Source organism: Ranitomeya variabilis, chromosome 7, assembly GCF_051348905.1.
Source record: "Ranitomeya variabilis isolate aRanVar5 chromosome 7, aRanVar5.hap1, whole genome shotgun sequence".
NCBI lineage: Eukaryota > Metazoa > Chordata > Amphibia > Anura > Dendrobatidae > Ranitomeya > Ranitomeya variabilis.
In genome coordinates this window covers 212,206,697-212,278,785 of record NC_135238.1, presented here as the reverse complement: position 1 = coordinate 212,278,785, position 72,089 = coordinate 212,206,697, and the positions used below count along the sequence as shown (strand labels likewise).

The 72,089-nt window shown below is 43.3% G+C and overlaps 1 long non-coding RNA gene across 1 annotated transcript; it reads right to left on the bottom strand.

Moving 5' to 3' along the window:
• Positions 1-13,712: 13,712 nt before the first annotated feature.
• LOC143785990 (uncharacterized) lies at positions 13,713-27,185 on the bottom strand. Its single transcript, XR_013218188.1, has 3 exons — positions 27,119-27,185; positions 26,488-26,572; positions 13,713-13,800 (listed from the first exon to the last, which is right to left on the bottom strand). It is a non-coding gene; the product is annotated as an uncharacterized LOC143785990 (long non-coding RNA).
• Positions 27,186-72,089: the final 44,904 nt, after the last annotated feature.

The following is a 72,089-nucleotide window of genomic DNA, read 5'->3' as shown; positions in this document are numbered from 1 at the left end:
CTTCCCCACCATCCTGTAGAATGTAAGCCCGCAAGGGCAGGGTCCTCGCCCCTCTGTATCAGTCTGTCATTGTTAGTTTGTTTACTGTAAGTGATATCTGTAATTTGTATGTAACCCATTCTCATGTAGAGCACCATGGAATAAATAATAATAATAATAATAAACATGGGGGGAACATGCAGAATCCTTGCCTTCCAAATGGAGCAGATAATGTTTCTGGAGCCGGAGCAAACTTAAGAAGTAGTTTATACGGGATCCTTGGGGGTGCTGAAAGGTGAGCATGATTCCACTTATTAGTTTAAAACCATTAATGTCTAAAAAAAAAATGTTGGTATCAAGCAAGCCCTTCATAAGGGGTTATGGAAAACACTACAGGCAAATAATTTTGGTTTATGATGTTCTTGACATCCGTGGCTGTTTTTTTTTAAAAAAACATAGTCTGGATTTGATGATGCTTTTTCTAGTGCATTTTCCAAAGGCTTTCTCTGTAGGATTTCAAACCCACCAGAAAAATAGATGTTATTAATGTCACGAAAAATGCTTGTAAAAAATTCAGTGAGAGAAAATACTTTGCCTTTTGGAGATTTATTTTTGACATATTGACAGGACAACAGAGACGCACAAAAGGGGAACAAAGCCTCACTGCATGCTTTCCACGTGTAGAGACACGGCTGAGCATGTGCGGATCTCTTATTTATTTGCATAAGAGTTCTGAAAATGGAGCATTGTCTCACGTACCTTCAATAAACTTTTTCGGACTTCCATAGAAGAAGAAGAAGAAGTTGCACACGCTAGTCCACCTCGCCATACTCAGTGACTCAAGACAAATCTTTGTTCTCTATATAGGGGTAGGTCCAATGAAACAATCATCTATCAGATTTTTTTAGAACATGAGTAACTTTATATTGCCATAAATGTTTTTTTTCCAATTTTTTTTATATTTTATAAGTTGTAGCTATTTTAAACTTATGCTTTTAAAAAGAACTAAGCTATGTTAAAAAAGTTCCAGAAATTCTGAAAAAAAAAAAAATATATATATATATATATACATCTAAATATTTATATATATATTTTTTTATTTCAATATATACAGTTGTTAGGGTTGGTGAAATGCACCAAGTATATGTATAAGTAATAATAGGTGCGTTTGCAACCCGGGGTCGACCGTGCAGGAGAGTAACCTGCTGCTAGAATTGGCCGCACTATATGGCGGTATAAGCGAACTCTGTTACTTCACAGAATCGCATAGATAGGAAAACGCTGTGCCCTGTTAACCTCACAGAGGATCACAGCTACCTAACTGAGCAGAGAGCAAACAGTGGTCACACAGTCAGCAAAGCACACAAACACCTCCTTTCCGGTGGGGCCGGAATGCTAGTGGCTATACGCCAGCTCTGAATTCAAACACACAAAACTCCTCACCGGAGGTGCTGGTATTCTAGAGGCTTATTTCAGCCAACCCTGACCTCATGCAGACATGACCACAAAAGCAGCAAAGCTCATTACATAGGTTGATACTAGCGCATGGACGTTAGGCCATGCAAACCTTTTATAGCTGCAACAGACGAGGACCTTCCTAGTGGTCCAATAAGAGCTGCAACAGGACCTAAGCATGTGACCCCGGACCTCCAATGGGAGGTCGTCCCGTGGGCATGCTCAGTATGGGAAAAGCAGGACTTAGCCCCAGAAAGACCTGCTTGCTGCTGATCATTGCTGGCTACAAAGGTAAAGCCTGGAAGGGCAGTAGTAACCAGTCGTCCAGTATCAGCCAGAGCCAGACGCTGGGACCGATGTCTCCACTGAGCAGGTTCCACTGCAGCTGGAGGAGAATGGGAGACTGCAGCAGACATGATTCGAGATTCCCCCTGTGCATTCCACCTGTATATATACAGGTGGTGCTTCTCACAAAATTAGAATAGCATCAAAAAGTTAATTTATTTCAGTTCTTCAATACAAAAAGTGAAACTGATATTATATAGAGGCATTACAAACAGAGTGATCTATTTCAAGTGTTTATTTCTATTAATGTTGATGATTATGGCTTACAGCCAATGAAAACACTTTTTTGTTAAGTATATAATTCCACATGTGTTAATTCATAGTTTTGATGCCTTCAGTGTGAATGTACAATTTTCATAGTCATGAAAATACAGAAAAATCTTTAAATGACAAGGTGTGTCCAAACTTTTGGTCTCTACTGTATGTATATATTTTTAGCATTTTAGAACATATATTTTAATATTTTAAATAAATATATATATTATTTAAGAAAGTTTGTGGATATTGGTATCACATGACAAGAATGTTCTTTTTGAGCGATTAAACAAAAACAGACTTTTGCATTTATTGTTCTACTGTCAGTTTTTGCAGCTTCTAAATATTTACATCAAAGTAATGAGGTAAGGCAGACTTTACAATGAAATATTATTTTTTCTAAGCCAATTCTCATGACAAATGCCTTATGGCACGCTATAAAAAATCTTTATCAGGAAGGGAATTCCCCTACGGATTAATTATAACTGAACATTGCAGATACTTATCAACAAATAGTAACAAAGGTTTTCAGTTAGTGCAAAAGTATACAGAATATTTCATTAATTTATGAGTGGTGCTCTCATATAAAAGTATGTATTTCTTACATAAAATAAAGGAAACATCTTTGTATAATTAATGCATCTTTTGAATGAAGATGCACAAGAAATTTCTCTAAGGTTGTTAAGAAGAATCTTGATTACGGTATATACGGTATTTCCTTGTGTTTAGATGCCAATGTACAGTGAATAGTTCATGAATGTGGACAATGATCTCATGAGATAGATGTTCATTAAAATATTTATTAAGGTTATATGGTTTTGGAGCATTATTTTGACCCTTTAATAAGATAAAGACAATGCCTATTATTGATCGTTGATTAAGAATATTCAATATAGTCTGATCACTTTGGGGAGGAGGAGATTTCTAGACTTCAAACATCTATGAATATCAAATTGGAAATCAGTTCCTTATCTCAATGACCATATAGTTTGACCAGAGATGAGGGAATCATTTAAAATTCAAATTTGCTTGTTTAATGCCCTTTATCATGCTCTGGTGTCTCTCTAAATGTAATATGTAAATAAGTAATAAAAATCTTTATACTTATCTTACTACTCACCTTTCTGGCCCCTTTGATCCTCACTGCCACCCATCCGGACTTTGTTGCATTTTTAGATCAGGTTGGCAGCCATGAAATCCCTGGGCCTCGAATTGCTAGGTCGAGACTTACGGGTATGCTAGGCCTTGTAAGGTTATGTGAATGCGCCTACAAAGGTTGTGGTACATGTGGTGACATCATACATCTCTACGGGGGTCGCAACCTTTGCACACACACGCACAGAGCCCTCCTAAGTAGTGATGGGTGAAGCCCCCGAAGTTTTTTGTAAAGTTTGACTTCGGGGCCTGAGATGACACGAACTTGCGTCCGAACCCCAAACTCAAACTTTACATATATGGGAGGGGGAGCTGTAAAAAAGCAGAAAATTAATAATAAACATTATAATTATACTTACCAGTCCAGCGACGCGTCCTCCCGTCCTGCTGTCTCCTGGCCGCATCTGTTTCCAGGGCCGCTCATTAACTGCCTGCAGTATTCACTGCACTCAGCAATCTTTGGCTTTTTCCGGCAGTGTTCATGCAGTGACGACTCCACACGAACACTACTGGAAAAAGCCGAAGACTGCCAAGTGTAGTTAATTGTTGTGAACTCTGTTTTTGGGCTCCCTCTTGTGGTCACAAGTGGTACTGTGTGAGTGCTGTCTTTGGGCTCCCTCTGGTGGCTCTTTGTGTCATTCTGCAGGTCTGAGGCAGGATCAGCTGTCTCGTTATCTGTTAGCTGGTTTCCTATTTAGCTCACCTGGACTTTCAGTGTTTGCCTGCTGTCGATGTATTCAGTGCTATTTTGATCTCTCCTGAATTCCTTCGCTATCAGTCTCTTCAAGAGAAGCTAAGTTTTCTGTTTGGTTATTTTTTGCTCATCAGTGTTCAATATGTTTCTTGGTTATTTACTTGTCCTTGTCCAGCTTGCTAATATGTGATTTCCTTGCTTGCTGGTAGCTCTGGGGGGCTGAGTTTCTCCCCTCGCACTGTTAGTTGGTGTGGGGGTTCTTGAATTCTCGGCGTGGATATTTTGTATAGGGTTTTTTACTGACCGCACAGTTCCCTGCCTGTCTTCTGCTATCTAGTATTAGTGGGCTTCATTTGCTGAATCTGTTTTCATTTCTACGTTTTGTATTTTCCCCTTACCTCACCGTTAATATTTGTTGGGGGCTTCCTATATCTTTGGGGTCATTTCTCTGAGGCAAGTGAGGTCTTACTTTCTCTATAGGGGTAGCAAGTTTCTCAGGCTGCGTCGAGACGTCCAGGAATTTAGGCACGTTCACCGGCTACCTTCAGTGTGTTTGGTTAGGATCAGGTTTTGCGGTCAGTCCAGTTACCACCTCCCTAGAGCTCGTTCTATGTTCAGTTACTTAGCTAGTTCATTCTGTGATCCTCAGCCACTAAGGATCATAACAGTACAGCAGGCCAAAAAGTGTTTAATGCTTCGCAGAAGTGGGATAAGAGAAGTCCTGAGTACAATTTTTTTTTCCTCTCCCTTTGCTGCAGTCTGTCCAGCTTCTCTCATCCCCTTAATCTCTGGGTGGCTTTGAGTTCAGCTGCAGACATGTATATTCAGAGTCTGACTTCTAGTGTGGATCATCTTGCTGCAAGGGTGCAAAGCATTCAGGATTTTGTTGTTCACAGTCCTATGTCTGAGCCAAAAGTACCTATTCCTGAGTTGTTTTCTGGAGATAGATCTAGGTTTCTGAATTTTAAGAATAATTGTAAATTATTTCTTTCTTTGAGACCTCGTTCCTCTGGTGATTCCGCTCAGCAAGTTAGAATTGTTATCTCCCTGTTACGTGGCGACCCTCAAGATTGGGCTTTCTCCCTGGCGCCAGGAGATCCTGCATTGCTGAATGTGGATGCGTTTTTTCTGGCGCTTGGTTTGCTTTATGAGGAACCTAATCTTGAGAACCAGGCAGAAAAGGCCTTGCTGGCTCTCTCTCAGGGCCAGGATGAAGCTGAGGTGTATTGTCAAAAATTTCGGAAATGGTCGGTGCTTACTCAATGGAATGAGTGTGCCCTGGCTGCAAATTTCAGAGAAGGTCTTTCTGAAGCCATTAAAAATGTTATGGTAGGGTTCCCCACACCTGCAAGTCTGAATGACTCAATGGCTTTGGCCATTCAGATTGATCGGCGTTTGCGGGAGTGCAAATCTGCGCACCATCTGGCGGTGTTTTCTGAACAGAGACCTGAGTCTATGCAATGTGACCGAATTCTGACCAGAATTGAGCGGCAAAATCATAGACGTCAAAATGGGTTGTGCTTTTACTGTGGTGATTCAACTCATGTTATCTCAGCATGCTCTAAGCGCGTAAAAAAAATCGCTAAATCTGTCACCGTTGGTACTATACAGCCTAAATTCATTTTGTCTGTTACTTTAATTTGTTCTTTGTCATCCTACTCGGTTATGGCTTTTGTGGATTCAGGTGCTGCCCTGAACCTGATGGATTTGTCATTTGCCAGGTGCTGTGGTTTTGTTCTGGAGCCTTTAGAATTCCCTATTCCACTGAGGGGAATTGATGCTACACCACTGGCTGAGAATAAGCCTCAGTATTGGACTCAAGTGACCATGTGCATGACTCCTGTACATCAGGAGGTGATTCGCTTTCTTGTGCTGCATAATTTGCATGATGTTGTCGTTTTGGGTCTGCCATGGCTGCAGGCCCATAATCCAGTTCTGGATTGGAAAGCTATGTCTGTTTCAAGTTGGGGTTGCCAGGGGATTCATGGCGATGCTCCTTTGGTGTCAATTGCTTCTTCCACTCCTTCTGAGGTCCCTGAGTTTTTGTCGGACTACCAGGATGTATTTGATGAGCCCAGATCCGGTGCCCTGCCTCCTCACAGGGATTGTGATTGTGCTATAAATTTGATTCCTGGTAGTAAGTTCCCTAAGGGATGACTTTTTAATTTGTCTGTACCAGAACATGCCGCGATGCGGAGTTATATAAAGGAGTCTTTAGAGAAGGGACATATTCGCCCGTCCTCCTCCCCTCTTGGTGCAGGATTCTTTTTTGTGGCCAAAAAGGATGGTTCTCTGAGACCTTGTATAGATTATCGTCTTCTAAATAAAATCACGGTCAAATTTCAGTATCCTTTGCCATTATTATCTGATCTGTTTGCTCGGATTAAGGGGTCCAGTTGGTTCACCAAGATAGATCTTCGTGGTGCGTATAACTTGTGCATATTAAGCAGGGGGATGAATGGAAAACAGCATTTAATACGCCCGAAGGCCATTTTGAGTACTTGGTGATGCCTTTTGGACTCTCTAATGCTCCTTCTGTGTTCCAGTCCTTCATGCATGACATCTTCCGAGAATATCTGGATAAATTTATGATTGTGTATCTGGATGACATTTTGGTCTTTTCTGAGGACTGGGAGTCCCATGTGAAGCAGGTCAGGATGGTATTTCAGGTCCTGCGTGCTAATGCCTTATTTGTGAGGGCTCAAAATGTCTCTTCGGAGTACAGAAGGTTTCCTTTTTGGGTTTTATTTTTTCTCCTTCTACTATTGAGATGGACCCAGTCAAGGTCCAGGCTATTCATGACTGGACTCAGCCTACATCTGTTAAGAGTCTTCAGAAGTTCTTGGGTTTTGCTAATTTTTACCGTCGCTTCATTGCTAATTTTTCTGGCGTGGTTAAACCCTTGACGGATTTGACCAAGAAGGGTTCTGATGTGACTAATTGGTCTCCTGCGGCCGTGGAAGCCTTTCGGGAGCTGAAGCGCCGGTTTTCTTCGGCTCCAGTTTTGTGTCAGCCTGATGTCTCTCTTCCTTTTCAGGTCGAGGTTGATGCTTCTGAGATTGGAGCAGGGGCTGTTTTATCGCAGAGAAGCTCTGATTGCTCTGTGATGAAGCCTTGTGCCTTCTTTTCAAGAAAGTTTTCGCCTGCCGAGCGGAATTATGATGTTGGTAATTGGGAATTGTTGGCTATGAAGTGGGCATTTGAGGAGTGGCGACATTGGCTCGAGGGAGCTAGGCATCGTGTGGTGGTCTTGACTGATCACAAAAATCTGATTTATCTCGAGTCTGCCAAGCGGCTGAATCCTAGACAGGCTCGTTGGTCGTTGTTTTTCTCCCGTTTCGATTTCGTGGTCTCGTACCTGCCTGGTTCGAAGAACGTGAAGGCTGATGCTCTTTCTAGGAGTTTTGTGCCTGACTCTCTGGGAGTTTCAGAGCCGGCTGGTATCCTCAGAGAGGGAGTGATTTTGTCTGCCATTTCCCCAGATTTGCGACGAGTGCTGCAGAAGTTTCAGGGGGATAGACCTGACCGTTGCCCACCAGAGAGACTGTTTGTCCCAGATAGATGGACCAGCAGAGTTATTTCCGAGGTTCATTCTTCGGTGTTGGCGGGCCATCTTGGGATTTTTGGTACCAGAGATTTGGTGGCTAGGTCCTTCTGGTGGCCTTCCTTGTCACGGGATGTGCGTTCCTTTGTGCAGCCCTGTGGGATTTGTGCTCGGGCTAAGCCTTGCTGTTCTCGTGCCAGCGGTTTGCTTTTGCCTTTGCCTGTCCCGAAGAGGCCTTGGACGCACATTTCCATGGATTGTATTTCAGATCTTCCAGTCTCTCAGAGAATGTCTGTCATCTGGGTGGTGTGTGATCGTTTTTCCAAAATGGTCCATTTGGTGCCCTTGCCTAAGTTGCCTTCCTCCTCCGATTTGGTTCCTCTATTTTTTCAGAATGTGGTTCGCTTGCACGGCATCCCTGAAAATATTGTGTCTGACAGAGGATCCCAGTTTGTGTCCAGATTTTGGCGGATCTTTTGTGCTAAGATGGGCATTGATTTGTCTTTTTCGTCGGCCTTCCATCCTCAGACGAATGGTCAAACCGAGCGAACTAATCAGACCTTGGAAACTTATTTAAGATGTTTTGTTTCTGCTGATCAGGATGATTGGGTGACTTTTTTGCCATTGGCCGAGTTTGCCCTTAGTAATCGGGCTAGTTCTGCTAGTTTGGTTTCGCCTTTTTTCTGCAATTCTGGTTTTCATCCTCGTTTTTCCTTGGGTCAGGTTAAGCCTTCTGACTGTCCTGGGGTGGATTCTGTGGTGGATAGGTTGCAGCAGATTTGGAACCATGTGGTGGACAATTTGAAGTTGTCACAGGAGAAGGCTCAGCGCTTTGCCAACCGCCGTCGCGGTGTGGGTCCCCGACTTCGTGTTGGGGATTTGGTATGGCTGTCTTCTCGGTATGTTCCTATGAAGGTCTCCTCTCCTAAATTCAAGCCTCGCTTCATCGGTCCTTATAAGATTTTGGAAATCCTTAACCCGGTGTCATTTCGTTTGGACCTCCCAGCATTGTTTGCCATTCATAACGTGTTCCATAGGTCTTTGTTGCGGAGGTATGTGGTGCCTGTGGTTCCTTCTGTTGAGCCCCCTGCCCCGGTGCTGGTTGAGGGCGAATTGGAGTACGTGGTGGAGAAGATCTTGGATTCTCGTATTTCTAGACGGAGGCTTCAGTATTTGGTTAAGTGGAAGGGCTATGGTCAGGAGGATAATTCCTGGGTTGTCGCCGCTGATGTTCATGCGGCCGATTTGGTTCATGCCTTCCATGTGGCTCATCCTGATCGCCCTGGGGGTTTTGATGAGGGTTCGGTGACCCCTCCTCAAGGGGGGGGTACTGTTGTGAACTCTGTTTTTGGGCTCCCTCTTGTGGTCACAAGTGGTACTGTGTGAGTGCTGTCTTTGGGCTCCCTCTGGTGGCTCTTTGTGTCATTCTGCAGGTCTGAGGCAGGATCAGCTGTCTCGTTATCTTTTAGCTGGTTTCCTATTTAGCTCACCTGGACTTTCAGTGTTTGCCTGCTGTGGATGTATTTAGTGCTATTTTGATCTCTCCTGAATTCCTTCGCTATCAGTCTCTTCAAGAGAAGCTAAGTTTTCTGTTTGGTTATTTTTTGCTCATCAGTGTTCAATATGTTTCTTGGTTATTTACTTGTCCTTGTCCAGCTTGCTAATATGTGATTTCCTTGCTTGCTGGTAGCTCTGGGGGGCTGAGTTTCTCCCCTCACACCGTTAGTTGGTGTTGGGGTTCTTGAATTCTCGGCGTGGATATTTTGTATAGGGTTTTTTACTGACCGCACAGTTCCCTGCCTGTCTTCTGCTATCTAGTATTAGTGGGCCTCATTTGCTGAATCTGTTTTCATTTCTACATTTTGTATTTTCCCCTTACCTCACCGTTAATATTTGTTGGGGGCTTCCTATATCTTTGGGGTCATTTCTCTGAGGCAAGTGAGGTCTTACTTTCTCTATAGGGGTAGCAAGTTTCTCAGGCTGCGTCGAGACATCCAGGAATTTAGGCACGTTCACCGGCTACCTTCAGTGTGTTTGGTTAGGATCAGGTTTTGTGGTCAGTCCAGTTACCACCTCCCTAGAGCTCGTTCTATGTTCAGTTACTTAGCTAGTTCATTCTGTGATCCTCAGCCACTAAGGATCATAACAGTTAATACCGGCAGAAGGTAATGAGCGTCCCCGGAAGCAGATGCGTCCGGGAGACAGCGGGACGGGAGGACGCATCGCTGGACAGGTAAGTATAATATTTATAATATTTATTATTCATTTTATGTTTTTATTTACAGCCCGAACTGGACCCGAACTGTAACACGGGTTACAGTTTCTTCGACTACTATAAGCGCCTAGTGCTAAACGGTAGTATGGTATTATGTAATCTGCATCATTAGCTGTGATATTTGCTTCTCCTCCCTCTTCTGAAGAAAGTGAGAAGTACATTCCATGCAATCGGCAGTAAGATTACCAAGGAAGTTCTAAAAACTGAAAAGGTGACTCCATGAAGAGAAAATAATAATAAAAATAATTCTCAGGTTTTCACCATGTGATCAGATAAGCTAAGTGAAGAGAAGTATGCAATGACATTTTGAAAAGAAAAAAACTACAAAACAATATATATTAGCTTAATGTTAGATTAGTATTATATATTGACTAGTGACAGCATGGAGTAAGAAAACATAACAACCTTTATTGTGAGATTAATTATTGACTATCATTATTTAAAACTGAATTCATAAAAAGATTTTACAGAAAAATACTTAGAACTAGCAATGAGCAAATCTGCTGAAATTCAAAATTATGCACTTCCCTTGAATTTGAACCATAAATTCAATTTGTATCAAATACATTTGATGCAAATCAAATAGAGATGAGTGAATCAGTGACAAAATTTTAGCTAGTGAGTTCAAACAATTTGCACTTTGCTTTGTGCAAGCAGAAAAAAAAATTCTACTGTCATTTTCCATATGGAAGAAGATTACCACAGTCAGGTTAGGATTACTTGGCCTCAGGTGGGATTCCTCATAATGTCTTGCAGCTATCACATCACATGATATAGCACAGTCAGTCATGAGGGAGTATCGTAGCCTGTATAAAAGCAGAAGCATGAAATACAGCAACCATTTTAGGGGGAATCTAGCTAGTGAGAAGATATCACAGTGTACAACTTAGTTATTCAAATAGAATGCAAAGCAATAAAGGAATAAAGAAACTGTAAGGCTACATTCACTTGTTGTGGCAAGTGTTGCATTCCTTTTGCCAAAATCCAAAATTGTAACAAATACGTTATGATTGTACCATGATAAAATGCAACACAGCCACAACATGTGAATGCTGCCTAAAGATGGTGGGACCAATTTGTCAAAGCTTTAACACCAAAATTTTGGCATAAAAGTTTTGAACAGCCACAATACTTCGCAACTTTTGTCATCTTCAAGCTAGTTTCTCCCAGCTCAGCTAAATTGAGTGGAGGCAGGATGTCACAGATTGTCCAATTCATGACGAGCTGTGCTATCCCCTACTCTAGAAAGCTCACTACAATACCTGAATAGATTGAGATTTCTGGTGTAGTGCATGGAGGCACACACCACCCTTTAGACACTCCAGAATCATGAAGAGATGTTTCTGACTTCAACACGCCTCCTCATCAAGACCGGTACGAACAACATTGATCTTAATGAATCGGGTCCAGTGTGTTTGACAGCTTAACAGTGAAGAATTAGTTAGTGTGTGAGACAGATTGTTTAAAACATTTTTTAGGGCTTTTTGGAGGCTCTGGAGTACTTTGATGTGCTGCAAATCAATTCAATGTGAATCAAATTTTCTGGGAAAATTCCTTAAATGCGACAAATTTGAATTTTAAAAGATGTGCTCATATCTAGAATTGAATGTTCCTTATAATGTATGAAAAGTGGCAAAAATAGTCAACCTTGCAACTCAACTGTACTTCTCCCAAAACCCTATGTCTGAACTTCTATGTAGCTCAATCTGACAACACAGTCACAAAGTAGTCAGTGGCTCTTCTGGCATCTTTACTAGTGCTTCCATCAATAAGAACTTCTATTGTCACAACATGCATTGCCTAAGGCCTAATTAATAACTCGGGTGATGCATGTTCTGACATTATGACATGCATCATGACTTTAGAGGCCAACTCAGCAGCGAAGTTTGCATCACTGAGTGAAGATGCTGGGAGAGCTGAAGAGAACATTGCTCACAGCGCCAGATGGAGTTGCATGAAGCACTGAATGGGGGTTATGCCGGCGCTACAGGTAAGCAGTGAGTTAACTATTTTATATTTTTCAAGCCAGCCACCATTTTGAAAAATTCACCCAATTCTGATCGCAAAATTTCTAATTCAGGAGAATCTGAGTTTCATGTTAAATCTATTTGCTCATCTCTACTCAATGTCACTGGTTTCTCCAAGTCTGGAATCATTGGTTATTGCATCGCTGAGTGCACTGAGTTAGGGATGAGGGAGATGATGTTTGCTGATTAGGCATCTGATATAGAAGGGGCAATATTTTTCCTCTCTGTTCTACATTTTGTTTTGTTTTAACTAGCCTTATAGCCTCAAAGTCAAGGTTTTGATACTTGATTTAATACTTTCCTGGTGAAGTCCATATTCTGAGTCCAGACACAAACAGTATATTTTTGGTACAGACCGTGAACTTTACTGTTTGGGTTCACCCATCTCTGCTGCCGCTACAGGCTTTAATGTAAATAGCCTGAAAGTGGTGCGCTCTCATTGCCTAGATAACTGGCCTTCTGAGGACTGTGGGATGGCTGTTATCCTAGGCAACTTATTGTACACAATAGAATTAAGAATCCCTCCATTTGAGAGAATGGAGAGGTTAAGAAGTAAATTGCAAAGTTGCTTATTTAAATTAAAACACTTTGCAAAAACTTGAGACATCCCCTTTAGCCCAATCCTGGCAGACTCAAATAGCACCAAATGTATTCAATGAGCATCTATTCTCATCTACTCTACTAGACTGAACAAAATTCAATTTTTGAGAAATTCACTTGACTCTTCTGGCTTTAATTTCAGCTATAATGTTCCTCAATTTTCAAGTGTTTATTATAGCAAATTACTTTTTTAATCTCCTTTATTTTTAGATACATTCTTACGGGGTTGTCCATTACTAGGACAACCCCTCCTTGAACTAAATATTTGGAACTGATAAAATAAAAAAAACTAAACTCACCTTCCCTGTCGATGCTGTTCCCATGGTGTCTGCATTTGCTTGCCCCAGGGCTCTTATGCGGTATTATGACACGTGACCCCGGTGGCCAATCAGTGCTGGCATCATTGTCCCCGCCTACGTGCGGATTGAACATGAAGAGGAAGTCCGAGCTGCAGCTGCCCTCTCACTTCCTTTTCATGTTCAGTCCATATGTAAGCAGGAACAGTGACGCCAGCGCTAATTGGACACCGGGGTCACGTGTCACAACACCGCACAAGAGCCTCGGATCTACATATGGATTGAACATGAAGAGGAAGTGAGAGAGCGTCTAACTGGTCTGTAAGAGCCAGAACTCTTAAGGGTTGGTAGGGGATCAAATACTTATTTCTCACTGCAAAATGCAAATAAATTTATATAATTTATACAATGTGGTTTTCTGGATCCTATTTTTGATATTCTATCTCTCAATGTTAAAATTAACCTACCCTTAAAATTATGGAATGTTCATGTCTTTGTCAGTGGGCAAACTTACAAAATCAACAAGGGATCAAATACTTATTTCCCCCACTTTATACAATGATAATAATTATTACTTATTATTATTATTTATCCTAATAATAATTATTGTTATTTGTAGTATTTTATCCGCTCTTTATTAACCAAAAGCAACAAAATATATAATAATAATAATTATTATTATTAATACTATTAATTGTTATTATTATTATTACTACTATTATTATATATTTTGTTGCATCTGCCTATTAAATAGAGAATAAAATAATGGTACAATATATATTATATGTCTAAAAGTAACATAGTTTGGTTCCGCCAAGACTCTAATTGTTCTAAATTTTCAAAAAGTTGCATATTTTCCATCTTTTAAATAGCCAGCCTATTAACTGAATATATCACTGTTTTGCAAATTACATAGTCAGCACTTCCCATCGCACATTAAAAAATGCTTTAGGTTTTTTGTTGAGAACTAAATTTACTGAACCATGATCCAAGTCACATCAGGCTATGAGCGTTACCTACCAATCATCCTATTCATAATATGAATTTGACTTTTTTTTCACAGGCAAAAACTCAAAGGATATGCGGTGTCATCAGGATGTATACCAGGGACAGCTTGCAGTTAAAGTTGAAAGGTGTCCTGCCGTATCTATTTCATTTGGAAGACTGGGATTTTTCTGCAAACAGAGTTAGGTAAATGGGTTTTATAAGCAACCTGCTGGCATCCTCCTAACGATGCACAAGCTGAGATAATAGATATCTTTTTAAATTAAATGCTTTAAATTGCTGCTACTCTATAAAGAGTTTCAAATGTCCTAATTTGGGACAGGAAAACCATGAATCAAATCATCAGTTTCATGTTAACCTTTGAGTATTAAAAGTCTCCTACTTCAAGATTGGTGATCTGATTATCTTCCCCAGTAATAAATTGTAAGAATATAATAAAGGCGGTAGATTACCGTATATAGAAATAATGGTTTAAGAAAAAAAAAATTTAAAAGGGTGAAAAATGAAATAAAAAAATGAATGAATGAATAAATAAATAAAAAAATAAATAAAGGTTATGATATGGAGGAGAAATGAAATAAAAAAATAAATAAAATAATAAATGAATAAATAAATAAAGGCTATGATATGGAGGAGAAATGAAATAAAAAAATGTAATAAAATAAATAAATAAATAAAGACTATCATATGGGGGGAGAAATGAAATAATAAATGAAATACAAAAATAATGAATGAATAAATAAATAAGGGCTATCATATGGGAGAAATTGAATAAAAAAATGAAATAAAAATAAATGAATAAATAAATAAATAAAGGCTATCATATGGGAGAGAAATTGAATAAACAAATGAAATAAAAATAAATGAAGAAATAAATAAATAAAAGCTATCATATGGAGGAGAAATGAAATAAAAAAATGAAATTAAAAAATAATAAATAAATAAATGCTATCATATTTAAAATATAGATGCTACAAATCAATATGTATCTGAATTATTTAACAAAAAGATCCAATGTGGTTTCTCTGTGGCACACATCCTACTCTGTATTAAAAAGGAGACAGGTGGATTGTCTACAGATATCATTGGTTCGGACATACTATATAGAATGCTCATTAGTAGCTTAGTTCTGGGCACCCTGTTAGTAGAAAGGCAGGGATCACAGCGGGGAAGTTACATGTCTAGCTTCTCACATTCCTGCTCTATCTTAGCAGGCTCTGCGAGGCTTTCTTTGGCAGCTCATTAGTAGGTGCACTGATGCATAAGAGCCAGTCATTAGGAGTATTTCTCAACATAGGCTTTTCATCAGGTGACTGCATTTACATTGCTTACATTGTTTTCTGTTACAGATTGAGTCGCCAGATTGCAAATTAAATACATTTTTATAGAAAACGTTGAATATTTTGGTTACAAGTAAAAAAAAAAAAGATCTTAACTGTTTGTTCGATAATGCTGTTTTCACAATTTCATCAGGGAACATAATGGAATTTTGTAGTGTTCCCCAGACATCAGAGGACGCGATCAGCCACACTTCAGACTACACTTGATAGACAAGCAATGAGGAAAACCGTATTACAGTATTTTATAATAAAATGTATGGTGCCCGATGGATGGTTGTTACATTTTCAAATGCATTGTTGTTTCGAAGATAAAAGCAGAAATAAACGTTTATTCATGAGGAAGTATATTAAAGCTTACGCGTTTCGGGCTATACCGGAGTCCTTCCTCATAGCATATATTCATAAAAAGGAAACATGTTTAAATGGCTTCTCTGAAATTCTCAAATTGGTAAAGTTGCAAAGTGTGTGTATAAACAATCAACTTTATAATTTATAGAAGTATATAAAAAAGTTATATCAGCTCACAACTGCAGCCGGAGAAATACTGAAACAACCTCCTGGTTGATGGTGTTTGGATTCCTCCAGGACAGTGTCCTTGAGTAAGTAGAAAGCGTAAAGGAAAGGATTGTAATCCTGCACCATGGAAAATTATAAAGTTTTATTCAAAGGTTTCCATTAAAATGAAAAAGGGGTATTGAGAAAGCAAGTTCAAGCCTACGCGTTTCGGACTGCAACTGAGCCCTTACACGTAGGTATATTGCATAGCTATTCCCAACAAATAAATGCTCCTTTGCTTCTCTGAAAATTGGGTTATTTTTCAAGTTATGGCCTAAGCCCCTTAATTCACTAAGTGAAATTTTTATACTTCAGCATATGATTATACATTAAATTATTGTATGGTTCCATCCAAATTTGTTGGAATAGTTTTCTGCTCCATGATGACTGTGCCCAGTTCACAAAGAAATAGCCATAAAGACATAGTTAGGTGAGGGTGGTGTGAAAGATCTTGATTGTCCCATTAAACACCATTTAGATGAACTCGAAGAGAGATTGCAAGCTCGGCTCTCTCATCCAACGCCAATGTCGGACCTCACAAATGCTCTTCTAGATGAATGATCAAAAATTCCTACAGACATCTCCAAAATCTTGTAGACAACTTTACTAGAAGAGTGGAAGATGTTTTAGTTGCTGACTGGGGACCGACCCCATATTAGTGCCTATGGATTTCTAATGTGAAAAGCTCCGGTGGGTGTCCCAATAATTGTCTCCATATAGTATATGACAGCCAATTAGGAAAAAGGTCTGGGGTAATCACATGGTTTTTCTTAATCAATTCTATCTGTAAACATGTATGAGAGTCATATTTCAATTATATAAAAGTTACCGCTCAGTTTTGTACTACCGTTATCTAATTTTGCGTGATACAATCTGTAGTTGGGATAAATGAAGAACACCGTATATAAATGTCTTCCTTTATGCCGATGTCTTCTATTTACCAGATACTAGTTAAGCTCTTAGATGACGAGATACTTGGCTAAATACAATGTGTAAACACACATAGGCATCTGACCCAGCCTAAAAAACATTACAATGTTTGTTAACCTTCAGGGTCATTCTTGATTCACTTCTGCAGACAGAAAACAAGATTTATATAACACAGATCAATACAACCCTAAGACTTATCCCATTGAAGATGCTAGATTGAAGCGCTTCTCTTTATCAGTTTACCATGACACTAATGTATTTTGCCTGTTTTGCCTGGGCAGTGATAAATCTGTTGGCAGGACAGAACAAATACGTTCCCTTGTTGAGAGACATGTTGTCTATGATTTGTCTCAGCAGATATGCCAACTTACTGGTCTATTCATTTCCTATTTAATTTAAGTGGCATATATGTCTTCTTGCCTTAGGAATGTCTTTTGTCTTACATGCTGGCATAGGTGCCCTGTGGAAAATCTTTCACTGGTAAACTAGTCATACATCTTATGACAACATATCAATATTTCTTCTGTTGCATCTACGTGAAGCATTAATTCTCTAGTTACTATGAATCATGTATAGTGAAGAAATCCCCAATGAAAATGGGTTTTTCATTATGCAATGAGGTTATTCATACGGATTTGCAGAAAGTCAAAATGCTGCCTGGGAAATATAGCTATCCTTGTGTTACTTGTTGCAAACTATGTTGCTTAAAGTGAAGACAACTCTATAAACAAATGCAACAAACTGGGTGGTAAGGTCAACTGTCACAGCAATGAACATCTGGCACACAAGCTGGTAATCAAACCTTACTCCAATTGAAAGTCCTTAATGGCCAGAACTTAACTTTCATAAGCTTAGTGTATGATACTTGGCGATTGTAGTACCATCCCAATTTCTGGGCTTGCCTTTTCAGAAAGGAAAATGACTTGAACTCTAGTAAAACAATGCTAAAAGTCAATGTTGACCTTTTAACGAGCCTTACCATATAACTTAGAGTAAAAGCCAAACCAGAATCTCAATTTGCAGACATGGTGTTTCAGGGTGTTGCTCTTCCTCAGTGCAAAGTATGAGATCTGATTGGGCTGTGTGAGAGACTTCTGACTAGAATCTAAGGGATAACATTTCTCCTTGTTGAGAGTGAAATGCCTAGCATGCCAGTGTAAGAAGGCTTATAAGTAAGCCATACAATGTTCCACTCAGAAATTGAATATGCAAATTGCCTCTACAGAGAGGAAGAAGACTTGAACTCTAGTGCCACCTATTGGAGGTAGCAATCTTACAAGTCAATATCGACAATATTACGAGCCTTGCCATATAATAAAATGGAGATTCTAGTTTGCTTTTATTCTAAGTCATGTGACAAGACTCATTAAAGGGTATATATTAAGTTTTAGGATTACTACTTGCATACGCTGGACTAGAGTTCAAGTTGTTTTCTTCTGTCAAGAGGCAATTTGCATATTTAATTTATCAAGGGATCATTGCATGGCTTATGAACCTCCTTACACTGGCATACAAGACATATACATTTCCAGAAGGAGAAACATTACCCCTGAAATTTTCTGGAATTGTCTACCAATAGAGGCTCATTTGCTTGGTAGTCACAGTAGTAAACAATGAGGAACAGTCTATAATATTAACAGAGAACTTTATTGAAGCTTGACTTGCATCAATGGGGATTTTATGGCGCAGCTCCATACTCTCTCTCTGACTTCACTGAGAATCCACAGCTTCATTTACCAGCAAATCTATCCATCATTAATCTGTGTTACAACACAGAATGAAAAACAAAGTTTCCAGCCAGCCATCCACCCTCAGGCCCAAATGCTAAATGGGCACATTTCCTGGCTGTTTGCCATGGAATTGCTGCTATTTAGGCTGGTAGACACGGAGGATTTCAGCCGACTCATGGCCGAGTCATCTCTTGATACTCAATCCCCAGCCGCCACTTTTTCTCCTGATACAGCATCCCCGCTTTGTACCAGCACATGTCCAGAAACATCACCATTGCCATTACCAATATACTTACTGGCACTGTCCACTGAATGACCGACACATGGACAAGCGCTTGTGGCCAGGGAGGCTATATTTCTCTGAAGGCACACTGGGTAAAGATTGTGGAGGTTGGGGCCAAGTCACACCCTGCCATGGCGCATGTGCTCCCGATGGTGAAGATTGCTAGCCCTACTTCTGTCAGGATTTCCTCGACCTCCTACAGCAGTTCCTGTACCCCCCTGCTCCTCCTTATCCTCTGTCTCCGATGTGCTATCTCAGAGCATGTTGCCCACATCAGCCAGAAGCTCGAAGTTCTGCAGCACTGCCTCAGCAAAGTGGCAACAGGCTCTACTGAAACTAATTTGTCCAGGAGACAAACCGCACACTGCCAAAGAGTTACTTACCGAAAACACAGACCAGACAGATATGTGATTTTTGCAGCTGAACACCAAGTATGATCATGTGTGATAATGGTTTTAACCTGTTGGTGGCTGTGAAGCCTGGCAAGAAAACACATACAGTACAGACCAAAAGTTTGGACACACCTTCTCATTTAAAGATTTTTCTATATTTTCATGAGTATGAAAATTGTACATTCACACTGGAGGCATCAACACTATGAATTAACATATGTGGAATTATATACTTAACAAAAAAGTGTGAAACAACTGAAATTATGTCTTACATTCTAGGTTCTTCAAAGTAGCCACCTTTTGCTTTGATGACTGCTTTGCACACTTTTGACATTCTCTTGATGAGCTTCAAGAGGTAGTCACTGGAAATGGTCTTCAAACAATCTTGAAGGAGTTCCCAGAGATGCTTAGCACTTGTTGGCCCTTTTGACTTCACTCTGCGGTCCAGCTCACCCCAAACCATCTTGATTGGGTTCATGTCTGGTGATTGTGGAGGCCAGCACCCCATCACTCTCTCTCTTGGTCAAATAGCCCTTACACAGCCTGGAGGTTTGTTTGGGGTCATTGTCCTGTTGGAAAATAAATGATGGTCCAACTAAACTCAAACCGGATGGAATAGCATGCCGCTGCAAAATGCTGTGGTAGCTATGCTGGTTCAGTATGCCTTCAATTTTGAATAAATCCCCAACAGTGTCACCAGCAAAGCACCCCCACACCATCACACCTCCTCCTCCATGCTTCACGGTGGGAACAAGGCATGTAGAGTCCATCCGTTCACCTTTTTTGCATCGTACAAAGACACGGTGGTTGGAACCAAAGATCTCAAATTTGGACTCATCAGACCAAAGCACTGATTGCCACTGGTCTAATGTCCATTCCTTGTGTTCTTTAGCCCAAACAAGTCTCTTCTGCTTGTTGCCTGTCCTTAGCAGTGGTTTCCTAGCAGCTATTTTACCATGAAGGCCTGCTGCACAAAATCTTCTCTTAACAGTTGTTGTAGAGATGTGTCTGCTGCTAGAACTCTGTGTGGCATTGACCTGGTCTCCAATCTGAGCTGCTGTTAACCTGTGATTTCTGAGGCTGGTGACTCGGATAAACTTATCCTCAGGAGCAGAGGTGACTCTTGGTCTTCCTTTCCTGGGGCGGTCCTCATGTGAGCCAGTTTCTTTGTAGCGCTTGATGGTTTTTGCCACTGCACTTGGAAACACTTTCAAGGTTTTCCCAATTTTTTGGAGTGACTGACCTTCATTTCTTAAAGTAATGATGGCCACTCATTTTTCTTTACTTAGCTGCTTTTTTCTTGCCATAATACAAATTCTTACTGTCTATTCAGTAGGACTATCAGCTGTGTATCCACCAGACTTCTGCACAACACAACTGATGGTTCCAAGCCCATTTATAAGGCAAGAAATTCCACTTATTAAACCTGACAGGGCACACCTGTGAAGTGAAAACCATTCCCGGTGACTACCTCTTGAAGCTCATCAAGAGAATGCCAAGAGTGTGCAAAGCTGTCATCAAAGCAAAAGGTGGCCACTTTGAAGAACCTAGAATATAAGACATATTTTCAGTAGTTTCACACTTTTTTGTTAAGTATATAATTCCACATGTGTTATTTCATAGTTTGGATGCCTTCAGTGTGAATGTGCAATTTTCATAGTCATGAAAATACAGAAAAATATTTGAATGAGAAGGTGTGTCCAAACTTTTGGTCTGTACTGTATATCATGCTTGGCACATGTGCTCAACCTGGTAGTTCAGCAGTTTCTGAAAACATACCCAGATTTGCCACCAGAGCTTCTGGTCAAGGTACGCTGCGTCAGTGCCCATTTCTGCAAGTCAGCTACAACTGCAGCTGCTCTGGCAGTGCTGCAGAAGCGTATGCAAGTCACAGCTCACCATCTGGTGTGCGACATCCCCATGCTCTGGAACACCACACTGCACATGTTGGCAAGCCTTTGTGAGCAGAAGAGGCCGTGATTGAGTACAAGCTCCATCGATATTCTGGTCAGCCTCCACACACAACAAATGAAGAGTGTGCATGGATGTCTGACATTTGTTTAGTTCTCGAAGACTTTGAGGACTCTACAAAGATGGTGAGTTGTGATGATACCATAGTCAATGCAACTATCCCCCTTCTGTGCCTACTAGTGATGAACGAGTATGCTTGTTACTCGGGTTTTTCCAAGCATGCTTGGATGGTCTCACAGTATTTCAGCATGCTCGGAGATTTAGTTTATGTCGACACAGCTGCATAATTTGCAGCTGCTAGACAGTTTGAATACATGTGGGGATTGCCTGTTTGTTAAGCAACCCCCACATGTATTCAAGCTGTCTAGCAGCCGCAAATCATGCAGCTGCATCGACATAAACTAAATCTCCGAGCACGCCAAAATACTCAGAGACAACCCGAGCATGCTCAGTGAAACCCGAGTAATGAGCATATCGCTCATCACTAGTGCCTACCTAAACAGTTGCTGCTCACAATTAAACATGAACCTTTGCATGTTGACCAGGTGGGGATGGAGGAAGACATAACACAGTGAGATTGTAGCCATCCCAGCCTCATCTCATCTGCTCAGCGTGGATTGGATTTCAATGAGGAGGTGGATGCTGGGGATGAGAAAGAGGAGGAACAAGAGCTGGTTGCTAGCGCAACAGAGGCTAGTAGCCACACAATTTTGTCCCTTGTCTCCTACATGGATGGGCTGAGGATGGGAATGAGAAGGAAGAGGGGGAGGAGGAGGAGATGAAGAGAGTCATCATCATGGTGGGGACAGTGAAGTGTTGGCTGTATGGAGCTTGGAACATATGGCCTATTTTATGTATCATTGCCTTTCTCGTGACATTCATCTTGGCCATAAAAGAGTACTGGTTGTTCACCCTGCTAGACCCATGCTACAAGGAGAACTTTGATGTCTTCTTCCTGAGCTGGAGAGGTCTTCTAAAATGGTGCTATACCAAAAGACCATTGTGGAAAATATGTTGCAATAATAATAATAATAATAATTATTATTTATTTATATAGCACCATTGATTCCATGGCGCTGTACATGAGAATGGGTTACATACAAGTTACAGATATCACTTACGGTAAACAAACTAACAATGACAGACTGATACAGAGGGGTGAGGACCCTGCCCTTGCGGGCTTACATTCTACAGGATTATGGGGAAGGAGACAATAGGTTGAGGGTTGCGGGAGCTCCAGTGTTGATGAGGCAGTATCTCCGGTAGTGATGAGAAGGCAGTGGGGTCAGTGCAGGCTGTAGGCTTTCCTGAAGAGATGGGTTTTCAGGTTCCGTCTGAAGGATCCGAATGTGGTTGATAGTCTGACGTGTTGGGGCAGAGAATTCCAGAGGATGGGGGATAGTCTGGAGAAGTCTTGAGGCGGTTGGATGAGGAGCAAATAAGTGTGGAGGAGAGAAGGAGGTCTTGAGAGGACCGGAGATTACGTGAGGGAAGATATCGGGAGATTAGTTCAGAGATATATGGAGGAGACAGGTTATGGATGGCTTTGTAGGTCAGTATTAATAATTTGAACTGGATATGCTGAGGGAATGGGAGCCAGTGAAGAGATTTGCAGAGGGAGGAAGCAGAGGAGTAGTGAGGAGAGAGATGAATTAGTCAGGCAGCAGAGTTAAGGATGGACTGGAGAGGTGCAAGGGTGTTAGCAGGGAGGCCGCAGAAAAGGATGTTGCAGTAGTCAAGGCGGGAGATGATGAGGGCATGCACAAGGATTTTAGTAGATTGACGGTTGAGGAAAGGACGGATTCTGGAGATATTTTTGAGCTGGAGGAGGACACAGCTTGGATGTGCGGTTTGAAGGACAGGGCAGAGTCAAAGGTTACTCCGAGGCAGCAGACTTCCGGTACGGGGGAAAGCATGATGTCGTTGATTGCGATAGATAGGTCAGGTAAGGAAAATCTATGGGATGGAGGAAAGATGATGAGTTCAGATTTGTCCACATTGAGTTTGAGGAAGTGAGAGGAGAAGAAGGAGGATATGGCTGAAAAACAGCAGAGCGGTGACGTCTGGGCCAGAGAGGTAGATCTGAGTGTCATCAGCATAGAGGTGGTACTGGCATCCATGGGACTTTATGAGTTGTCCCAGGCCAAGTGTATAGATTGAGAAGAGTAGGGGTCCTAGAACAGAGCCTTGGGGGACTCCAACAGAGAGAGGGTGGGATGAGGAGGTAGTGTGGGAGTGGGAGACACTGAATGTGCGGTTGGAAAGGTACGTGGAGATCCAGGATAGGGCGAGGTCTTTGATGCCAAAGGAGGAGAGGATCTATAGTAGGAGGCAGTGGTCAATTGTGTCGAAAGCAGAGGACAGGTCTAGAAGGAGGAGTACACATTCCCAACACTAGTGGCAGGGAGCAAGCTTCATTGCCCAACCAAGAAAGAGATGCCAGGAAGACACACAGCAGAGGCAGGGGTACACTGTCCGATGCATGGGACAATTTCATGACACCAGCCCAGTGCCCAGTTCCCAATGACCAGATATTTTTGACAAGGAGGGAAAAGTTTTTTAAGATGGTCAAGCAACACCTGGCTGACCAAATTAGCGTACTCCCTAATTCCGCTGCAAGTTTCAACTATTGGGTCTCAAAGCTGGACACCTGGCATGAGCTGTCCCTCCATGCCTCTGAGGTGTTGCGCTGTTCTGCTGCTAGCATCTTGCCTGAGTGGGTTTTTAGTGCCAAAGCAGGAAGTTCTTGTTACTGTTCAGGTTCAGCTTCCCGAACACCAGATGTTTTCCGCACTGTCTTGTGAATGACAGTGTGGCAAACAACACTTCTAATCGACTGTAAAATCATCACCACCAGTCTATGCGAACACAGCATCAGTGAGCAGTGGTGATATTATCAAGGTTACTGCCGGTCACTGAAGCTGTGTTCCTAGCTAGCAAATGAACTGCGGTGACCTCTGCACCATGAGAAAAAGTCTCACGGAGCAGATGTGAGTTCACCGGGAGAATTTCACTGCGGTAAATTTGAACTGCGGTGAACTTGCCTATGCACCGACAGACTTTTTCTCATGGTGCAGAGGTCACCACAGTTCATTTGCTGGCTGGGAACGCAGCTTCAGTGTCCAGCAGTAACCTAGATGATGTCACCGCTGCTCACTGATGCTGCGCTCGCAGCAGCTCATTCAGTAGTGGTTCTCAGCCTGGACGGTTGCATCTTGGCACCGTCCAGGTTGAACATGATTTATCCACCAGACATGGATGACGGCATGGGACAGAACAATGGACAGGTGAGGGATATTGTTGTTTTTTATTTTGTTTTATTACAGGAGACGAGGGATTCAGTGGAATTAGGCATTAGGTGAGTATTGCCATGTTTGTTAAATTTAAATAAAAATAGAAAAGCGTGGTTTGTTTTATTTCAAATAAAAGGCTTTTTACTGGCTATGTGTTTATTTACAATAAAACTAGAGGATTATTAATGGATAGGCATCTTATAGATGCAGAAACAAAGGATTTTTCCGGCATAGGAGTCCTTTTCTTAAAAAAAATAATTTTCTTTATTCAGACATCTTCATCAGTAAAAGCAGTACATACAGGGGGACCCCCAACACTTGACTAGTTTCGGACACGTTAAAAATGGTCCATTCTCAAAGGCATAGAAACATAAAATGAGCAATTCCTTTTCTGTTCTTATCCACATGTGATTAATTAGAAAGACTGCCACCTATTAACTATTTATCAATCATTACATTGTTCATGGAGTGCAGTCCTAAAAAAACAAAACAAAATAAAAGAAAATAGAAAAAAACACATGATGATATCCTAATACCACATTAAATGTGTGTACACGTTCCAATCTCATGTGCATGTTAGATAAAGATATCTTTATAAATTCATCAATATAAACTGGCAAAGTTGAAATTATATTCAATGAAAAAAAACAACCCCACTACAACAATGAGTTATACAAAAAACGTTACAACATAATTCAAGAGACATTAAAAAAAACCAAACCCCCCCCCAAAAAAACGATCTTATAGATACGCCTTTTTTTGGCAGCTGCAGGCTGCTATTTTTAGGCTGGGGTAGCTTATATCCATAGTCCCTTACCAGCCTCATAATACCAGGCCCCAGCTTGGCTGGTTGTCAAAAATGGAGTGGTACCCCACACCATTTTTTTTATTGTTTATTTAAATAATTAGAAAATACGGCATGGGGACCGCTCTATTCTTGATTAGCAGCCTTTCTGAAGCTGACAGCTGAGTGTTGCAGCCACTAGCTGTGAGTTTTGCCTGGCTGGTTATCAAAAATACAAGGAACCCCAAGCTGTTTTTTTTAAATTTTTTATTATTTGGTGCAGGAGTCGGCTGATGAATACTCTCATCAGCCGCTAGTGCTCTTAACTAAGTACCTGACATGTTTCATCTTGATAGGAATATTGGATGGTTCATGTATTTGTTAATTGCAGTGTGATGACAACACATACTACGTCTTGGTAAGAGTTTATATTGAGTAAAAGTAAGAATGGACAGATATAAGCTACCTTAATTTTTATGCATTGATGTGATTGTTGCTGCTATAGAATCGTATTATTTAAAATGCACTTGCAAAATTACTTATTTTACTTAAGAAAGAGAACTGCTACTTTTCCTTGGAACAAACCTAGTATTCCATCTGATCACCATCAATTATTTTAAGCAATATTAATACCCCAAATACAAATCATAGAAAACTATCACAGCCACTTAGACAAGATGGTCCCACACACGAAGCCTACACATAGTTTGTGTTTTTCCATCAGTGATATAGAATTTATCAGTCATCATGTTTGCACTAAAAATCTATACTTTATTGAACATTATTTCCTAATATTGTATTTGTTGGATATATGTCTATTGTATGCAGTTCTCATTGCTGCAAGACATTTCCAGTCTTTGATGACCACTGAGCTTCCCATATGCTTCCAACAGGGCCGAGTGGCAACCAGAAAAGCATTCATAGCCTCCAAATATTCAAGCAGCAAGAAAATGACTTTTCTGTACTTAAGTGACCTGTGAAGACCCCTGACTATGGCTCAAAATATATACTTGGGATGAAGAGAGCCATCCAAGCAGAAAGAAGAATGGATAGATGTGACTTCAGCATTGTCAAAATGGCAATGTATTCCAGTGGAATATTTCCAACTTCACTCAAGGCAAAAGAAAAATAAATCAGAAAAATATTAATATGCGAATGATCATTGTGATAACTATATTGTTCCATGAAAAAGTATCAGCACCCTTTCAAGTGCTCCTGTCATTTTTATTAAATATTTTCATTAATGTTTCATCATCTCACTGCCAATTCAGTCCAGATTTATTAATGAACTAGTCTGTCTCTGATTAATGATTGTGAAACAAAACCAAGGGTGTCAGGCTAAGATTTTCAATGATTTTTCTTTTATTTCCTAATCTATCAACATTTACTCTACCTCTAAATTATGTCATAGTAGGAGGTATTTATCTTTCCAGTGGTTCATTTTTGGCAAGAAAAAAGAAGCGAAGATGACTTGAGATAGTGGTCAGCCAGATGAGCCTTTTTCCAGGAGTTATCTAGGGAACATAGCCACCATGTAAGACATAGGATGTGGTTGTTTCATAAATTGTAACCTACTTACTCAGTCAAACAGGTCAGTTTAACTGTGAGGCTGGTTGAGAGGTCCAACAGCAGAGTGAAGGTCTACAAAGCCAAGTCTTGACAGACTGAAAAAGAAGTAGATACAGAATGAAAGAAAAAAGTTGTGGACAGACAGAGGTGACCTCACAACTTACAAGTCACCACTTTGCTGGTAGAAGTGATTGAAGACTTAAACTCTTGGTGGTTACTATACAAGGAAGGCACAGAAGCTTCATAGTTGCACTCTTAAGGTGCCACTATAGAATGCTTATAGTTTGCCATCGAACCCTGAAGATACAAAATACTTGAATGTTGTGTTGCCTTCTTATTGTTCTTTAAAACTTGCATTTGTTAAATACCAACTCAAAATTTATCTCTGCTCACAACATTTATGCCTGAAAGCCTTTCATCAATAGGATCTCCTATTATGAATATATTCACTCCAATGCATGCCAAAACTATAGCTACCAGTTCACACCCCAGGGCTTAGGGAAGCAAACCTACTTCAATGCTGGTCATCATTTTCTATCAGGCTTCAACTCCAAGAAATTGAAACTAACACTACCGAACCACCATTGGCTTCCCTGTTGGCCTATATCTTCCACAGCCACAGCAGACACATCAGAACATACCTGTCTCAAGGCTGACCGTTTGTTCAGCCCATGTAGCCTCAGTGACAGCCAAGCTAGGCCTCTACAAATATGTTCTTTTCCACAACAATAAGTATCCATGACAACAAATCTAAAGTGGCAATAATTAACATGGTCACTTTACAATGATGCCCTCCCGTCCTTTCATAGTAATTTACACCTCTTAACAATTGATTACTAAAAGTAGGATAGATGACCAGCTAAGCATCATCTCCACAGTTCACGTGTCACTTAATCCAGCCTTCAACCTAGCGCTCCTTTCTTGTGATAGATACGTTGCTTTTACCTCCAGACCACCAATTCTCCTCTGAAGAACTTGCCACTGCAGCCTCCATCTCACTGGCATGCCATTGTTGGGCAAACCCAGGCCCAAATTCTTGCACAGCTCAATCACAGGCTTTCTTGACACCATATGTATTTGATCTAAACTCAGCCCCGTGACCCCAAACCGTTGACTCTTATCAGTTCAGTTGGGTTCTTTATATTGGCATCATGGCAACGAGCTCCATCATCATAAGGGACACTTTCATGTTAATGTTGGGCTCTTTTTGGGCAAATACTGTTGATGGCACCGTCTACTGTTAGCAAACAAATGAGAACCCATTCTGTCATGATCTCAATGGCAAGAGAACATAGCATAAGTATATATAGGAACTAGCTCTTGGAAGATGGGAACTGAGCTGACCATGAACTAAACCTAACGCACAACTAGCAGTGGCCGGGTAGCATGCCTACGTTGATTCTAGATGCCCAGCACCAGCCGGAGGACTAAATAAAGCTAGCAGAGGAAAATATTAGTCCTAGCTCACCTCTAGAGAAATACCCCGAAAGGAGACAGAGGCCCCCCACATGTATTGGCGGTGAGTTGAGATGAAATAACAAACGTAGTATGAAAATAGGTTTAGCAAATTTGAGGTCCACTTACTACATAGCAGAAGACAGAAAGGACACTTTCATGGTCAGCTGAAAACCCTATCAAAAACACCATCCAGAAATTACTTTAAAACTCTGGCATTAACTCATAACACCAGAGTGGCAATTCCTGTTCACAAGAGCTTTCCAGACACAGTAACGAAACTACAGCTGTGAACTGGAACAAAAATGCAAAAACAAACATGGACAAGAGTCCAACTTATCTAGTAGTTGTCTAGGAGCAGGAACAAGCACAGAGAGGCTTCTGATAACATTGATGACCGGCAAGCAACTAACAGAGCAGCAAGGTTATATAGCGACTCCCACATCTTGATGGGAACAGGTGAACAGAGAAGATGAAGACACCAGTTCAATTCCACCAGTAGCCACCGGGGGAGCCCAGAATCCAAATTCACAACAGTACCCCCCCCTCAAGGAGGGGGCACCGAACCCTCACCAGAACCACCAGGGCGATCAGGATGGGCCCTATGAAAGGCACGAACCAGATCGGAGGCATGAACATCAGATGCATTCACCCAAGAATTATCCTCCTGGCCGTATCCCTTCCACTTGACCAGATACTGGAGTCTCCGTCTGGAAACACGAGAGTCTAAGATTTTCTCCACAACGTACTCCAACTCACCCTCAACCAACACCGGAGCAGGAGGCTCAACGGAAGGCACAACCGGTACCTCATACCTGCGCAATAATGACCGATGAAAAACGTTATGAATAGAAAAGGATGCAGGGAGGTCCAAACGGAAGGAAACAGGGTTAAGAATCTCCAATATCTTATACGGGCCGATAAACCGAGGCTTAAACTTAGGAGAAGAGACCCTCATAGGGACAAAACGAGAAGACAACCACACCAAATCTCCAACAGAAAGCCGAGGACCAACACGACGGTGGCGGTTGGCAAAAAGCTGAGTCTTCTCCTGGGACAACCTCAAATTGTCCACCACCTGCCCCCAGATCTGATGCAATCTCTCCACCACAGCATCCACTCCAGGACAATCCGAAGATTCCACCTGACCAGAGGAAAATCAAGGATGAAACCCCGAATTACAGAAAAACGGGGACACCAAAGTGGCAGAGCTGGCCCGATTATTGAGAGCGAACTCCGCCAATGGCAAAAAAGCAACCCAATCATCCTGGTCAGCAGACACAAAACACCTCAGATATGTCTCCAGGGTCTGATTAATCCGCTCGGTCTGGCCATTCGTCTGAGGATGGAAAGCGGACGAAAAAGATAAATCTATGCCCATCCTAGCACAGAATGCCCGCCAAAATCTAGACACGAATTGGGTCCCTCTGTCAGAAACGATATTCTCAGGAATACCATGCAAACGAACAACATTTTGAAAAAACAGAGGAACCAACTCGGAAGAAGAAGGTAACTTGGGCAGAGGAACCAAATGGACCATCTTAGAAAAACGGTCACACACCACCCAGATGACAGACATCTTCTGAGAAACAGGCAGATCTGAAATAAAATCCATCGAGATGTGCGTCCAAGGCCTCTTAGGAATAGGCAAGGGCAACAATAATCCACTAGCCCGAGAACAACAAGGCTTGGCCCGAGCACAAACGTCACAAGACTGCACAAAGCCTCGCACATCGCGTGACAGGGAAGGCCACCAGAAGGACCTTGCCACCAAATCCCTGGTACCAAAAATGCCAGGATGACCTGCCAACGCAGAAGAATGAACCTCAGAGATAACTCTACTGGTCCAATCATCAGGAACAAACAGTTTATCAGGTGGGCAACGATCAGGTCTATCCGCCTGAAACTCCTGCAAGGCCCGCCGCAGGTCTGGAGAAACGGCTGACAATACCACTCCATCCTTAAGGATACCTGTGGGCTCAGAGTTACCAGGCGAGTCAGGCTCAAAACTCCTAGAAAGGGCATCCGCCTTAACATTCTTAGAACCCGGTAGGTATGACACCACAAAATTAAACCGAGAGAAAAATAATGACCAGCGCGCCTGTCTAGGATTCAGGCGCCTGGCGGTCTCAAGATAAATCAAATTTTTGTGGTCAGTCAATACCACCACCTGATGTCTGGCCCCCTCAAGCCAATGGCGCCACTCCTCAAAAGCCCACTTCATGGCCAAAAGCTCCCGATTCCCAACATCATAATTCCGCTCAGCGGGTGAAAATTTACGGGAAAAGAAGGCACAAGGCCTCATCACGGAGCAGTCAGAACTTTTCTGCGACAACACTGCCCCAGCTTCGATCTCAGAAGCGTCGACCTCAACCTGAAAAGGTAGAGCAACATCAGGCTGACGCAACACAGGGGCAGAGGAAAAACGGCGCTTAAGCTCCCGAAAGGCCTCCACAGCATCAGGGGACCAATCAGCAACATCAGCACCCTTCTTAGTCAAATCGGTCAATGGCTTAGCAATATCCGAAAAACCAGCAATAAATCGACGATAAAAGTTAGCAAAGCCCAAACATTTCTGAAGACTCTTAAGAGAAGAGGGCTGCGTCCAATCACAAATAGCTTGAACCTTGACAGGATCCATTTCAATGGAAGAGGGGGAAAAAATATATCCCAAAAAGGAAATCCTCTGTACCCCAAAAACACACTTAGAACCCTTCACACACAAAGAATTAGACCGCAAAACCTGAAAAACCCTCCTGACTTGCTGGACATGAGAGTCCCAGTCATCCGAAAAAATCAGAATATCATCCAGATACACAATCATAAATTTATCCAAATAATCGCGAAAAATATCATGCATAAAGGACTGGAAAACTGACGGAGCATTAGAAAGACCAAAAGGCATCACTAAATACTCAAAGTGGCCCTCGGGCGTATTAAATGCGGTTTTCCACTCATCCCCCTGCCTGATTCGCACCAAATTATACGCCCCACGAAGGTCAATCTTAGAGAACCACTTGGCCCCCTTTATGCGAGCAAACAAATCAGTCAGCAACGGCAATGGGTATTGATATTTAACAGTGATTTTATTCAAAAGCCGATAATCAATACATGGTCTCAAAGAGCCGTCTTTTTTTTAACACAAAGAAAAAACCGGCTCCTAAGGGAGATGACGATGGACGAATATGTCCCTTTTCCAAGGACTCCTTTATATATTTTCGCATAGCAGCATGTTCAGGCACAGACAGATTAAATAAACGACCCTTTGGGTATTTACTACCCGGGATTAAATCTATGGCACAATCGCACTCTCGGTGCGGAGGTAACGAACCAAGCTTGGATTCTTCAAAGACGTCACGATAGTCAGACAGGAACTCAGGAATTTCAGAGGGAATGGATGATGAAATGGAAACCACAGGTACATCCCCATGAGCCCCCTTACATCCCCAGCTCAACACAGACATAGCTCTCCAGTCGAGGACTGGGTTGTGAGATTGCAGCCAAGGCAATCCTAGCACCAAATCATCATGTAGATTATACAGCACCAGAAAGCGAATAATCTCCTGGTGATCCGGATTAATACGCATAGTTACTTGTGTCCAGTATTGTGGTTTATTATTAGCCAATGGGGTGGAGTCAATCCCCTTCAGAGGAATAGGAGTCTCCAAAGGCTCTAAATCATACCCACAGCGTTTGGCAAAGGACCAATCCATAAGACTCAAAGCGGCGCCAGAGTCGACATAGGCGTCCGTGGTAATAGATGACAAAGAGCAAATCAGGGTCACAGATAGAATAAATTTAGACGGTAAGGTGCAAATGGAAACAGATTTACCAAGCTTTTTAGTGCGCTTAGAGCATGCTGATATAACATGAGTAGAATCACCACAATAGAAACACAACCCATTTTTCCGTCTAAAATTCTGCCGCTCGCTTCGGGACAGAATTCTATCACACTGCATACTCTCTGGCGACTTCTCAGTGGACACCGCCAGATGGTGCACTGGTTTGCGCTCCCGCAAACGCCTATCGATCTGAATAGCCATTGTCATGGACTCATTCAGACCCGCAGGCACAGGGAACCCCACCATAACATCCTTAATGGCATCAGAGAGACCCTCTCTGAAAGTCGCCGCCAGGGCGCACTCATTCCACTGAGTAAGCACAGACCATTTACGGAATCTTTGGCAGTAAATTTCCGCTTCATCTTGCCCCTGAGATAGGGACATCAAAGTTTTTTCTGCCTGAAGCTCCAAATGAGGTTCGTCATAAAGCAACCCCAAGGCCAGAAAAAACGCATCCACATTGAGCAACGCAGGATCCCCTGGTGTCAATGAAAAAGCCCAGTCTTGAGGGTCGCCCCGGAGCAAGGAAATCACAATCCTGACCTGCTGTGCAGGGTCTCCGGCAGAGCGAGATTTCAGGGACAAAAATAATTTGCAATTATTTCGAAAATTCTGAAACCCGGATCTATTCCCCGAGAAAAATTCCGGCAAAGGAATTCTCGGCTCAGATACAGGTGCATGACAAACAAAATCTTGCAAATTTTGTACCTTCGTGGCGAGATTAATCAAACCTGCAGTTACACTCTGAAGATCCATTACAAACAGGTGGACACAGAGCCATTCAAGGGTTAAGAGGAGGTAAGAAGCAGCTAGACAGCAATTAAGGGCTAGGCAGCAAAACTCTGAGGGGAAAAAAAAAAAAAAAAAATTTCCCTTCAACACTTCTTTTTCTCCTGCTTCAGCCCAAACAATTAACACTTTAAGGGCCGGTCAAACTGTCGTGATCTCAATGGCAAGAGAACATAGCATAAGTATATATAGGAACTAGCTCTTGGAAGATGGGAACTGAGCTGACCATGAACTAAACCTAACGCACAACTAGCAGTGGCCGGGTAGCATGCCTACGTTGATTCTAGATGCCCAGCACCAGCCGGAGGACTAAATAAAGCTAGCAGAGGAAAATATTAGTCCTAGCTCACCTCTAGAGAAATACCCCGAAAGGAGACAGAGGCCCCCCACATGTATTGGCGGTGAGTTGAGATGAAATAACAAACGTAGTATGAAAATAGGTTTAGCAAATTTGAGGTCCACTTACTACATAGCAGAAGACAGAAAGGACACTTTCATGGTCAGCTGAAAACCCTATCAAAAACACCATCCAGAAATTACTTTAAAACTCTGGCATTAACTCATAACACCAGAGTGGCAATTCCTGTTCACAAGAGCTTTCCAGACACAGTAACGAAACTACAGCTGTGAACTGGAACAAAAATGCAAAAACAAACATGGACAAGAGTCCAACTTATCTAGTAGTTGTCTAGGAGCAGGAACAAGCACAGAGAGGCTTCTGATAACATTGATGACCGGCAAGCAACTAACAGAGCAGCAAGGTTATATAGCGACTCCCACATCTTGATGGGAACAGGTGAACAGAGAAGATGAAGACACCAGTTCAATTCCACCAGTAGCCACCGGGGGAGCCCAGAATCCAAATTCACAACACCATTCATTCTCACTGTGTCTATTTGGCGCTGTGAGTCTTACAGCTTGCCCATTCCAGGAACCTAGGACCTCAAAGTACACAACCAGCACTTATCACAGCATTACATAAATGCGGTATACTATAGATAAATATTATATTTACAAAGAAATAACAATAACGCAGTAAATAAGCAAATGAGCAATTTCCTAAAGTAAAACATGCAAGCTTTTTAGCTCGATGGTTGGAAATAACTCTGTGTCTGTAGTGAGGTACTTATTCAGTGCTAGCTGCTTTGTACGCTTTCAGCACACGTGTAATTGTAATCGCAATTCAGTCTTCACTTCCAAACATTTTACTTACACATGAAAATACTGAAAACAAGACGGGCTTGATTATTGTTAACCCAAGGCCACGGACATCTTTAAGTGAAGGATATTTGATGGAAAGGTTATGAATATCCCTACAATCACTGTATTCATGAAGACTGCAAATGTTCTTTGCTTTTATAATAAATTATCTTCGTTTATGGCATCTTGAGAAGAGTACCCTTACTTCTTCTAGAGCATTTCAGTTCTTAAGAAATTCTAAGCCGCAAACATTGTATTATACAAGAGCTGTCGCTGCTTTTCCATTGACTATATACATATGTGTATAACCTATTCAAGAACATCTGAATGTTTCTTTTTTTAATGGATACTGTTCTGCCATAATGATTATTTTCTCTGTCGACATTTTTCTAAGAATTAACCCATTATCTACCAATGTCATTTTTTTGGGACGCCTGATCTTTAGCTTCTAGCAACTAAGATTTTATTATTTTTATAATTAGGTCCAATTTTTTGTGTTGTGTTTGTAAAATGAATGTTTTCAAAATAGGAAATCATGTCATTGTCAAATGTTTTAATTGAATATTGGGACGCCCTTTTCTGAAAAATCTGTACTTGTAAAAATTTTAATTTTGCAAGTAATGGGTTAAAAAAAAATTCAAAACAAGAATTTTTTTTATACAAAAGACATGTCATCTCCGAAACCCCCCACCCTCCTAAAATATAATAATAGGCAAGTGGTCTTAAAGACGTTAATCCCGAATCTGTCATTTTTACGTTTCTACTCTCTTGCAAATAATAAACATAAGATTTTCCCTATAACATCTAACAAAAACCTTCACTAACCAACTTTCTATACCTCTAATAATTTCTGCACAGATGTTGTTTTTTTATCAGGTTACAACCCAAGGATAATTGCCTATTAGTTTTTTATTTCACTAGGCTCCATTCTCCCTTTAACTCCTTTTTAACTCCAATTTTTAATTTTTGAGCTTTTGTTTATCCATCCTATTTTACCAAAAGATATAACATTTTTATTTTTCTGGTAACAAATGTGTTATTTTTCTGTAGGATTAGTTGTAGTTTTAAATTAAACCATTCATTTGACCATTTAATGTGCTGGATAATGTGAAAAAATTCCAAGCGTGGTGAAACAGTGAAAAAAAAGGAAGACATTTCCAAGTTTTCGTGTCTAGTTTTGCACTCATGGTGTTCATGATATGGTAAAAATGATATGGCAATATGATTATTCAGGTCAGTTAGTTCTAATAATGACTTGTGCAGGGAAAATAGACTTCCTGTTTCTACATAGAGCTTAGAAGGAATCAGTTTTTATTTACTTGATGTCATAAACGTAATGGAGAAGAGAAGAATTAACTTGGTAGAAAGGCAATATGAGCAATTGTAAGTACACAGTGCTATGTAATATGAAGATTGCAATATATTAACAGGATAAAAATTTTGATGGGAGGAGGAGGAGGAGGAAGAGGAGGAGTGCTTCTTTAACTCATGACTTTAGATTAAAAACTGCCTGAAGTTGCCTCTAGATGGCGCGTAAAGTGTAACTGCAAAAATGCATATACTCAATGAGGAAACAATAAGCAATAAGATTCTAAGCTGGACATGTAAGTAACACTGTGGCACTCGTATGTGAAGTTCCAGCTAGCAGCAAATAAAGGCAAATACCACCATTTGTCTAATTGGGGATATAAAGAATCTGCATAATTTGCGCTTCACTAGCGCCGATAAGGGGACGGTTAGGGTACATAGCAATAATTTAGACAATGTGCAATTTAATGTACAACTAGACCCAGGATACATCGGGAAGCAATATTCAAATACTATTGATATACAAGTGGCAATGTACCTTGTAGTGTCAGTCCAGATCTTGAAGCAATGGCGCTACTGTGTGTAGAAGAGGGTGTTTCAGCTGTACGCTCGTGGTGTCAGTCCAGATCCTCAGGCAAAGATAAGCCTGCATGCTAAAAGTGAGATTAATGAGCCGCACCCTGGCCGGTGGCCACACTTTGTGCGAGTCTTCCTAGGAACAGCTGATAAACGCTGGAGGCTGAAGAGAGCATTCGTGACGTCAAGGTGTCAGTGCTGGTATAAATCGCTTAATGGACCAAACTTCATCCTACGGGATGGTCAATGAATGGTAAGTAGTTCTTTATAAACACCACCATAGTGGTATCAATCAGGATTGAATCAATCATTGAAAGGCAAATAGTTCCACTTCACTGTTCAAGCATTTAGGTTTCAATGTGTCTAGTTCCAATATCCAGAAAAATCGTGAATAATCATTGGGATATCTTAAAGGATGATAAAACTATTGGTGATGAATTACCAAATCATCCTCTCTTTATGTTTAGGAAGGCTTGAAATCTTGGGAATTTTATTGCCACTTCAGTCCAACATTGTCTATATTATTTCTACGTTCCCTAATTGTCCCTCTTTTGGCTTTATTGAAGCGCGAATTATACAGATTCTTAAGGTTCTAAACTGGTTCCACTAAGCAAAAAGATTTTTTATTAGGGGTATTTTGCATAATGTATGGGAAAAAAATTTGACTCCCACCACTAAAATGATATTTTAAGAACCTAATAAACACAAATGAATAGATAGAAAATTGAAAAAGATGGACATTTACTTTATGAGTGGAATCAAATGTGGGCACCATGGCTGGCAGACACTCAGTCTCATTTTTGGTATTTTAATACAGAATAAATGACCCATCTATCAACCAAAAAGACGGATTTTTGAAACTCATCCAAAAATGCTATTCCATGAATTGTTATAAAAAGGTGTTGAAGACAAAAAATATCTTTACGACTATTGACTATAGATACAGTTTTTCTTTTATTACCAGTCCTGATTGGTTTCAGATCTCCACTAGTTTTGCTTTAGGGCAATTCTGTAGATGTTGATCTAAGGACTGAGTTCTGTACAAATACAATTTATTTTATTATCTGATATTATTTCCCATATTAAAAAGGCAAAGTACCTTAACGAGATTTTTTTTTCCATCTTTTGTCCACATCGGTGCCTATGCCAGTAATGCCATCAAGATTATTTTTGTAGATGAGCGTAAGCTTTTAGTTCAGCTTAAGATGTATAAATTGAATTTATGGCAATATGTTTTAATTAAGTGTTAAGGGGCATCTGAGTCAGCTATTTACCCACTTAGGTATTTCTATAGAGAACAATGTTACTATTCTCATCATTGCTGCACTATAAAACATTATGCTTTAAAAGACCGAATCTCCGCAGCAGTAAGTATGCTAATTGGAAGTGATTGTACTCTAAAGAGGTATTAAATATATCTATTCTCTTGTGATATACTGCACAGTCTGCAGCAGGAAACAGCTACATTGTATGCATAAGTATGAATTTTTCATGTTGTAGGTCAATTTAGGAATTTTTAAAAAGTTACATATTCAGATGAAGTGGAGAAGATGTAAGGGAAATATATTTGGAAAGAGTGGAAGTTTGTGGAGTTTAAATTACAAATTTTGCAATTAATTTTTTTTCTTGTTGGTAGCTGTATCAAGTGGTCTAAGAATTTTTTATTTATTTTTTTAATAAAGAAGCTTACCACTTATTTATTTTCTTTTTTCTGCACATTATTTTGCTACTTTTTGTATAAAATTTGTCCAATTTCACCTGTTTATAATACATTGCACAAAGGAAAAGGACAAATATAATATTTTCATACATATATTTTAGCTTGAGACAATCGCCGGTCCGCCACCGAAACTCATTGTTAATAAAACACCTTGTCTCCGGATCCCATCCTTTCCATGATCGCAGCCCTCACATTGTGATGATATCCGCTTTGCTATACTACCATGTGGTAATACAGGAAGGTTTATGTTGAAGGAACCTGGAAAAATTAGAAAGGTTGTATGCGTTAGAAAATTTATTAGAAGGGTTCCCTTTTAGTAATCACAGGGAGTGTTCTTGCTAAGGGTCTCAAATAATCACAGTACTTGTAATTTGAAATTAAACTTGGATTTTAAGGGAATCTATGAGCAGGTTGTTGCTATGGAATCTGAGAGCAACATGATGTAAGGGCAGCAGAGACCCTGATTCCAGTGATGTATCACTTACTGAGCAGCTTGGTACAGTTTTCATAGAATCCCCATTTTCTCTGCTGTAGATGTTGCAGTTCTCAGAATGCCGAGCTGTGTATAACTCCGCCCACATCACTGATTGGCAGCTTGATTTGAACACTGCACGTACTCAGAAAGCTGCCAATCATTGGTGGGGGCGGGGTTACACAGATTAGCTGAACTGCCTGCCACACTCCAGACCCCAAGGAAAATATCAATAAGATGTAAAAAATACATCCTTATATTCTCCTTACCGCTTACCTCTCCAGCCCCTCTGCATCTCATCATCACCCGTCCAGTCCTCGCCTCATCTTGAGATCGCAGCCATTCATGCTGAAATCTTCATGTTGGATCGGGACTTCTGGCTTTGATGAGGCCCGACACAGTTCTTCTCATGTGCATGCAAGTTCATGGGGCAAACCCCAAAGTCAGGTTGCCGTAACCCTTCACGTGACTGGTAAAACCCTCTAAGGAAATTCAGCCAACTTCCACAAAAAATACAAGCCATCATACCGTTGAGTCAACAGAAAAATATTGCTTGGTTGTTGCAAAGAGAGAAAGAATAAATAGGTCAAAAATAAAAAATTAGATCCAACAGAAAAGAGTTAAAGGGAACCTGTCACCAGGTTTGGCCGATGCGAGTAACTGCCACCGCCTTTCAGGGCTTATCTACAGCATTCTATAATGCTCTATGTAAGCCTCTGATCCGACCTGCAAAAGAAGAATAATATTTTATTTTATTATATACTCACCTGGGGGCGGTCCGGTCCGATGGGTGTCACAGGTTCTTGTCTGGCGCCTCCCATCTTCTTACAATGACGCCATCCTGCTTGCTTCAGAGGCTCCCCGGCATCACGCTCCTATTTATCCTGTTGATGGCAGAGCAAATTACAGCAGTGCGCAGGTACTTGGGCTTCTCTGACCTTTCCCGGTGCCTGCGCACTGTAGTACTTTGCTCTGCCCTCAACAGGGCAGATACGTACACCTGCGCAGGAGCACGATGCTGAAGAGCCTATGTGGATGACGCAGGGACGTGTCATCCACATGAAGCAAGCAGGAGGGTGACATCACAAGACAATGAGAGGCACCAGACTAAAATTAGCGACACCCATCGGACCGGACCGCCCCCCAGATGAGTTTACTAAAAGTTATGTCTACATGTCTACTTTACATCAGCACAATTTTGGAAAGAAATTTTTTTTTTGCTAGGAAGTTATAAGGGTTAAAATTTGACCAGTGATTTCTCATTTTTACAACAAAATTTACAAAACCATTTTTTTTAGGGACCACCTCACATTTGAAGTCAGTTTGAGGGTTCTATATGGCTGAAAATACCCAAAAGTGACACCATTCTAAAAACTGCACCCCTCAAGGTGCTCAAAACCACATTCAAGAAGTTTATTAACCCTTCAGGTGTTTCACAGCAGCAGAAGCAACAAGGAGGGGAAAAATTAACATTTAACTTTTTAGTCACAAAAATGATCTTTTCGCAACAATTTTTTTATTTTCCCAAGGGTAAAAGGAGAAACTGGACCACGAATGTTGTTGTACAATTTGTCCTGAGTACGCTGATACCTCATATGTGGGGGTAAACCACTGTTTGGGCGCACGGCAGGGCTCGGAAGGGAAGGAGCGCCATTTGACTTTTTGAATGAAAAATTGGCTCCAATCTTTAGCGGACACCATGTCGCGTTTGGAGAGCCCCCGTGTGCCTAAACATTGGAGCTCCCCACAAGTGACCCCATTTTGGAAACTAGACCCCCCAAGGAACTTATCTAGAAGCATAGTGAGCACTTTAAACCCCCAGGTGCTTCACAAATTAATCCGTAAAAATGAAAAAGTACTTTTTTTTCACACAAATTTTCTTTTAGCCTCAATTTTATCATTTTCACATGGGCAACAGAATAACATGGATCCTAAAATTTGTTGGGCAATTTCTCCTGAGTACGCCAATACCTCATATGTGGGGGTAAACTACTGTTTGGGCACATGGTAAGGCTCGGAAGGGAAGGAGCGCCATTTGACTTTTTGAATGAAAAATTATCTCCATCGTTAGCGGACACCATGTCAGGTTTGGAGAGCCCCTGTGTGCCTAAACATTGGAGCTCCCCCACAAGTGACCCCATTTTGGAAACTAGACCCCCCAAGGAACTTATCTAGATGCATAGTGAGCACTTTAAACCATCAGGTGCTTCACAAATTGATCCGTAAAAATGAAAAAGTACTTTTTTTTCACACAAAATTTGTTTTAGCCTCAATTTTTTCATTTTCACATGGGCAACAGGATAAAATGGATCCTAAAATTTGTTGGGCAATTTCTCCTGAGTACGCCGATACCTCATATGTGGGGGTAAACCACTGTTTGGGTGCACGGCAAGGCTTGGAAGGGAAGGCGCGCCATTTGACTTTTTGAATGGAAAATTAGCTCCAATCGTTAGTGGACACCATTTTGCGTTCGGAGAGCCCCTGTGTGCCTAAACATTGGAGCTCCCCTACAAGTGACCCCATTTTGGAAACTAGATCCCCCAAGGAACTAATCTAGATGTATAGTGAGCACTTAAAACCCCCAGGTGCTTCACAGAAGTTTATAACGCAGAGCCATGAAAATAAAAAAAATATTTTTCTTTCCTCAAAAATGATTTTTAGCCCGGAGTTTTTTATTTTCCCAAGGATAATAGGAGAAATTGGACCCCAAATGTTGTTGTCCAGTTTGTCCTGAGTACGATGATACCCCATATGTGGGGGTAAACCACTGTTTGGGCGCACGGCAGGGCTCGGAAGGGAAGGCACGCCATTTGGCTTTTTGAATGGAAAATTAGCTTCAATCATTAGCGGACACCATGTCGCGTTTGGAGAGCCCCTGTGTGCCTAAACATTGGAGCTCCCGCACAAGTGACCTCATTTCGGAAACTAGACCTCCCAAGGAACTAATCTAGATGTGTGGTGAGCACTTTGAACCCTCAAGTGCTTCACAGAAGTTTATAACGCAGAGCCATGAAAATAAAAAAATATTTTTCTTTCCTCAAAAATGATTTTTTAACCCACAATTTTTTATTTTCCCAAGGGTAACAGGAGAAATTGGACCCCAAAAGTTGTTGTGCAGTTTCTCCTGAGTACGCTGATACCCCATATGTGGGGGTAAACCACTGTTTTGGCACACCTCGGGGAGCGGAAGGGAAGTAGTGACGTTTTGAAATGCAGACTTTAATGGAATGCTCTGCGGGCATCACGTTGCGTTTGCAGAGCCCCTGATGTGCCTAAACAGTAGGAACTCCCCACAATTGACCCCACTTTGGAAACTAGACCCCCAAGGGAACTTATCTAGATGTGTGTTGAGCACTTTGAACCCCCAAGTGCTTCACAGAAGTTTATAACGCAGAGCCGTGAAAATAAAAAATGTGTTTTCTTTCCTCAAAAATATTTTTTTAGCCCAGAGTTTTTTAATTTTCCCAAGGGTAACAGGAAAAATTTGACCCCAATAGTTGTTGTCCAGTTTCTCCTGAGTACGCTGATACCCCATATGTGGGGGTAAACCACTGTTTGGGCACATGGCGGGGCTCGGAAGGGAAGTAGTGACGATTTGGAATGCAGACTTTGATGGAATGGTCTGCGGGAATCATGTTACGTTTACAGAGCCCCTGATGTGCCTAAACAGTAGAAACCCCCCACAAGTGACCCCATTTTGGAAACTAGACCCCCCAAGAAACTTATCTAGATGTGTGATGAGCACGTTCAACCCCCAAGTGCTTCACAGAAGTTTACAACGCAAAGCCGTGAAAATAAAAAATATTTTTTCTTTCCTCAAAAAAGATGTTTTAGCAAGCCATTGTTTATTTTCACAAGGGTAACAGGAGAAATTGGACCCCAATATTTGTTGCCCAGTTTGTTGTGAGTACGCTGATACCTCATATGTGGGGGTAAACCACTGTTTGGGCGAACGTCAGGGCTCGGAAGGGAAGTAGTGACATTTGAAATGCAGACTTTGATGGAATGGTCTGCGGGCGTCACGTTGCATTTGCAGAGCCCCTGATGTGCCTAAACAGTAGAAACACCCCACAAGTGACCCCATTTTGGAAACTAGACCCAAAAGGATCTTATCTAGATGTGTGGTGAGCACTTTCAACCCCCAAGTGTTTCACATAAGTTTATAACGTAGAGCCGTGAAAATAAAAAATAATTGTTCTTTCCTCAAAATTATGTTTTAGCAAGTAATTTTTTATTTTCACAAGGGTAACAGGAGAAATTGGACCCCAATAGTTGTTGCCCAGTTTGTCCTGAGTATGCTGGTATCCCATATGTGGGGGTAAACCACTGTTTGGGCGCACGTCGGGGCTTGGAAGGGAGGGAGCACCATTTGACTTTTTGAACGCAAGATTGGCTGGAATCAATGGTGGCGCCATGTTGCGTTTGGAGACCCCTGATGTGCCTAAACAGTGGAAACCCCTCAATTCTAACTTCAACACTAACCCCAACACACCCCTAACCCTAATCCCAACTGTAGCCATAACCCTAATCACAACCCTAACCCCAACACACCCCTAACCACAACCCTAACCCCAACACACCCGTAACCCTAAATCCAACCCTAATCCTAACCCTAATCCCAACCCTACCCACAACTGTAACCCCAACACAACCCTAACCCTATCCTTAACCCTAATCACAAGCCTAATCTTAACCCTATTTCCAACCCTAGCCCTAATTCCAACCCTAAGGGTACCGTCTCACATAACGATTTACCAACGATCACGACCAGCGATACGACCTGGCCGTGATCGTTGGAAAGTCATTGTGTGGTCGCTGGGGAGCTGTCACACAGACCGCTCTCCAGCGACCAATGATGCCAAGGTCCCAGGTAACCAGGGTAAACATTGGGTTACTAAGCGCAGGGCCGCACTTAGTAACCCGATGTTTACCGTGGTTACCTGCGTAAAAGTAAAAAAAAAAAACGTACATACTCACATTTCGGTGTCCTTCAGGTCCCTTGCCGTCTGCTTCCCGCTCTGACTGAGTGCCGCCGTACAGTGAGAGCAGAGTGCAGCGGTGACGTCACTGCTGTGCTGTGCTCTCACTTTCCGGCCGGCAGACAGTCAGAGCGGGAAGCAGACGGCAAGGGACCTGAAGGACACCGAAATGTGAGTATGTACGGTTTTATTTTTTTTTTACTTTTACGCTGGTAACCACGGTAAACATCGGGTTACTAAGCGCGGCCCTGCGCTTAGTAACCCAATGTTTACCCTGGTTACAAGTGAACGCATTGCTGGATAGCTGTCACACACAACGATCCAGCGATGACAGCGGGAGATCCAGCGACGAAAGAAAGTTCCAAACGATCTGCTACGACGTACGATTCTCAGCAGGGTCCCTGATCGCTGCTGCGTGTCAGACACAGCGATATCATATGGATATCGCTGGAACGTCACGGATCGTACCGTCGTAGCGATCAAAGTGCCACTGTGAGACGGTACCCTAACTCTAATTCCAACCCTAACCCTAAGGCTATGTGCCCACTTTGCGGATTCGTGTGAGATTTTTCCGCACCATTTTTGAAAAATCCGCAGGTAAAAGGCACGGCGTTTTACCTACGGATTTACAGCGGATTTCCAGTGTTTTTTGTGCGGATTTCACCTGCGGATTCCTATTGAGGAACAGGTGTAAAACGCTGCGGAATCCGCACAAAATTGACATGCTGCGGAAAATACACAGCGTTTCCGCACGGTATTTTCCGCACCATGGGCACAGCGGATTTGGTTTTCCATAGGTGTACATGGTACTGTAAACCTGATGGAAAACTGCTACGAATTTGCAGCGGCCAATCCGCTGCGGATCCGTGTCCGATCCGCTGCGGATCCGCGGCGGATCCGCGGCCAATCCGCTGCGGATCCGCGGCAATCCGCTGCGGATTCGCAGCCAAATCCGCACTGTGTGCACATGCCCTAACCCTACCCCTAACCCTACCCCTAATTCTAACCCTAATTCTAACCCTAGTTCTAACCCTAACCCTAGCAGAAAAAAAAATATATATATATTTTATTTATTTTTATTATTGTCCCTATGGGGGTGATAAAGGGGGGTCATTTACTATTTTTTTTATTTTGATCACTGTGATAGGCTATATCGCAGTGATCAAAATACATCTGAAACGAATCTGCCAGCTGGCATATTGGAAGATGGCGGCGCCCACGGAGAAGCCGGACGGACACCGGGAGGCCCGGTAAGTATGTAGGGGGGGTGATCGGATCACGGGGGGGGGGGACCGGAGCACAGGGAGGGGGCACCGGAGCACGGGGGGAGCGGACAGGAGGACGGAGGAGCAGACAGGACGACTTAGGGGGGCGGACCACGTAACGGAGCACTGGGGGGGGCGATCGGTGGGGTGGGGTGGGGGCAGATTAGGTTTTCCAGCCATGGCCGATGATATTGCAGCATCGGCCATGGCTGGATTGTAATATTTCACCGTTTTGTTGGGTGAAATATTACAAATCTCTCTGATTGGCAGTTTCACTTTCAACAGCCAATCAGAGCGATCGTAGCCACGAGGGGGTGAAGCCACCCCCCCTGGGCTGAAGCACCACTCCCCCTGTTCCTGCAGATCGGGTGAAATTGGAGTTAACCCTTTCACCCGATCTGCAGGTGCGCGATCCCTCCATGACGCATACGCTGCGTCACAGGTCGGATTGGCACCGACTTTCATGACGCAGCGTATGCGTCAAAGGTCGGGAAGGGGTTAAAGAGAATCAGTCAGCAGGTTTTTACTGTGCAATTTGAGAACAGCATGAGGTAAGGGCTGAGACAAAAAATTCAGGGATGTGTGACTTATTAGGCTGTGTATTGTTGTTTTCATACAATGAAAGTTTTATCACCAGGAGGTTATCATTGCCAGGACTACAGTGCATGTGAGCCCTGGTCCGACCATGCCCCCTCCTCTGATAAGCAGCTTTCTATCAATAGACAATGTATAAAGAAAGGTGTGGTGTGGGCGTGGTTATCTTTCTGAGTTCTGCTATATCTAAGAACTGTGATTGTGTCACAACTGCTTTACCCAGTGCACTAAGTGATACATCATTGGATTCAGGGTCTCTTTTCCTACTTTATGCTGCTCTCAGATGTGTTTGCAAAAACCTTCTGACAGATTCCCTTTAACTTAAGCCAGTTAATAGGAAATAGTCATAATTTAGCTACATTTATTTACCATTACATGATTACCATATATTATAAAAGTATATGAAAAAGCTGAAATGGACACCTAATGCTGCAGCACTTTATATCCCAGAAACCGGACTTAGGTAAGTCAACTGACAGTATAATCAAGGTGAGAGTTATTTACACTAGGGTTGAGCGAAACGGATTGGACAAATTCAAAAATCGCCGACTGTCGGCAAAGTCGGGTTTCATGAAACCCAACCCGATCCTAGTGTGGGATCGGCCATGAGGTCGCGTTTCATATGACGCTTTCAGCGCCATTTTTCAGCCAATGAAGGAGGACGCAGAGTGTGGGCAGCATGATGACATAGGTCTCGGTCCCCAACATCTTAGAGAAGGGCATGACAGTGATTGGCTTGCTGTCTGCGGCGTCACAGGGGCTATAAAGTGGCGTGCATGCCGACCGCCATCTTACTTCTGCCGATCTTAGCATAGGGAGAGGTTGCTGCAGCTTCGTCAGAAGAAGGGCTATAGTTAGGGAGGGAAGATTAACCCCCAAACTGCTTGTGCTGTAGCGATTTCCACTTTCCAACACCACCTTTTCTTTGCAGGGACAGTGGAGGCTAGATTTGTGTGCATCAGCTCTGTAGCTTATAAGGCTCCCTGATAGCTGCATTGCTGTTTGTACGCCGCTGTGCAAACCAACTGCTTTTTTCAAAGCAAAAATCCTGTTGCTCCTTTCTGCACAATTATCTTGTTCATTTGTCCACAGTGCACTTTTGTGTGCAGCAGTCCTTTTTATTGCTGCCATACTTGTCCTGAGATCATTGTAGGGAGATTGAAATTGTACTACAGTCCTTGTATTTTTTCATATATCAGCCAGCCACTTGCTGCCACTTACATTGTGTTGTTTTATACACTGGGCCTGAGTTTTGGTGCAGTCTCCCCCCAAATAAAGGGAGATTCAAATTCTCACAAAGTGGATATACTTCAGTCCTGTTAGTTTGTCGTATGTCAGCCAGCCACTTTCTGCCACTTAGATTGCGTTGTTATATACACTGGGTCTGAGTTTTGGTTCAGTCTCCCAAAAAAAAGGGAGAGTTAAATTCTCAACAAGTTTATATACACCTTCTTCCTTGTTTTAGATTACCATTTAACGGTTGTTACTTTGGTTAGATTTTCCACAGGAGACAGCATTTGTCCAGTATGGTTACAAACTACTTTTCCTCCCTTATCGATGTTCTCCCTCACAGGTCATTCCCCTTTGATTACTGGGCATCTAAAATAGACACCTGGCCTGAATTGGCAGAATATGCATTACAGGAGCTCGCTTGCCCTGCTGCTAGTGTGCTATCAGAAAGAGTCTTCAGTGCTGCTGGTTCAATACTGACCGAAAAAAGGACACGTCTGGCTACCCAAAATGTTGATGATCTAACCTTCATTAAAATGAACCAATCATGGATTTCAAATTATTTGGCCCCACCTTCCCCTGCTGACAAGTAGCTTGCCTGAAAAATGTTTTGCTTTTGGCCTCCTCTTACTGACTTCTCCAATTCCTCCATTTGCAGCTGCTGAATGTCCACCATAGGCCATTTTTATACCTCCCTAAATGGGCTGACTTCCCCCACAGGGGCCGTGGTCACCACCTGGCACAAGCACCCGTGCGAGTGCCGTATGCCTGGACAGGTGGGTGTGCCCACTCTTGGGCGATGGCACTGGCACAGGGTCCCTCATAATACAATGAAGTGTCTCTGGCGGTGGTGGTGCACAACCAACATCAGACACACCGTCGTAATATGAGGGGCCCTGTGCCAGTGCCGCCACTCACGAGGGAGTGTTCCCCCCAGCTCGAACAGTGCTCTACCACTTGCAATACTTACCTCTCCCTGCTCCACCACTGTGTAGTCTGTGCTGTTAAATCCTTCAATGGCATCCAAATTTGTTGAAATGATAGATGATAGTTAAAATATACAGGGGCCCTGGCCTCCATTTAGACCAGTTAATACTTTGCGCCCACTACCACTGTCTGCTACTCGGCAGAGGAGCCCACCCCTGTACCTAGCTATGCCACCTGTTTATTTATGAACAATTTTTCAGCAGACATTTAGCCCACTTTATTATTTGGGCCTACTAACTGTGTCTGCCACTCATTACAGTTTTCCTCCACTGAACAAAGCAATGTTGCTTGTTTAGTCCTGTTACCAATTTTGAACTGCATTTAACCTACTTTATTATTTGGGCCTATATCTGTGTTTCCTCTTCATCCTGCCCATTCCCCAGCCACTGCTAGATGAGTCTGCTGGTACATTGACCCAGACCACTACATTCCCCTTGCACTCTACACAGCCAGAATCTGACCCTGCTGAAAGTCAGGTTCCCCTTCCCTCATACTATACCACCTTACACGGGAACCAAGAGGAAGGTGCAGATGAAAGTGCAGGTTCCTTCATCAGGTGGGGGCCATACTCGTTGGCGACGTCACTGGCACAGGGCCCCTCATAGTATGCAAAAGTGTCTCTGCCAGTGGGAGGCACCACCCACCGTCAAACACACTGCCATACTATGAAGGGCCCTGTGCCAGTGCCAACGAGTGGGCCCCTGTTGTGAATTCTGCTCTTGGGCTACCTCCCATGGTTGTAAGTGTTAGCGCTGCTGTTTCTGAATTGCAGCAGTTATCAGGTGTGTTCACTTTTTGCAATTTTGACTGGGCTATTTAGTCTTGCTTCACCCTTTAGCCAGTGCCAGTTGTCCATGGTTCCTGGAGGATTCACATGCCTGCCTGGTCTCTTCTGCTTTGCAGTTCATTTCAACAAAGCTAAGTTCTGGCCTTGATTTTGCTGTCCACATGCTGTGGACTTATTGTTCAGTTCTTTTCCATGTTTTTTGTCTTGTCCAGCTTGGTCTGTATAAGGATTTGTTTAGCCAAGCTGGTATCTCTGGAGATGCAGATATACCCTCCATATCTTTAGTTAGCTGTGGAGATTTTGTATTTTCTGTGGTGGATATTTTCTAGTGTTTTAATACTTACCGCATAGTACTCTGTCCTATCCTTTCTGTTTAGCTAGAAGTGGCCTCCTTTGCTAAATTCTCATTTCCGTCTGTGTATGTTTTTTCCCTCTCCTCTCACAGTCAATATTTGTGGGGGGCTGCCTATCTTTTGGGGATTTTCTCTGAGGCAAGATAGTTTTCCCTTTTCTATCTCTAGGGGTAATTAGCCCTCCGGCTGTGTGGAGATGTCTAGGGAGCGCTAGGTACATTCCACGGCTACTTCTAGTTGTTGTGTTAAGTTCAGGGTCTGCGGTCAGTACAGGTACAACCTTCTCCAGAGTACGTCTCATGCTGCTCTTAGGCCACCAGATCATAACAGGCCCCCCTGCTTGCTCAGGATCACAGCACTTGCAAATTTGAAATACTTACCTCTCCCTGCTCCACCGCCATGATGTATTCCGCGTTTCCTGGGCCCATGAAAATCTTGAGCCAGTCCTACCACCCACAACTTTAGCCAAATGACCCCCAGTTTTCAATACCTAAATATTATTATAAAGTAAATTAAGATTGACAAGCTTAAGTAATAAGAATTGATGTTTTTGGCATTAAAATGGGCACTGTAGGTGTATTCCAGTCCTCCGCTCACTGCCGACTTTGATTCCCCATTGACTTGCATTGGGTTTCGTGTTTCAGTCGGCCCCTGACTTTTCGCAATAATCGGCAAATTTCACCCAACCCGACTTTTGACAAAGTCGGGTTTCGCGAAACCCGATCCGATCCGAAAAAAGTAAAAGTTGCTCAACTCTAATTTACACTGCTCAAAAAAATAAAGGGAACACTTAAACAACAGAATATAACTCCAAGTAAATAAAACTTCTGTGAAATCAAACTGTCCACTTAGGAAGCAACACTGATTGACAATCAATTTCACATGCTGTTGTGCAAATGGAATAGACAACAGATGTAAATTATTTGCAATTTTTAAGACACACTCAATAAAGGAGTGGTTCTGCAGGTGGGGACCACTGACCACATCTCAGTACCAATGCTTTCTGGCTGATGTTTTGGTCACTTTTGAATGTTGGTTGTGCTTTCACACTCGCGGTAGCATGAGACGGACTCTACAACCCACACAAGTGGCTCAGGTAGTGCAGCTCATCCAGGATGGCACATCAATGCGCGCTGAGCAAGAAGGTTTGCTGTGTCTGTCAGCATAGTGTCCAGGTGTTACAGATTGAATAGCGAGCCATAAGTCCACCATCAGATGTGGCAAGACCTGGCTCCCCCTACCTGATCATTTTCTTAAATATAGACATTCAGTAGCACTATTGAAGTTTCAAGTGGTGGAACAGGTCGATTGACCCAGGTGAGGGCGTGACTGCATTCAAATTCTTAAACAGAGAGAGTCCTACTGGATTCACCCATTAGACAACCTAGAGCCTAGGGGCCTTAACAAAGAAATTAACTCCCTTCTATGAATTTATTAACTATTTTTTGCCCTTACTTTGCAGACACACTGAAACCTAACAGCATTACTATATCTTGCAGCCCCTGGAATCTACAGGGATTTCTCTTTTCTATTTCTGAACTATTTATTACATGTGGATTAAGGTAATCCCCAGTCACATTTAACAACGATGGGTTCTCATTAGATACCATGTCTCTATATCAATTTATCTTACTATACTTCATTGTTTTTGTTGTGCTTTTTAATTGTTTTGTTATTGTTTGGGATTAATTATGATGGCTATAGATGGTACTACAAGCACAGCTGTCATACCGTCTCCTCAGCGTGTATGACCTGAGGACAGGGAGGAGGACAGCATGGTCAGTCATCCTGTTGATGAGGACACGGAAGTCTTGCCTGCTAGCAGTCTGGCATGCATGGCTGACTTATGTTGCTCTGCGTTTCCCGTGACCCTCGCATTATTAAAATTTTTGGTGACACTCATTACTGGTTGGTGACATTTCTAGACCCACGCTACAAGGAGAACTTTCAATCTCTTCTGCCAGAGGCAGAGTGGTGCACTAAAATGTTGCAGTACCAGAGGGCCCTTGTAGCGGAGTTACTAAAAAATTCCCATCTGAGAACTCTGGCAGCAGACGTCAGGGTTTGTTGTACAACCAAGAAGTCCAAGAGAGAGAAACAGAAATACAATCCAGCATAGGCAGGGGAACAATGGCAAAGTTGTGGGACAGTTTTCTCAGAACCTCCCATCGTGCCATCAAAGAGGGAAGGGGTGCTGTCACAAGAAGTGCATTGTTTTGGGAAGATGCTTAGGAAGTACCTTGCTGATCGTACAAATGTCCTCATTGATTCCTCTGTGCCTTTTAATTATTGGGTATCCAAGCTGGACACGTGGCATGAACTGAACTGGCTCTCTACGCCTTGGAGGTCTTGACCTGCCCTGCTGCTAGCATTCTGTCAGAGCGTGTTTTTAGAGCTGCTGGTGGAATTATAACAGATAAGCGCATCCACCTGTCAACTAAAAATGCTGACAGGCTGACTCTTATAAAAATGAACAATGGCTGGATGGGGCAAGACTTCTCTACACCACCGAATGAAAACAGCAAATCATAACCTGAAATATATTGTCATTTTTGTGGAGGTGTATTCTCATGCACCTCTTCACAACCACACATGGATATACGCTTCCTGATTTGGTCTGTTTGGTGTTATCCACCTCCTTCTCCTCATCCTCATCATCAACAACCACTAGAACACCAGGATGAACCTATTCCGTGATGCAAAAGTGACTCAATTTTTGTGCAAGGGTGTTTTTATGATGCCGTTACTAATCTGAAGCCTAAAAGAATTTTACTCCCCCAGGGGGAAATGTTTGTTAGCCCATACACTTAGTGTATGGGCAGGAGACCCGCTCCTTTAAATTGGGCCTAGTTTTTAATGAGACCTTCCTCAACGTCTCATCATTCTGCACCACTAGGTCACCAAGGTTAACGTGTTCCTTTCTGCTACAGCCAGTCAATTTTTGGGCAAGGGTGTATATGATCCCCATAAAATAATTTTAAAAAATGTACCCCCCATGGGGAAATGTTTGTCAGCCCGTACACTTAGTGTATGGGCATTACAAGTCTAGGAGACCCGCTCCTTTAAATTGGGCCTAGTTTTTAATGAGGCCTTCCTCAACGTCTCATAAATTCTCCGCCACGATTACCATTGTTAACGTGTTCCTTTCTGCTACAGCCAGTCAATTTTTTGACAAGGGTGTCTATGATCCCAATAAAATATTTTTAAAAATTGTACCCCCCATTGGGAAATGTTTGTCAGCCCATGCACTTAGTGTATGGGCATTATGAATCTAGGAGACCCGCTCCTTTGTAATGGGACAGTTTTTTCTTATGAGGCCCTCCTCCATGTTTCTTCCAAGGGAGGATTGGGGTGCATGCAAATTTGGGTCAAGGCGGCCCTTGCATTCAATGCATAAGGAAACAGTATGGCAGGACCAACTGAATAATGTGAAGTGGGTTTTCCTGTGGCCATCCAGTACCTGTATTCAAAGGCTCATTGTGGTGCATATGACTTGGTATCTGGGCAGGCCTTGCAGTTAATACATAAGAAAGCAGTATGGCAGGACCAACTGAATAATGTGAAGTGGGTTTTCCCATGGCCATCCAGTACCTTGGTTCAAAGGCTTATTGGGGTGCATATGACTTGGTAGCAGAGCAGGCCTTGCAGTTAATACATAAGAAAACTGTATGGCAGGAGCAACTGAATAATGTGAAGTGGGTTTTCCTGTGGCCATCCAGTACCTGGGTTCAAAGGCTTATTGGGGTGCAACTGACTTGGTAGAAGGGCAGGCCTTGCAGTCAATACATAAGAAAACAGTATGGGATTACAAAATGAATAATGTGAAGTGGATTTTCCTGTGGCCATCCAGTACCTGGGTTCAAAGGATTCTTGAGGTGCATATGACTTGATAGCATGGCAGGCCTTGCATTCATTGCAACATTTTTTCAGGAAGCCCTCCTGCACCTCTCGTAAAAGGGATATTGGGGTGCGTCGTAATTCTTGGCAGTCCAGCCACTCACTGCATAGGCAATAACAGCATAGGAGACCCACTGTTTACCACATGGCCAGCTAGGGTTGTTAAATGTTACAATGACATTTCCCAGTGAATGCACTTGTATTGGTTGAAAGCAATGTTAAAGTTGAAAAGCGCATCAAAAACACTGCGTGTGAACATAGCCCAAGTGGTGGAGGAACATTTTGGTCTGGGGTTAATTATTTTGTCTCATATATAAGTCATTACCCTGGAAAGGATGTACCTTAACATATTTCCCATCAAAATCTATATTGGTTTCATTTTTGTATGTTTTTTGGTGCACCTGTAAAAATGACGTGAAACTCTGACAACATTGCATACAGCTGTGACCTAGGAGTCAGAAATGCTTCCAGGGGCGATCTTCATAATGTTCCTGTGTCATTTGAGCAGTGTTTCCATCATTTTCAGACATTTTTAGACCTTAAAAGGACCCCCGTGGGGGGGATTGCGGTAAAAATACTCGGGTTTCCCATAGACCTACATTGGGCTCGTTGTTCTGGCCGAGTACCCGAGTATATCAATCTGCTCGACCCGAGCAACGAGCACCCGAGTATTTTAGTGCTCGCCCATCACTAGTTTTTACGCCATGACAATTTTTTTTTTTGACAAAGATGCCCAAGTGAGGTATTCATGGGCGAGTTTCTGCTCCCACTCACTTTGGCATCCCATAGACAATTGTGAGTCCTGGCTGGGTGTTAGTGTTGTGAGGGCCTTGTGCCCATGCCGGCCGCCTGTAGCCAATGGTATTGGCTGGCCAGGTCCATGAGTTCCACAAATTAGTAAAGGAGACTTCTGTTCAAACATTGGAACTTTACTGAATTCAATGAGGGTTATATACCTGGCATTGTTTCCTTCCACTGTAGTCTGCTCCAGGGCCGGTATAGCACACTGTTTTGCCCTACTTTGTCACAGCCTAGCTTGTCACCACAGTACACTTCAGTGACTTTATCTACACCCGCTCTGCGTCCTATTGCTATGAACGTCCTGGATGTACCGCTTGGCATCCTCACGAGTTCCACACTCTCAGTCCTCTTTAGGTCCGTACATTCTTCGGAGTTTATCAAGCTCAGGGTTTCTCTTGACATGACGTGCTGTCCAATGAACCTTTTAAGGTAGAAGACCACTCTGCCTCTTCTGTCAGTTCCTCATTGCGCTAACTCATTGTACCATCGCCTCTTTCACTGTAGTTCACCCATTCAGCCGCACAGCACACTTGTCACTTCTTCAGATTCTAACTCTTCTCTGACTAACTTCAGGAAGCAGGTCAATAGTCCTAGCACAAAGCCCTCTCCCTGTGGGCTGGTCCCAACATTATCATCAACTCTCTCCCTGAGTCTGTTGGTGGGGAAACGTACCCTTTCACATACATTGTATGTAAACACTACCTTATACCCTAAGGTCTAACCTATATCTTTCAGGCATCACATCACTATACATTATAATACCTTACATTAACAAATTATATAAGCAAAACATCTTACACTTAACATGACACAAAGATGCACACAAGACACAACATTATTCAGATTAAATATCACATTATACACCACACTGATGTCTTCAAGAGGGAGCAGGGCAATATGTCCATCTTCTTACAACAGGACAAGAAAAAAAATACCTAAAAGTGTAAAAAACTTGAGCCCTGAGCCCAATCAGCGCTCTCTTAGCTATGTATAAGTAATCAAGAGGAGATGAGCAGATAGCGGCAGCTCAAGTTTCCTCTTGATTACCCATATGTCCAAAGGTGGGGACAGCGACTCCAGCACTACTCGGGCGCAGGTCTCACATGAGGTAACAACTAGAGATGAGCGAACCTTTCAAGTTTCAGTTTGGATCAATTCGCAGAACATTTAGACGTTCGACGAGCATGTTCGACCAACGTACTCGAACCCCATTAAAATTCAATGGCAATCCAAACATATACATAACATCTTAAAGGGTGACATAATCTTCCAAAACAGCTAAAATTAGAGGCAGACATGATGATGTCATGTGCTTGGAAACGTCTGATTTTTTGGTAACATCTGAGTTAATTAGAAGTACACCTGCGGATGCATTTTAATGCACACCTGAAACACACTGCTTCTTTGTGTAGTATCAATGGAAAGTCTAAAGAAATGAGCCAAGATATTGGGAATAGAATTGTGGACTTGCATAAGTCTGGCTCATCCTTGGGTACAATTTCAAAACACCTGAAGGTGCCTCGCTCATCTGTACAAATAATTATACGCAAGTACAAACAAGATGGGAATGTCTAGCCATCATACCGCTTAGGAAGGAGACGGGTTCTGTGTCCCAAAGATGAACGTGCTTTAGTTCGACATGTGCATATCAACCCAAGGACAAAAGCAAAAGACCTAGTGAAGATGATGGAGGAAACTGGTAAGATTCTGTGAAACAAGTACTGTATCAATATGGGCTGAAAAGCCACTCTGCCAGGAAGAAGCCATTACTCCAAAAGACACATAATAAAGCCAGATTAATGTTTGCAAATGCACACAGGAACACAGATCATAATATTTGGAGACACGTCCTGTGGTGTGATGAAAATAAAATTGAAATTTTGGGGCATAATGACCATCGTTACGTTTTGAGGAAAGAGGGAGAAGCTTGGAAGCCTAAGCACACCATCCCAACCATGAAACACGGGGGTGGCAGCATCATGTTGTGGGGTTGTTTTGCTGCAAGAGAGACTGGTGCACTTCACAAAATTGATGACATCATGATACAAGATTATGTGGCAATACTGAAGCAACATCTCAAGACATCAGCCAGGAACTTAAAGCTTGGGCAGAAATGGGTCTTCCAAATGGACAATGACCCAAAGCATACTGCCAAAATGGTTTAAGGATAGCAAAGTCAATATTTTGCAGTGGCCATCACAAAGCTCTGATCTCAATCCTATTAAACATTTATGGGGAAACCTGAAAAGGCAGGTGTGAGCAAGGCGACCTACAAACCTGGATCAGTTACTCCAGTTTTGGTAGAAGTAATGGGCCCAAATTCCGACCAACTACTGTGAGAAGCTTGTGGAAGGAGATCCCAAATGTTTGACTCAAGTCATTCAGTTTAGCACCTTTCCGACATCAGTTGTAATAGTACGCCAATGTCGGACACCCTCCCTTTGATATGGGCTCCAGTGGTGAACCCACATCTTTTCCTGCACATGTCAGCTGTTTCCTGCACATGTCAGCTAACAGCCGCGGGAGGAATCGAAATCCTCCCGTGGCTGAAAATCCGTTAAATGCCGCTGTCAAACTCTGACAGCGGCATTTAACATGCGCTGCCAATGGGTTGGCATGACAAAAAGAGGTCTCCAGTAGGGTTGAGTGACTTTTACTTTTTTGGGGTTGAGTCGGGTTTTGTGAAACCTGTCTATCTCAAAAGTCGAGTCGACTGCAATCGGCCGATTATCGCGAAAAGTCAGGGATCGACCGAAACACGAAACCCAATGCAAGTCAATGGGGAAGCATAGTCGGCAATGAGTGGGGGCCAGGAAAACACCTACAGTGCCCATTTTAATGCCAAAAACATCCATTCTTGTTTCTGAAGCTTGTCAATCTTAATTAACTTTATAATAATAGTTGGGCATTGGAAATTGGGGGTCATTTGGCTAACGTTGTAGGGGGTAGGACTGGTTCAAGTTTTTAGTGGGCCCAGGAAACGTGGACTACGTCACGGCGGTGGAGCAGTGAGAGGTAAGTATTTCAACTTTGCAAGTGCTGTGATCCTGAGCAAGCAGGGGGGCCCACTCGTTCGCATTGGCACTGGCACAGGGCCCCTCAAAGTACGGCGGTGTGTTTGCATGGCGGGGGCGCCTCCCACCGGCAGCGACACTTTTGCGTACTCTGAGGGGCCCTGTGCCTGTGACGTCGCCAACGAGTATGCCCCCCACCTGATGAAGGAACCTGCACTTTCATCTGCACCTTCCTCTTTGTCCCTGTGTAAGGTGGTATAGTATGCGGGAAGGGGAACCTGACTTTCAGCAGGGTCAGATTGTGGCTGTGTAGCGTGCAAGGGGAATGTAGTGGTGTGGGTCAATGTACCAGCAGACTCATCTAGCACTGGCTGGGCAATGGGCAGGATGATGATCAAACACAGATATAGGCCCAAATAATAAAGTGGGCTAAATGCAGTTCAAAATTGGTAACAGGACTAACCAGGCGGCATTGCTTTGTTCAGTGGAGTACAAAACCCAGGAGCGGCAGACACCGTTAGTAGGGCCGAACCACACTAGTAGGCCCAATGCAGATTAATATTACAAATAAAGGCCGAAAGCCTGAAGATTAAAGGTCAGGAAAATAACACAGGACAACATCAAGGTGCGGCACACACCGTTACTAGGCCCAACCAAAGTAGTAGGCCAACTGCAGTTTAATTATTTAAAATGTAGGCCGAAAGCCTGAACATTGAAGCTCGGGAAAACAAAACAGGAGAAAACCCAGGAGCGTCAGACACCGTTTTAAGGGCCCAACGACACTAGTAGGCCAAATGCAGTTTAATATTACAAATATAGGCCGAAAGCCTGAAGATTGAAGCTCTGGAAAATAACACAGGACAACACCAAGATGCGGCAGACACCGTTACTAGGCCCAACCAAAATAGTAGGCCAACTGCAGTGTTATATAAACAACAACCTAATGAGAGCCTGAAGATTGAAGCTCAGCTCTGTTCAGTGGAGAACAGAAAGCAGCGGCAGACACCGTTAGTAGGCCCCAACCACACTAGTAGGCCAACTGCAGTGTTATATTAACAACAACTACTTAATGAGAGCCTGAAGATTGAAGCTCTAGAAAACAAAACAGGAGAAAACCCAGGAGCGGCAGACACCATTAGTAGGGCCCAACCAGACAAGTAGGCCAAATGCAGTTAAATATCTGATACTATAGACCGAAAGCCTGAAGACTGAAGCTCAGCTTTGTACAGTGAAGGACAACACCAGGGAGCGGCAGACACCGTTAGTAGGCCCCAAACAAAATAGTAGGCCAACTGCACTGTTATCTTAACAACAACTACTTAATGAGAGCCTGAAGATTGAAGCTCAGCTTTGCACAGTAGAGGACAACACCAGGGAGCGGCAGACACCATTAGTAGGCCCCAACCACACATATTAAAAACAACTACTTAATGAGAGCCTGTAGATCGAAGCTCAGGCAAGTAAACCTGGAGAACACCTTTGAGGGCCAGACACCGTTAGTAGGCCCCAACCACACATATTAAAAACAACTACTTAATGAGAGCCTGAAGATTGAAGCTCAGCTTTGCACAGTGGAGGACAACACCAGGGAGCGGCAGACACCGTTAGTAGGCCCCAACCACACATATTAAAAACAACAACTTAATGAGAGCCTGAAGATTGAAGCTCAGCTTTGCACAGTGGAGGACAACACCAGGGAGCGACAGACACTGTTAGTAGGCCCCAACCACACATATTAAAAACAACTACTTAATGAGAGCCTGAAGATTGAAGCTCAGCTTTGCACAGTGGAGGACAACACAAGGGAGCGGCAGACACCGTTAGTAGGCCCCAACCACACATATTAACAACAACTACTTAATGAGAGCCTGAAGAGTATTTGCACAGTGCAGGACAACACCAGGGAGCGGCAGACACTGTTAGTAGGCCCCAACCACACATATTAAAAACAACTACTTAATGAGAGCCTGAAGATTGAAGCTCAGCTTTGCACATTGGAGGACAACATCAGGGAGCGGCAGACACCGTTAGTAGGCCCCAACCACACATATTAAAAACAACTACTTGATGAGAGCCTGAAGATTGAAGCTCAGCTTTGCACAGTGGAGGACAACACCAGGGAGCGGCAGACACCGTTAGTAGGCCCCAACCACACATATTAAAAACAACTACTTAATGAGAGCCTGAAGATTGAAGCTCAGCTTTGCGCAGTGGAGGACAACTGTAATGGGAGACAGACACAATAAGTAGGCCTAACTAAGTAATTAGGCAAAATGCTGTTCAAAATTGGTAAGTAGAGTACACTTGCAGCATAGCGTGGTTCAGCGGAGGAGGGCATGTGTAATTAGTGGCTCTGACTAGTGTTGAGCGATACCGTCCGATACTTGAAAGTATCGGTATCGGAAAGTATCGGCCGATACCGGCAAAGTATCGGATCCAATCCGATACCGATACCCGATACCAATACAAGTCAATGGGACTCAAGTATCAGACGGTATTCCTGATGGTTCCCAGGGTCTGAAGGAGAGGAAACTCTCCTTCAGGCCCTGGGAACCATATTAATGTGTAAAATAAAGAATTAAAATAAAAAATATCGCTATACTCACCTGTCCGACGCAGCCGGGACCTCAGCGAGGGAACCGGCAGCGTTGTTTGTTTAAAATTCGCGCTTTTACTTGGTTACGTGAAGTCCCGGCTTGTGATTGGTCAGGGCGGCCATGTTGCCGGGACGCGGACCAATCACAGCAAGCCGTGACGAAATTACGTCACGGCTTGCTGTGATTGGTCCGCGTCCCGGCAACATGGCCGCCATTAACCAATCACAAGCCGTGACGTCACGGGAGGCTGGACATGCGCGTATTTTGAAAAGCGCGCGTGTCCAGCCTCCCGTGACGTCCCGGCTTGTGATTGGTTAATGGCGGCCATGTTGCCGGGACGTCACTGGAGGCTGGACACGCGCGCTTTTCAAAATACGCGCATGTCCAGCCTCCCGTGACGTCCCGGCTTGTGATTGGTTAATGGCGGTCATGTTGCCGGGACGTCACTGGAGGCTGGACACGCGCGCTTTTCAAAATACGCGCATGTCCAGCCTCCCGTGACGTCACGGCTTGTGATTGGTTAATGGCGGCCATGTTGCCGGGACGCGGACCAATCACAGCAAGCCGTGACGTAATTTCGTCACGGCTTGCTGTGATTGGTCCGCGTCCCGGCAACATGGCCGCCCTGACCAATCACAAGCCGGGACTTCACGTAACCAAGTAAAAGCGCGAAATTTAAACAAACAACGCTGCCGGTTCCCTCGCTGAGGTCCCGGCTGCGTCGGACAGGTGAGTATAGCGATATTTTTTATTTTAATTCTCTTTTTTACACATTATTACATTAATGTTGTTGCGATACCCGATACCCGATACCACAAAAGTATCGGATCTCGGTATCGGAAATTCCGATACAGCAAATATCGGCCGATACCCGATACTTGCAGTATCGGAATGCTCAACACTAGCTCTGACACATGAAGTAGGCCTAAAATTAAAATGAAGGCTATATTAATTTCAAAATTGGTAAAAGGAGTACACATGTGGCATAGCTGGGTTCTGTGGTGGAGGACAACTGTTATGACAGGCTTACACAGTTACTAGGCACAAATAAGTAAGTAGGATAAATGCAGTTCACTATTGGTAACAGGAGTACACAGGCGGCATAGCTTTGTTCAGTGGAGGACAACTGCAAGGAGTGGACTGTCCGAGACAGACACAGGTAGTAGGCCTACAATGGAAAGTAGGCTCTATGCAGTTTAAAGTAGGTTACAGGGGTACACAGGCAGCATTGGTGTGCTCAGCGGAGGACAATTCGAAGGAGTGACCGCAGAAAGACGTAGAAGGCCTAAAATAAAAAAATAGGCTCTACGCAGCTTCCATTATGTGGCAGGGGTACACAGGCAGCATTGGTGTGCTCAGCGGAGGACAATTTGAAGGAGTGACCGCAGACAGACATAGAAGGCCTAAAATAACAAAATAGGCTCTATGCAGCTTCCATTATGTGGCAGGGGTACACAGGCAGCATTGCTGTGCTCAGCGGAGGACAATTCGAAGGAGGGACCACAGACAGACGTAGAAGGCCTAAAATAACAAAATAGGCTCTATGCAGCTTCCATTATATGGCAGGGGTACACAGGCAGCATTGCTGTGCTCAGCGGAGGACAATTCGAAGGAGTGACCGCAGACAGACGTAGAAGGCCTAAAATAAAAAAATAGGCTCTATGCAGCTTCCATTATGTGGCAGGGGTACACAGGCAGCATTGCTGTGCTCAGCGGAGGACAATTCGATGGAGGGACCGCAGACAGATGTAGAAGGCCTAAAATGAAAAAATAGGCTCTATGCAGCTTCCATTATGTTGCAGGGGTACACAGGCAGCATTGGTGTGCTCAGCGGAGGACAATTCGAAGGAGTGACTGCAGACAGACGTAGAAGGCCTAAAATAGAAAAATAGGCTCTATGCAGCTTCCATTATGTGGCAGGGGTACACAGGTAGCATTTCTCTGCTCAGCGGAGGACAATTCGAAGGAGTGACTGCAGACAGATGTAGAAAGCCTAAAATAAAAGAAATAGGCTCTATGCAGCCTCCATTATGTGGCAGGGGTACACAGGCAGCATTGGTGTGCTCAGCGGAGGACAATTCGAAGGAGTGACCGCAGACAGACGTAGAAGGCCTAAAATAAAAAAAATAGGCTCTATGCAGCTTCCATTATGTGGCAGGAGTACACAGGCAGCATTGCTGTGCTCAGCGGAGGACAATTCGAAAGAGTGACTGCAGACAGACGTAGAAAGAGCCTATTTTTTTATTTTAGGCCATGCAGCTTCCATTATGTGGCAGGGGTACACAGGCAGCATTGGTGTGCTCAGCGGAGGACAATTCGAAGGAGTGACCGCAGACAGACGTAGAAGGCCTAAAATAAAAAAATAGGCTCTATGCAGCTTCCATTATGTGGCAAGGGTACACAGGCAGCATTGCTGTGCTCAGCGGAGGAAAATTCGAAGGAGGGACCGCAGACAGACGTAGAAGGCCTAAAATAAAAAAATAGGCTCTATGCAGCTTCCATTATGTGGCAAGGGTACACAGGCAGCATTGCTGTGCTCAGCGGAGGACAATTCGAAGGAGTGACCGCAGACAGATGAAGAAGGCGTAAAATAAAAAAATAGGCTCTATGCAGCTTCCATTATGTGGCAGGGGTACACAGGCAGCATTGCTGTGCTCAGCGGAGAACAATTCGAAGGAGGGACCGCAGACAGTAAGTACTCTAAAAAACTACATAGATGTCAATGTCTCGCCCCCCCCCAAAAAAAGGGGGGGGCATACTTCGATACAGGGTTGGGCTCCTATGCTGACTTTCAGACATTGTAATTTGGCGCAAAGTATTTAGTGTTGTAAAAGTAGGACAGGGCCCCTGCCTATTGTAAATAGCATCATACATGTCAACAAATTGTTATTGTCAGTGCCAGGCATTGAAGGATTTCAGCGCATAGACTAAAAAGTGGTGGAGCAGCGAGAGATAATTTTGCAAGTGGTAGAGCACTGTTTGAGCTGGGGGAGGGCACTCTCTCGTGGCCGGCGGTACAGGACCAGGGCCCCTCATGTTACAATGGTGTGTCTGACGTTGGGTGCGCGCCACCACCGCCAGAGACACTTCATTGTACTATGAGGGACCCAGTGGCAGTGCCGTCTACCAAAAGCGGGCACACCCACCTCTTCAGACAAACGGCACTCTGACGGGTGCTTGCGCCAAGTGGCGAGACCACGGCCCCGTGGGGGGAGTTAGGCCATTTAGGGAGGTGTAAACATGTCGTATGCTGTACAAGCAGCAGCTGCAAATTTAGAGATTGGAACAGTCAGTAACACCAGTCCCAAAGCAAGACCTTTTTTCAGGAAAGCTAGGTGTCAGCTGGGAAAGGTGGGGCAAAATAATTAGAAATCCATGAGTGGTTCATTTTAATGAAGGTTAGATCATCAACATTTTGGGTCGCCAGACGAGTCCTTTTTTCGGTCAGTATTGAACCAGCAGCACTGAATACTCTTTCTGATAGCACACTAGCTGCTAGGCAAGCAAGCTCCTGCAATTCATATTCGGCCAATTCAGGCCAGGTGTCTATTTTGGATGCCCAGTAATCAAAGGGGAATGACGGTTGAGGGAGAACATCGATAATGAAGGAAAAATAGTTAGTAACCATACTGGACAAATGTTGTCTCCTGTCACTTTGAATTGATGCTGCAGTACCTGTCGTGTCTGCGGTCATTGCGAAATCACTCCACAACCTGGTTAGAAAACCCCTCTGTCCAATGCCACTTCTGATTTGTGAACCTCTAACACCTCTGCCCTGTTGCCCCCTGCAGCTCGTGTGAGAACCATCACCGGCGCTGTGTGCTGGGAATGCCTGAATCAAACGGTCTACAAGAGTAGCTTGTTTGGTTGCCAATATTTGTTCGAGGTTCTCATGTGGCATGATATTTTGCAATTTGCCTTTATAGCGAGGATCAAGGAGGCAGGCCAACCAGTAATCGTCATTGGTCATCATTTTTATAATGCGTGGGTCCCTTTTGAGGATACGCAAGGCATAATCCGCCATGTGTGCCAATGTGCCAGTTGTCAAATCTGTGCATGTGCTGGGTTGAGGAGCCATTTCGGGCAAATCAACGTCACTTGTCTCCCTCAAAAAAACAGAACCCGGCCTTGCAACGCCAGCAGTTTCTGTTGCCCCCTGAGAAGCTTCCTCATCCAAAAAATACTCATCCCCATCATCCTCCTCATCCTCCTCCTCTTCGCCCACCACCTCGTCCTGTTGACTTCCCTGAGCAGACAATGGCTGACTGTCATCTAGGCTTCCCTCGTCCTCGGATGCAGACGCCTGCTCCTTTATGTGGGTCAAACTTTGCATCAGCAGACGCATTAGGGGGATGCTCATGCTTATTATGGCGTTGTCTGCACTAACCAGCCGTGTGCATTCCTCAAAACACTGAAGGACTTGACACACGTCTTGTAGCTTCGACCACTGCACACCTGATAACTCCATGTCTGCCATCCAGCTGCCTACCCGTGTATGTGTATCCTCCCACAAATACATAACAGCACGCCTCTGCTGTCTATGAAGCATGTGCAGTGTGGAGTTCCACCTTGTTGCAACGTCGATGATTAGGCGATGCTGGGGAAGTTTCAAAGACCGCTGATGGTTCTGCATACGGCTGGAGTGTACGGGCGAACGGCGGATGTGCGAGCAAAGTCTGCGCACTTTCAGGAGCAGGTCGGGTAACCCCGGATAACTTTTCAGGAAGCACAGCACCACCAGGTTTAAGGTGTGAGCCAGGCAAGGAATGTGTTTCAGTTGTGAAAGGGCTATGGCAGCCATAAAATTCCTTCCGTTATCACTCACTACCTTGCCTGCCTCAAGATGTACAGTGCCCAGCCATGACTGAGTTTCTTGCTGCAAGAACTCGGACAGAACTTCCGCGGTGTGTCTGTTGTCGCCCAAACACTTCATTGCCAATACTGCCTGCTGATGCTAGCCAATAGCTGTTCCATAATGGGACACCTCGTGTGCAACAGTGGCAGCTGCGGATGGAGTGGTCGTGTGACTGCGGGGCTAGGAAGAACTGTCCCAATATTGCTGTCCCCTGTGGACCCTGCATCCACCACATTAACCCAGTGTGCCGTGATGGAGACGTAACGCCCCTGGCCATGCCTATTGGTCTATGCATCTGTTGTCAGGTGCACCTTTCTACTCACAGATTGCCTGAGTGCATGGACAATGCGGTCTTTTACATGCTGGTGGAGGGCTGGGATTGCTTTTCTCAAAAAGAAGTGTCGACTGGGTAGCTCGTAGCGTGGTACAGCGTAGTCCATCAGGGCTTTGAAAGCTTCGGTTTCAACTAAACAGTAGGGCATCATCTCTAACAAGATTAGTCTAGCAATGTGGGCGTTCAAACCCTGTGTACGCGGATGCGAGGATGAGTACTTTCTTTTCCTAACGAGAGTCTCATGTAGGGTGAGCAGGACTGGAGAGCTGCATAGGGTGGAACTAGCGGGGGTGTCGGTGGACATGGCGGACTGAGAGAGTGTTGGTGATGGTATTCTTGCTGTTGCCCTACATACAGTGTTTCCTACCACGAACTTGGTGATTCCCTGACGGCTTTGGCCTTGTGATGAAACCGCCACATTTACTGCAGGTGGTGTGGTAAACGGTGGGCTTACAGTGAGGGAAGGGATGTAGCATTGCTGACTAGCTTCATTGTGAGAGGGTGCTACAACGTTAAGGGACGTTTGGTAGTTAGTCCAGGCATGCAAGTGCATGGTGGTTAAATGTCTACGCATGCAGCTTGTATTTAGATTTTTAACATTCTGACCTCTGCTGAAGGTCCTTGAGCATTTCTTACAGATGACTTTGCACTGATCATTTGGATCTTGGTTAAAAAAATACCAGACTGCACTCTTCCTACTATCGGATACCTTTTCAGGCATTGCACACTGAGCTACTTTAACCGGATGGCCACGCTGTCCTACAACTGGTTTTGGTTTTGCCACACGTATTTGACCAGATACAGGCCTGCCAGATGGAACCTGTTGCGATGTTGATGCCTGCTGCGGCTCCTCCAACTCCGCTTCAGAGCTACTGCCACCTGCACCCTGTTCCCCAATGGCTGCCAATCGGGGTCAACAACTGGGTCATCTATCACCTCCTCTTCTATGTCCTGTGCACCTTCCTCTGGGTCACCATGTAAGCCGGTGCTATAGCATTCGCGACGGGACTCCATAGTCTCATCAGGGTCAGATTCTGGATCAGTACACTGCGAGGGCAATGTTCTGATCTGAGTCAAAGGAACAGCATAATAATCTGGCTGTGGCTGTGCATCTGTGCACTCCATGTCCGATTCATCTTGTAATGGGCATGGCCTGTTAACAATTTCCCTTTCTAACCCAGGAACGGTATGTGTAAATAGCTCCATGGAGTAACCTGTTGTGTCGCCTGACGCATCCTTCTCTGTTGTTCTGGGTGAAGAACACAAGGAAGCGACTTGTCCCTGACCGGGAACATCCACTGATGACGCACTGCTCTTACATTTGGCACTTTCCGAGGAGGAGGCGAAAGAGCTAGAGGCAGAGTCAGCAATGAAAGCCAAAACTTGTTCCTGCTGCTCCGGCTTTAAAAGCGGCTTTCCTACTCCCAGAAAAGGGAGCCTTCGAGGCTTTGTGTAGCCAGACGATGATGCTGGCTCAACAACTTGCGACTTAGGTGCTATTTTGCTTTTCCCACTACCACCAAATGCTCCACCACCACCATCATTACCAGCTGGCAATGACCGCCCACGGCCACGACCTTTTTCACCAGACTTCCTCATTCTTGGAAAAATTAAACCAAACTAACAACCGTTATGTGGTCCTGTACAAGCAGGTAGAAGGTGTACGTAAACTTGTTGTGAATTAAAATCTCCCTTTTTTATGTGTGGGCGAATGCTGGAAAAAATGAGGCCCACTGTATTACACTACACAGTTTGATTGGCAGAAAGAGGCTGGCAGATATGCCACTAACAGGACTGACGCACGCAGATGCACACACTGTCAATAGAAATTTCCCTCTTTATGTGTGGGAGAATGCAGGATTTAATCAGGCCCACTATATCACAGTATATTTTCTGTGGCAAAAAATGAATGACAGATACCACAGACAGCACTGGCACAGATTTGCCAAGATTATTCTCCCTTTAATTTTTTTTTTTTGATATGGGAGACAAGTGAATAAATCAGGCCCACTATATCACAGTATATTTCCTGTGGCAAAAAATGAATGACAGATACCACAGACAGCACTGGCACAGATTTGCCAAGATTATTCTCCCTTTATTTTATTTATTTATTTATTTATTTATATGGGAGACAAGTGAATAAATCAGGCCCACTATATCACAGTATATTTCCTGTGGCACAAAATGAATGACAGATACCACAGACAGCACTGGCACAGATTTGCCAAGATTTATTCTCCCTTTAATTTTTTATTTTTGATATGGGAGACAAGTGAATAAATCAGGCCCACTATTTCACAGTATATTTCCTGTGGCACAAAATGAATGACAGATACCACAGACAGCACTGGCACTGATTGGCAATATAAATCTCCCTTCTTAGGTGTGGGACAGTGCAGAAAAATACAGGCCCACTGTTTTACACTACACAATTTCAGGGGCTGAAAGTGGCTGGAAGATATTAAAAAAAAAAAAGGACCGTACTACAATTACTATCTCCCTACAATAATCTCTGAAAAGTATGGCAGGCAGCAATAAAAAGGACTGCTGCACACAAAAAATGAGGACAAACAAACAAGATAGCTGTGCAGAAAGGAAGGAGCAACAGGATTTGTGCTATTAAAAAAGCAGTTGGTTTGCACAGCGGCGTACACACAGCAACGCAGCGATCAGGGAGCCTTATAAGCTACAGAGCTGTTGCACAGAAATCTTGCCTCCACTGTCCCTGCAAACAAAAGGTGGTGTTGGACAGTGGAAAACGCTACAGCACAAGCGGTTTGGGGGTTAATATACCCTGCCTAACGCTATCCCTGCTTCTGACGAAGCGGCAGCAACCTCTCCCTATGCTCAGATCAGCAGCAGTAACATGGCGGTCGGCGGGAACGCCCCTTTATAGCCCCTGTGACGCCGCAGAAAGCAAGCCAATCACTGCCATGCCCTTCTCTAAGATGGTGGGGACCAGGACCAATGTCATCACGCTTCCCACACTCTGCGTGCACCTTCATTGGCTGAGAAATGGCGCTTTAAGCGTCATATGAAACGCGACTTTGGCGCGAAGATCGTGTACCGCATGGCCGATCCCATGCTGGGATCGGGTCGGGTTTCATGAAACCCGACTTTGCCAAAAGTCGGCGACTTATGAAAATGACCGATCCGTTTCGCTCAACCCTAGTCTCCAGCAGTGGTCGGCGCTCATAGCAAGTCAGCAAGTCTGCTACATACAGGCGATCTGATCATTGCCTATATGTATCAGAGGCGATCAGGTTATGGCAGCTTCTAGTTTCCTATAGAGACAATTAAAGCATGCCAAAAGTTAAAAAAAAAAAAAAAAAATATTTAAAAAATGAAAAAAAAATATAAAAGTTGAAATCACCTCCCTTTCACGCCATTCAAAATAAATCAATAAAAAAATCAAACACACATATTTGGCATCGCCGTGATTAGAATTGCCCAATCTATCAATATAAAAAAGAATTAACCCTATTGCTAAACAGTGTAACGAGAAAAAAAGTAAAGACGCCAGAACTATGTTTTTTTTGGTCACCACAACATTGCAATAAAATACAATAACGGGCGATCAAAAGATTGTATCTGCACCAAAATGTAACTTTAAAAACGGCAACTCGGTGCACAAAAAATAAGCCTTCACCCAACACGAAATCACAAAAAATGGAGACGCTATGGGTATCAGAAAATGGAGGAATGGTTTTTTATAACAAGCTTTGGAATTTTGTTTTCACTACTTAGATAAAAAAGAACCTATACATGTTTAGTGTCTATGAACTCGCGATGACCTGGAGAATCATAATGGCAGGTCCTTTTTAGCATTTAGAGAACATAGTAAAAAAAAAAAATTGTGGAATTGCACTTTTTTTGCAATTTCACTGCACTTTGAATGTTTTTCTATTTTCCAGTACACGATATGTTAAAACCAATGGTGTCATTCAAAAGTAGAACTCATCCCACAAAAAACAAACACTCACACGGCCATACTGACTGAAAAATAGAAAAAGTTATGGCTCTGGGAAGAAGGGGATTAAAAAAACGAAGACACAAAAACGAAAATACCTTTGGTCATGAAGGGGTTAAGGGCAATGGTACCAAATACTAATGAAATGTAGGTAAACTTTTATCTTTGCAGTAAGTGACAAAAATGCCTTAAAACATTCTCTCTCTCATTATTCTGGTACTTGGCAAATATTAATAATTATGGTAACCCTAATTGACCTAAAACAGGAATGGTTTATTCTGATTTCATTTTAGATATTGAGAAAAACATGCATATTTGTCTTTTTATTATAATGTATAAACTTCTAGTTTCAACTCTACATGTGACTCCAGCAGCCAATCACAGAAAAACTTGTGTCATGACATTGAGAATGGTTCCTGCGCCCTGATTGGCTTCTGGAATGTACACATATAAAGTTATTAACCTCTTCCTGACCCATGACGCCTATGCGGCGTCATGGAATGATCGCATCCCTGCAGATCGGGTGAAAGGGTTAATTCCTATTTTACCCGATCTGCAGGGAGAGGGGGAGTTGTACTTCAGCCTAGGGGGGGTGGCTTTGCCCCCACGTGGCTACGATCGCTCTGATTGGCTGTTGAAAGTGCAACAGCCAATCAGAGCAATTTGCAATATTTCACCTATGAAAATGGTGAAATATTGCAATCCAGCCATGGCCGATGCTGCAATAGCATCTGCCATGGCTGGAAATCATGTTCTGGCCCCCCCCACCGCCCCCGATCTCCTCCCCAGTCCTCCGTTCTGTCCGGTACCCCCCTCCGTCCCCTGTTGTGAATTTACCTTTTGGCTCCCTCTAGTGGCTACTAGTGATTTTACTCTGGGTATGTCATTCATCCCTTGTATGCTCACCTGGGTCGTTAGGTCAGGGGTGTTGCTATATAAGCTCCCTGGACCTTCAGTTCAATGCCTGGCAACGTTGATATCAGAGCTAATCTGTAGTGCTCTTGTCTACTGATCCTGGTTCCTGTTTGATTAAGCTAAGTCCGCTTTCTTGCTTTTTGCTATTTGTTTTTGTTTGCATTTTTGTCCAGCTTGTATATTATCTGTTTCCTGACCTTGCTGGAAGCTCTAGGGTGGCTGGTGTTCTCCCCCCGGGCCGTTAGACGGTTCGGGGGTTCTTGAATCTCCAGCGTGGATTTTGATAGGGTTTTTGTTGACCATATAAGTTATCTTACTACATTCTGCTATTAGTAAAGTGGGCCTCTCTTTGCTAAAATCTAGTTCATCTCTGTGTTTGTCATTTCCTCTTACCTCACCGTTATTATTTGTGGGGGGCTTCTATCCTACTTTTGGGGTCTATTCTCTGGAGGCAAGAGAGGTCTTTGTTTTCCTCTTCTAGGGGTAGTTAGTCCTCCGGCTGGCGCGAGACATCTAGCGACCAACGTAGGCATGTTCCCCGGCTACTGCTAGTGTTGGCGTTAGGAGTAGATATATGGTCAACCCAGTTACCACTGCCCTATGAGCTGGATTTTTGTACGTCGCAGACTCACTTGTTTCTCTGAGACCCTCGCCATTGGGGTCATAACAGTTTGCCAGGCCAGAATTAAATGTTAAATGCACTGCAGAAGCGGGATTATAAGAAAGAAAGTTCTGAGTTTTTTTTTCTCTCTCTCATTTTTTTTTCTTTTCCCCTTTACCTCTGAGTGGCTTGTGTTTGCTGCAGACATGAATGTCCAGACCTTGATTACAAGTGTGGACCAGCTTGCTGCTCGTGTGCAGGGCATACAAGATTATGTTATCAGAAGTCCTATGTCAGAACCTAAGATACCGATTCCTGAACCGTTTTCCGGAGACCGATTTAAATTTAGAAATTTCAGGAATAATTGTAAATTGTTTTTGTCCCTGAAACCCTGTTCATCTGGAGACTCCGCTCAGCAAGTAAAAATTGTTATTTCTTTTTTACGGGGCGACCCTCAGGATTGGGCCTTCTCGTTGGCGCCAGGAGATCCGGCATTGGCTGACATTGATGCGTTTTTTCTGGCGCTCGGTTTGCTTTATGAGGAACCCAATCTTGAGATTCAGGCAGAAAAGGCCTTGCTGGCTATGTCTCAGGGCCAGGACGAGGCTGAAGTGTATTGCCAAAAATTTCGGAAATGGTCCGTGCTGACCCAGTGGAACGAGTGTGCATTGGCTGCTAATTTTAGAAATGGCCTTTCTGAAGCCATTAAGAATGTGATGGTGGGTTTTCCCATTCCCACAGGTCTGAATGATTCTATGGCCCTGGCTATTCAAATCGACCGGCGGTTGCGGGAGCGCAAAACCGCTAATTCCCTCATGGTGTTGTCTGAACAGACACCTGATTTAATGCAATGTGATAGAATCCTGACTAGAAATGAGCGGAAAATTCATAGACGCCGGAATGGCTTGTGTTACTACTGTGGTGATTCTACACATGTTATCTCAGCATGCTCTAAACGTCTTACTAAGGTTGTTAGTCCGGTCGCCATCGGTAATTTGCAACCTAAATTTATTCTATCTGTAACTTTGATTTGCTCACTGTCATCGTATCCTGTCATGGCGTTTGTGGACTCGGGTGCTGCTCTGAGCCTTATGGATCTGTCATTTGCCAAGCGCTGCGGATTTGTTCTTGAGCCATTGGAAAATCCTATCCCTCTTAGGGGTATTGATTCTACACCATTGGCAAAAAATAAACCGCAGTTTTGGACACAGGTTACCATGTGCATGACTCCCTAACATCGGGAGGTAATACGTTTTCTTGTTCTGCATAAAATGCATGATTTGGTTGTTTTGGGTTTGCCATGGTTACAGACCCATAATCCAGTCTTGGACTGGAAGGCTATGTCAGTGTCAAGTTGGGGCTGCCATGGAATTCATGGAGATTCCCTGCCCGTGTCTATTGCTTCTTCTACGCCTTCGGAAGTTCCGGCGTATTTGTCTGATTATCAGGATGTCTTCAGCGAGTCTAAGTCCAGTGCACTGCCTCCTCATAGGGAATGTGACTGTGCAATAGATTTGATTCCTGGCAGTAAGTTTCCTAAGGAGAGACTGTTTAATCTGTCGGTACCTGAACATACCGCGATGCATTCATATATCAAGGAGTCTCTTGAGAAGGGGCATATCCGTCCTTCTTCTTCCCCTCTTGGTGCGGGATTCTTTTTTGTGGCCAAAAAGGACGGATCTTTGAGGCCTTGTATTGACTATCGGCTTTTAAATAAGATCACTGTTAAATTTCAGTATCCTTTGCCGCTGTTGTCAGATTTGTTTGCCCGGATTAAAGGTGCCAAGTGGTTCACCAAGATAGACTTTCGTGGTGCGTACAACCTTGTGCGCATTAGGCAGGGCGATGAATGGAAAACCGCATTCAATACGCCCGAAGGTCATTTTGAGTACTTGGTGATGCCATTCGGTCTCTCTAATGCACCTTCAGTTTTTCAGTCCTTCATGCATGACATTTTCCGGAAGTATCTGGATAAATTTTTGATTGTTTATCTGGATGATATTCTGTTTTTTTCTGATGATTGGGACTCGCATGTGGAGCAGGTCAGGATGGTTTTTGAGATTCTGCGTGAAAATTCTTTGTTTGTAAAAGGCTCAAAGTGTCTCTTTGGTGTACAGAAGGTTCCCTTTTTGGGGTTCATTTTTTCCCCTTCTGCTGTGGAGATGGATCCAGTCAAGGTCCGAGCTATTCATGATTGGACTCAACCCTCGTCAGTTAAGAGTCTTCAGAAGTTCTTGGGTTTTGCTAACTTCTACCGTCGTTTTATCGCAAATTTCTCTAGCGTTGTTAAACCGCTGACGGATATGACCAAGAAAGGCTCTGATGTAGCTAACTGGGCTCCTGCTGCCGTGGAGGCTTTCCAGGAGTTAAAACGCCGGTTTACTTTGGCGCCTGTTTTGTGCCAGCCTGACATCTCACTTCCTTTTCAGGTTGAGGTGGATGCTTCGGAGATTGGGGCAGGGGCCGTTTTGTCACAGAGAGGCCCTGGTTGCTCTACTATGAGACCTTGTGCCTTTTTCTCTAGGAAGTTTTCGCCGGCAGAGCAAAATTATGATGTGGGCAATCGGGAGTTGTTGGCCATGAAGTGGGCATTTGAGGAGTGGCGTCATTGGCTCGAGGGTGCTAAGCATCGTGTGGTGGTCTTGACTGATCACAAAAATCTGATGTATCTCGAGTCTGCTAAACGCCTGAATCCTAGACAGGCCCGCTGGTCATTGTTTTTCTCCCGTTTTGACTTTGTGGTCTCGTATTTACCAGGGTCTAAGAATGTGAAGGCCGACGCTCTGTCTAGGAGCTTTGTGCCTGATGCTCCTGGAGTCGCTGAACCTGTGGGTATTCTTAAGGAAGGAGTTATCGTGTCTGCTATTTCTCCAGATCTGCGACGTGTGTTGCAGAGATTTCAGGCTGGTAGGCCTGACTCTTGTCCACCTGACAGATTGTTTGTGCCTGCTAGATGGACCAGCAGAGTCATTTCCGAGGTTCATTCCTCGGTGTTGGCAGGGCACCCGGGAATTTTTGGCACCAGAGATCTGGTGGCCAGGTCCTTTTGGTGGCCTTCCTTGTCAAGG